The following is a 72089-nucleotide window of genomic DNA, read 5'->3' as shown; positions in this document are numbered from 1 at the left end:
CCGGAGTCCTTCCCCAGCCAGGACAGGCTGCTGGGAGCCAGGTGCCATTGCTTCCCTCGGAACGGGGTGGGGTGGCGTGGGCCGTCCAGGACCCTCCCAGCGGGAGATGCCCCACAGCGGATGTCAGCCCCCTGAGTGCCCAGGGCCAGTCCTGCAGAAGTCTCCATGGCAGCCAGCTCTCTCCTCTAGGAGCTAACTGGGGGATACAAAGAAGGCGGGGAGCAGGGAGCCACAAAGCCAGGCGCCTCCGGATGCAGGTGTCACAGATGGAAACCAACAAGTTTTACGGCGTCTTTTCCGAGAAGGAAGCTGAGTGTGCCCGTTCCAGAAAGGGGCTGTCTATGCGGGGAGCATCCGTGCCAGGGACGTTAGGGGCTGCAGCCTCTGTTCGCCCTAGGTTCCCGGTGGACTGCAGGGGTGGGCAATGTGAGAGAGAAGGGCACAACTTCCATTCTGTGGGTCCGTGAGGAGCCGCAGGGTTATCTGGGCAAAGGAGATGGCTCTCAGCTGCGGGAGGATGGATCGGATGGAGGCATGGCGACCGCAGGGACCATAGGGCTGCAGCCAAGAAATGCTCAGTGCACCTCGCTGTGGTGGGATCCAACTGTTGTCACTGCCCGGACACCCACCCAACCAGCTTCCCCAGGCTCCCCAAGGGCCATGGGCTGGCCTGCGGGAAGCTTCTCCGGTCTGCCTCTGACAAAGCCACGTGGGTGGGGCCCTCCCCAGCAGGATTAGTGCCCTTGTGAGGAGATGAGGACACAGGCACACACGGAGGGAAGCACACGTGAGGACAGGGGAGAGGCGGCCACCTGCAGGCCAAGGAGCAAGGCCTCGGCAGAAACCAGCCCTGCCCACGCCTTGATCTTGGACCTCAGCCTCTGGGCGGTGACGGCCAGTCTCTGTGGCTGAAGCCACTGGTCTGCGGCCCTCTGTTCTGGAGGCCCTCTGTTCCGGAGGCAAGGGCAGACGCAATGTGAGGAACTGCAATATTGCAAACGGTGTATTTCTACTGAGGCGAGAACCCTGGGACATGGACGCCATCGATGTAAGGCACCGAGAGATGGGGGTCAGGAGCTGCGCACTCCCGTAGGGCAGAGGGAGCAATGGCTTGGAGGTTGGGCAGTTGGCTGACTTCCCCATTTGCCCTCTTGGGGCCTGGGCACCCCCATTTGTGTGCGAGGGTCCTGGACCAGGTGCGGCCGTTCCTCCTGGCTCTCACACAACCTGGAGCCCGGCTCCTCCCACACATCCCCCCCCCTACCCCCATGAAGGAAAAGGCAACAGTGACATCTTTCCCGTTATCTCTCCGCCTGGGCCCGCCCTCTAGGGAGGGCGCTTTAATGAGAATGGATTTGGGGGAGCTTTGCCTGCAGCCTTTGGAGAATTTGGCTGACAGTCAGGATGAGAAGGGAAAACTCAGACACGTAAGAATTAATGAGATCCCAGCAAAAAATATAGCTATTAAAGGCGGAAGGGGGGTGGATAGCTAGGGAGAGGGGAGATAACAGGGGATCCTCAGCAAACCTGGAAATGCGTCCGCTCGCGGGGCGACCCGGAGGAGGGGCGCGCAGGGCTGTGAGGACCCCCCGGGACCTGGCAGAACCCTTACCCCTGGGACATGGCGGGCAGAGGGGCTCAAGCAGCCGCCACCTTTGAAAGAGCAACCGACGGATGTCACAGAGCCGACCATCAACAGGTACATCCTCCACAGTAATAATAGTAACAACAACAACAACGACGACGGCAGCGCCCCCTCCTCACCTCTGCCGGGCACGTCCTGCGTATGTCACTGAACCCACACAGAATTCCTCCGAGGAGAACAGGGAAGAACTGTTCTCCTTTGTGGACAGACGTGGCACCGGACAGCTCGGGGGGAGGGACGGTCTCGCCCCAAGCCTGGCAGCTAATACGGATGGCGCTGCCCTGAGTGCGGGCAGGCTGTGTCCGACGCCCAGGAGCCCGTTTGCTTTTGCTGCCCTGAGCCCCCCCATTTCCCCGAGCCCCCCGTCTGAGAGAGAAGAAAACAGCTCAGGTTACAGACGGGGAAACCGAGGCCCAGAGAGGGGCTTCTGGGAACACCAAGGTCTTGGGTCTCTTCGGAGTGCTGTATTGCCTTCCCCTGAACGGCTCAGCCTCTCTCTGCCCGGGAGCTCCGGAGCATCTGCCAAGACTCTGCTCAAACGTCACGCGTGGGCTCCTCCACGCACCCCACAGCAAATCAGCCTCTTCCGCTCGGGGCTCCCTCGGAAGCCAACCTGTGTCCTTGTTTGTCCGATGCCCTGAGTGCTTCCCCTTGCAGAAGTCTTTAAAAGGACAGTGACACTGAATCCATGGAAGATGCCCAGGTTCCCATGCACTAGGATTGATGTTGGCTACAAGGTTGCCATATTCCTCCCACGTCTTTTTTAAGCCAAAGCACTCCACTGGGGATGAGCAAAGAGGTGTCCTTTTTGGAAACAATGAAAGCAGTAACACATTGAGGAGGAAGTGAAAGTATTTCACCGGGAAGTTCAAGCTCTCCCTTCTTCTCGGCCCAGTAGGTGTGCGTGCAAAATAGAACCCACGTTGCATAGGAAGCAATAGGCAGCTGAACCAAAGATTGATAACCCTTGATGACAAGACACGGAACGTTGCTGGTACCCAGAGGCTCCCTGCACCGTCCCCCCCACCCCCGATGCTAACCCTCCCCTGTCCCACCTGCGGGTTCTGAGACAGGACCCTTTGGCTTCCTTGGTGCTGGACGTGGTGCGAATGGGATCCTTTGGCGAACACTGTGCATGTGCCTCACCGCGTGGACTTGATGCTGTGGCTGTGAGATGCTGTTACACATGTGATGTGCCCTTGAAAGACACAATCCGAGGCCTGCGTGTTGGGGGCATGTGGTGTGTTTCCAGTGTGCAGCGACAAGAACCCGGCCACCACCCGTGTCTCCCCGTGTACTGTGTTCGGTGTGCGTGTTTTCTGGGACACACGCCTCATGGGAGAATCTCCAGGTCGGAGGATGTGTGTGGCCCCAGGCCCACCGGACAACACCGGGCATTGCTTCCTGAGGCCTGGACTCTTCACGGCAGTAGCCAGCCGCCTTACCAAAAGCACGCATCCAGGGGAGACGTGGGTTTTTTTAAGGGGAAATTGGGAACCCAGGGAGCGGAGGGCATCGCCTACCGAGGCCGGGAGTCCAGGCATCTGTCTGCGGTGGCATCCGTCTCCCCCGTGCAGGCGCCGGGCCCTGGAAATGGCTGGACTCAGCTGCCCCGTTGGTTACCCGGGACGCCTCGCGCCTGTCCCGCCCGCTCGCTGCCCGGACAGCACCTGCTGACAAAGCAGAAGGAGAGATGTTAGCAGCGATTTGGACTTCATCTCCCGGCTGCTTCATTACACCGGGGCTGGAGCTCGCCGTCAGAGAGGGGGTGTAGGGGGGGGACTCGGCTCAGAACTCTCAATGCGGCCAGAGCTGCACAGGGTGGCCCTGCCTCAGTTTCCCTCTGGCTTCATCCGGGATTCCTTTGGCTGTGAGCCCCTCCCCGTGTCTCCTCGGGGGTCCCTCTGGCGTGCACCACCTTCCTCCCACCCACCTTTATCCACGAGATCCTCCGTGGACCCCACGGGGGCCTCTCTGAATCACAAGGAGGCCCCGTTCATTATCCGGCCCAATATGTCGGCGAGGGCTGTTGACAAATCCACGGATTCTCTCGCCAAATGTGCAGCCTGCTCCCCGGGCTTTCATGTTATAATGAAGTGAAGACCGAGCGAGACATCTTAATATCCTCTTCTGCTAGAAAGCGGGGTGTTTTCTCCCCCCCCCCCCCCCCCGTCCTAATAGATACATTAATACCATCTAACATTCCGAAAAGATCCTTTATGAAAACATCTCCCTTGCGTGTGGGGGGGAAAAAAGAGAAAGAAAAAGAAAAAAGGGTTTTATTATAAAACGGGAGAAAATTGTTCCCACTTGTGGAAAAAGCCCCATCCTCCCACCTCGAAACGGGCCCCCCGCGTCCCCCCCTTCAATTAATTTTCCACTAATCCATTTCTTTCTCGGGTGCGGGGCGGAGGCGAAGGGCCTGAGTGATGAAGGCGCCGGGGCTGCCGAGGTGTTGGGCTCTGCAATTCCGTCCCTGAATTTGGTGATTACGAACAGGACAACTTTTTTAATTTGCTCTTTTGTCTGGATTCCCCGGCTGGCAATCTGCTCGGCGAGCTCGGCTTTTTAATCAATCACCTAGATAATCAAATGTCACTGGCTATCTGCTCCGTGTAATTACTTTTGCAATTAAAAATCAACCTCGAGTTGCCTCATCTAATTAGAGGGACGGGCAGATCCGCGTCGAGATTGATTTTTTAATAAATATTGACTTAAAACGCCATAATCTCATCATATTCTCTCATTTTCTTTGTACCAAAAATCAAACAAATGGAAGAGTTAGCAAGCGGGAGGCATCGCATCGCGGGAGGCTGCACAGAAGCCCGGCTTATCTGGGCACTCAGTAGCGCCCACCTCCTTATTGGGGGGAGCGGGGGAAGAACAAAGCCATCCAACGATTGTATTTCACACGGATATTGTTGCAAGACCATGGTCCTGGGAGCTTCTAAATTTCACTCGCGGTGCAGCCGGCGACCAGCCTCTCTGCGGATGCTATTGTTGCTTTGAAAGCAGTCCGGTCCCCGCTAAAGAATTCTTAGCGGGAGCGGAGAAAGGCACAGAGTTGCTTCCTCCCGGAGAGATGGTCCCTGGGAGTTTTCATAAATGCACGGAGCAGTGTCTAACAGGCAGGTGGATCTTCCCGGCTCAGCTGCCCTGGGCCTGTGGTGGATTGTAATTAAAACACTGTCAATATCACAGTCCGCTGCCTTTGGGTTGTAGCGGCTGATGTCGGACACGGCAAAGCCACAGTCTCGGTAAGGGATTACCGACAGGAAGAGAGCACACTTTTCTCCAAGAACAATTGTCCTAAGATGAAATGGAATGGTGTCTTGCCTGCCTGTTAAAAAAAAAAAAAAAAAAAGATCGTGTCGGTGACCCCGACGAATTCCATTTAAACCTCAGCCGCTGGGGGCGAGGATGAAGAAGTAAGAATGCATCAGCATCCGTGCTTTATTCCCGCACAAAGAAGGAACTCCTGACTCCGTGGGTGCTCACACAGGGAGGAGCGGGGAATTGCCCACGGAGGCCTGCACAGTTCACTCTAAGAGAAGGGGGAGAAGAGCCACCACCAAACAGAGGAGGAAGGGCAGACCCAAACAAAAGAGCCAAGGACAGTGAGAGAGAAAGAGAGAGAGAGCAGGGATTTCAACCCTGGCCTCCCTCCAGGAGGCTAAAACGTCATCATCGGGATTTCAGCCCATCTATCAGCTCCACGTCCAAGTGATCATTTCCCAGAAAGGTGGTCCACCAGCACTTGGTCCCATAAAAGGTTGTTTCATAAAACAAGGGCTTATGGTCAAACCACTTTCAAAAACACAAGATTCGCTACCTCCGTGCTGGAGGGGAGTGATAGATATGCATTGTGTTGGAAAGTCTCCGGGAAGTCCCACAACAAAGAAGTATTTGGCTCAGAATTTATCAAATTTATTTTTCATAAATTGTTCTATCTATAATCCATCCTATCTATCTATCATCCACCCTATCTATCATCTATCATCAATCTATTCATCCATCCTATCTATCTATCTACCTATCTATCTATCTACCTATCATCTATCCATCCTATCTATCTATCTATCTATCTATATCTATCTATCATCTATCCATCCATCCATCCATCCATCCTATCTATTTATCTATCCTATCTATCATCTATCATTAAACTATCTATCCATCTATCATTAAACTATCTATCCATTGTGCTATCTATTTATCTATCATCTATCATCCATCCTAGCTATCATCTATCATCAGTCTATCTATCTACCAGTCTATCTACCTATCTACCTACCTACCTGTCATTTATTTAGCAGGCAACTTGTAGAAATATTCTCTCGGTACACACTCAGGGAATCGGTGGCATATACATAACACAAGGAACCTCAGACTCTCTAAGGAGCCAACTCTGTCTCCCAGAGGGTGGCTGATTATGTGTTCTCAGCACAAGGTAACAAGTCACATGTTGAAGCTGTGGTCATCCCCAGTGACCACTGAAAAGGAGGAGGCAGTGGGGGGTCCCGGGCTGTGGTAAGGAGGCCTTGTCCATGGTTCTTGCCAGAGCGGACCTCCGCCAGTGTGTGCTCCAGCCCCATCCTGCACCAGGCAGTGGAGGGATGCCCATTCCCAGGTGCAGGAAGGGCGCAGCTCTACCGAAAGTTTGAGAAATGAATAGACAGAGGAAAGGGGACTGACTAGTTGATATGTGTTAACTATTGGGGAGATGGTAGAAAATGGGCTAAATGTTGCACCTGCCTTTTCTCTTTTCCTTTAACCATCACAAGACTCTGTGAAGCAGGCACTGTTTGGATTCTTCTTCTTCTCATTACACCCTTGGGGACACTGAGGATTCAAAGCGAAGTGCTTGTAAAAGGCCACAAAGCTGGGACCTGAGGGAGTTAAAGAAAGTCACTTTGGCCTCAACCACTTCTTCCAGGAATAACCCGGGACAAGAGGTGGGGGCTGGCATGGGGGAGAGAGACGGTACTACTATGCAAGAAAACACCCTTGGGGGAGGGAGAGGTATACCAGTTGCCTGTGGCCATAACAATGCCGTGTCACAAACCACCTCAAAACTCAGTGGCCTAAGCGCTGCATGCTGACTTAGCCCTGAGTCTGCAGGTTGCCTGGGAGTTCCTCTGGTCTTAGCCAGTGGTCGGCGGTGGTTTGGCGAGGGGCTCTGCTGCCTGGGACAGCTCTCGCCCAGGTTTCAGGCTTAGCTGGCTATGGTTGGGCCAGGAAGGCCTTGGCTTGGCCAACCGGCCAACTCAGCTCTGCTCCATGCATCTCACCTGCCAGCAGGCTGGCCGGGGTGTGTTCTCACCGAGGAGGCAGAGGAACAAGAGAGGAACAGAAACACACGGGCCCCTTGTTGACCAGAGCAAATTAATGACAGGTAGGTAGGTAGGTAGATAGATAAATGATAGATGATAGTTAGGATAGATAATAGATGATAGATAGATAGATAGATAGATAGATAAGGATAGATAATAGATGATAGATAGATAGATAGATAGATAGATAGATAGATGATAGATAGCATGATGGTTAGATAGACTGATGATAGATGATAGCTAGATAGGATAGGTGGATAGGTAGATGATAGGATAGATGGATAGATGATAGATGGTAGATAGATAGATCGATAGACTGACTGGTAGATAGAGAGATAAAATGGATGGATAGATGATGACAGACTATAGAATGGATGATAGATGATAGATAGATAGCAATCAGAGCAAGTCATGTGACTGAGCCCAGAGCAAAGGGTGCAGACCCAGGAAGGCGAAGCCACGGGAGAGAAGTGTCCTGAGCGGTCCAACAAGCCACCTTTTCCCGGAACTCCCCTCATCGGACCGTCTGTTACTCAGGGGGCCTCCTCCTTGTCAAACCCAGACCTCGCCCTGCCCTTCACCCTGGGCTGCTGAGGGCGGGGCTCCAGGTACCAATGGTTGGCACACGCCATATGTGGGAGCACTCCCCCTCCAGGTGGCTTACACACCTCCCTCAGAGGAAGCCAGAGAGGGCTGTGCCAGGAAGGGCCACCTCTGAGGGGGACTCATTGACCGGCCACCTGCTTCCCACCCTGGGCCTCTGTTTGAGCTGTGTCACCGTTGCAGCCCTGACTTCAAGCTTCCACAGCAGCCCCCTCGGGAGCCAGAGTGAAGGTTTGGAGGCGTCTGAAGCCCAGGGTCCCGACCCAGATGCCAGCAGGCACTCTGAATACACAAGACTGAAGTCCTTCGACAAGAGCACACTTTTGTTCACGCACAAAATATACCTTCTGCTATTTTATTTATTTTTTAAATATATTTTTGTTGATTTCAGAGAGGAAGGGAGAGGGCAAGAGAGATAGAAACATCAGTGATGAGAGAGAATCACTGTCGGCTGCCTCCTGCACATGCCCCCTTGGAGATCGAGCCCACAACCCGGGTCTGTGCCCTGACCGGGAATCGAACCGTGACCTCCTGGTTCGTAGGTCAACACTCAACCACTGAGCCATCTGGCCAAGCTCTACTACATTTCTTAAAATGTGGTCTGGTCTTGGTCTAGATTTTGTTTTTACATTTTTTGTGAGCATTGTGGTTACGGCGGTGTGTTTCTAAGCAAACCATGAGTCGGCAATACAAACATGAGGACAGTGAGCATCCGAGAGGACAGCAGCCCATTGCTCTCCCGCTAAGTGAGACAGGACGGGACATTCCCACCGACGGGCCGTTATAATGTGGGCGCCGGGCCCACGCAGACCAGCGCGCTCTCTGCCCGGGTCCAGTGATGCTTCCCGCCTGCTCCTCACTCTCTGAGCTGTTGTTATTGTTGCCCTCCTTGCGGCATTATCAATCACAGGGACTGGAGAACCGATGGCTGCGTACCCCGGGCGGACAAAAAGGCCCTCGCCTCCCGAGGCCTCACATTTTCGTGGCGTCTGCATCGGGAGGAGGGCTCGGGGCGAGCAGGGGGATTCAGCCCCACGCAATCATTATACGAATTTCCAAATGTCAAGTGCTCCGGCGGAGATGACGATTTTTATCTCCTTATTTTGACAGGAACCCGCGTGTGGCCACCACCCCCGTCATCATCGTAGCCCAGGCGAAGGCGAGCCGGCCGGGGGAGCCGACTGGATAAAGACAGAGGATCGCCTGCCACCGGGGTCCCCTCGGCCGTCTCCCCCCAGCCTCCCCGCCCGCGTGTACGACAGCGCGTAATAGACATTTCCCTCCGCACGAAATAATAAGCAAGAGCGGCACTTATCGCGCCGCGCCTCCAGCCAGTGGCGGGAGGAAATTAGAAAAGTCCAATGAAGCCGAGAAGTAATTAATCATCGTGCGGCGGCGGGAGCCTGTCAGATCAGAAGGGTCCTTCCCGCTGATAATGCTCCCCAACTCAATTTAGACGGGGAGGCATTAGAATATTCTCTTCCTCTGGCAAAAAAAAAAAAAAAAAAAAAAGAAAGAAAGAGAAAAGAAAGAAAGAAAGAAGAGAAAAGATGGGTGTGAGCAACGATGGGCCCGCTGTGGTCTGCGCTCTGGCCGGCCTGACCCACTTACAGCTGCTCTGGCCAGAATCTAAGCAACGCGGTCTGCTCCTCGGGGCACCGGGAAATCATAAACCCACCCTCTCGGCAGCCTCAGCTCTCCAAGAAAAATTAAAGTTCGCTCCTATCGATCCAGGGAGCGGATCTCCCCGTAGAGCCGGGGAGGGAAAGGGGGGGAAGGCACGCGTTTACCACGGGCCTGTAATGAGCCGGGATGCTTTGGAGACCGAGTGGAATAAATGAAGCCGTGAAGGGCTCCGGGAGAGACCGGCAGGGCAACGAGCTGCTTTCAGGGATGGGGGGGAGGGGGCAAGGGGAGATGGTGGTCCCTCACGGACAGACACCTGCCTTTGGGACAGCCTGTGTCACTCACACGGTGGTCCATGCTCCCCTCACACACACACACACACACACACACACACACACACACACCCATTCTCATCTCCCCATGCCCAGAAAGGTGCCATAGACACGATCATACTTCTATCGCTTCCTCACGGGGCCCTGAGGAAGGCAGGGGCCTCAGAGCGGCCGGGCCCAGGAGCTGGGACTCCAATGCCCACTGGGACCGGGAAGGGCAGGGAAGAGGGAAGCTGGCAGAGAAGGGACATTAGGGGGTGGTGAGGCCTGTGGCCGATGGGACGTGCTTGCTGTCCCTAAAGGGGGCAGCCTCTGTTTTGATGCTGGGCCCTCCTTGGTGAGGGGCAGTTCTTACACTGTGGTGTGACCGGGTCTTCTGATTGGCCAAAATGAGGCCAGGTCTGGCATTCAACGTGAAATCCCCTCGTTTTTGAATACGGGCAACCTACTAATGGGTTTTTTTTTTTTTTTTTTTTTTAATGAGTGAGTATATCCATCATTGCCTCCTGTTTGTAGTTTGGTCGATGGAGGGGTACAGGCACCCCTTTCCCCCCAATACTGTGCTTCTAACACGGCTCTGGGCCCCCACGGGGTTTGAATCCTGGCCCGGGCGTCTGGCTCTATGTCTGTGTCCCTCACAGACACGGAGCTTTGCCATCCCTCCACGCGTGGACTTGAGAAGCCTACATCCAAACACACACACACACACACACACACACACACACGTGGCCAACCTATTTGGCTTTCTTGTTATCTGCACGAGGCTGAGGGCGAGGAGAGGAGGCAGGGGAGGGGAGGAAGGGGAGGAGAGACGGAGGGCAGAGGAGGGCAGAGGAGGTGCAGAGGGAAATAATGAGCGAGCGGGCGGGAGCACGCGGCCGGCCTGGGAAGGACCCCGCTCCTCCGGCTGCTGGAAGGGACGTGTCCCCGGCTTGTTTACAGATGGGGTGTGAGGGCCTCGTAAACAGGAGGGCTTTAAAAGGGTCCTCGGGATCGCGGAGCGGCGCTGAGCAAACGGGCCGTGTACACAGTGGAGGGGAGATGAAAGGACCACTCGGGCCCTTATCTGCCCCTGGCCCTCAGCGGGTTTGAGCCGGCCCGGAGCGGGCGGCGCTGGCGGAGAGTTCAAAGCCGTTTTGGGAACGGATAACGCAATCAGGAGTTTGTCTCTCTGCTGAAATATTTAGGGAGAACAAGATATCGCGCTGACCTGCCTACACCTGGGACCTCTCGGAACGCCGTTAAAATGTGTGCGGAGCTTGTTTGTAGTCTTAATCTTTAATGGGCTTCTGCGTTTTTCAAAGGGTAGAATTTGGCACAACAAAACCAAATCAAAAGAGAGAGGGGGTGAGAGGGAGAAGGAGAGAGAGAGAGAGAGAGAGCTCTGCCCCCATCCAGGGAGGTATGCTTGGTAACCTTAGCTGTTCCCGTGCGTTCTGGAAATCAAAAGAAAAAGGCATATGGTCCGGCCTCCCTCTCTCAGCGGCGCATGGCCCTTTAAGACTCCTTTCTTCCACCTAAAGCGCTGGGACCTGGGGCTGTAGCCATCAGGAACCCGCAGGGCGCTGCCCTGGCCAGAGGTGCCCCAGAGAACATCCCCCAGGGAGCGGGGCCATCGGGACAGGGTGTTTCGAGTTTATGGCTCCCCCGGTTTTGTTCTGAGGGGCCTGGGTGCTTAAAACCAAGCAGGGCTAGTTTGCAGGGTAGAGGGGTGACAGCAGAAGACGTCAATCTAGTAGTTTAAGGAAGTATTCACAGAGCATTCCGAGCTCTCAATGGGACAGAATGCATGTAAGATGGCCACGGGGTACTTGGCATATAGAAGCAGCAGCACAATGCATAATTGGGGGGAGGGGGTAGCTTCTTCCCTCTCTCCTCCTCCTCCTTCTCCTCTTCCTCCTCTTCTTCCTCTTCCTTCTCACCACCATCTTTATCACCCATATCATTAGCATCAGGAGGACTCAGATGTGCACCCCTCCCCCCCAGTATGCCTTCTTCTAGCTCGATGGCAGAAAGGAGGACTGGATTCTAGCCTTTGAATAGAAGGCCATGGTGTCCGGGGATGCTCTGCAGGGGGCGGGCTGGAAGTGGGGAGGGGAACCCGGAAGGTCTGTCTCCGGTCGGTTCTGAGGAGACCCCTGCTGCCTGGATGGTACTTCTTCCATCACTGGGATGAACCAATGGCCGTCTTGCCTCTCCCCAAGTCATGAGCCAAAAAAAAAAAAAAAAAGAACAGTCCGATCTTTGACCTTCAGCTTCCCACGCTGAGTCTCCCCCCGGAGCGGGTGTAAAAGTGATTAGGATCGAGGGCAAGTCGAGTTGTTCCAGGTGGCGGCCCCGGCCCAGCTGCCGGCCTCCCAGGTGGTGGGGTCCCTGTTGTGCATCACAGGCCGATCCCCAATGTCTCCACTGATTCTATCGTGTCGGAGCTGGGATGTTTCCAGACTCTTGTCACTCATCTATGTGATGGGGACCGTCGCTGTTCCAACTTCCTCACGGGACCTCTCTGCGCAAGAGTCGCAACAGCCACCACTGCCAAGGATAGGGTGCCTACTGTGCGCCACGTGCTGCCCTAAGGCAGCGGTCGGCAAACTCATCAGTCCCCAGAGCCAACTATCAACAAGACAACGATGAAAATTCCTTTGGAGAGCCACATTTTTTCAACTTCAACTTCTTCTAACGCCACTTCTTCAACGTAGACTCGCCCAGGCCGTGGTATTTTGTGGAAGAGCCGCACTCAAGGGGCCAGAGAGCCGCCTGTGGCTCGTGAGCCGCAGTGTGCCAACCACGGCTCTAAGCAATACGGCTTTGCCTCATTGCACGGCCACTTTGTTAGTAAGTAAATAGCTTGCAAATGAAAGCTGCTATAGGATACCCTCACATTCCCAACAGTGGACCGCACTGAACAATGTCAATGTCGCGCACTGGCGAGGGTGCGAAATCTCACAGCCACGTCAGGAAAGGGTGTGGTGATGTTTGATGGGACAGAGAAGCTTGGGTCCTGGGAGTCAGCCACCCCCGCTCAGCTCTGCACATAGAGAAACTCCCCTCCTGGGCCTGGGAGCCTCAGAGAAGAATTTTCCTAAAGAATTGCTCATGAGTCCTAGCTGGGTTGGCTCAGTGGATGGAGTGTAGGCCTGCAGGCTGAAGGGTCCCGGGTTTGATTCCAGGTCAGGGCACAGGCCCAGGTTGCAGGCTCAATACCCAGCATGGGATGTGCAAGAGGCAGCTGATCCACGATTCTCTCTCATCATTGATGTTTCTCTCTCTCTCTCCCTCCCCCTTCCTCTCTGAAATTAATAAAAATATATTTAAAAAAAGAATTGCTCACGATAGCGAGAATGCTGAAAATAATGCCAATGATCATTCCTAAAAGGGAACATGTGATGGCAGTGAAAATGACTGCTCGATGCTACCACATGTGGACACGGGTGAAGAAAGCATGGGGCAGAAGAACAGGAGCACATATATGTGCAGAGGAACATGTATGAGTAGTTAAAGATTAAAGGAAACACCTGGCAATGAGCAAGCTCCCTTCACGTCTGCTGTTCTGTATGGGGTGGGGGGGGGGGGAGAAGGCAATACTAAGGAGAGGCCTGGGGTCCCTCTCCTGCATTTGTCTCATTCCATCTCTTCACGCTGTGGGTTTTCATACTTCCTGGGGCATCTTAAACATTTCCTCATTCACTGGTGAAAATAAAGGAACGTTGTGAAGATGAAAGAAGCAGATGAGAGTCTGGTGGGGGGTAAGGGGGAGAGATCAACCAAAGGACTTGTGGGCATGCCTCTGGGCCTAGCCAGGGGCCATGGACAACAGGGAGGGGGGCATATGTGGGGAGGGGTTTGGGATGGGAATGGGGGGATGAGGACAATTATGTGATACCATAGTCAATACAATAAAATAAAATAAAATAATAAAGAAGAAGCAGATGAAATGGGATTCAAACCTCTTGGAAGGCAGAATGTGCCAGCAGGGAATGCAGGGGAGCTGCGGGAGCAGTTTGCTGAGGCCCCTGGGACAGGTGGGCCCACACAGAGCACCCTGCTCATGGCCAGACACTCTGGCGTGAATCCCAGGAGCAGGAAGGGCCCAGGGATGGGACGTGAGCAGGTGGGAGCAAGAGGTCCTGTCACAAGCTGGCAGGGAGAACGGCGGGTTTATAAATGGAACGAAAAGGCCACTCTGGGAGAGTAACACACATAGGGTCCCACGTAAGCAGGTATGTTCGGCGTGTGCGGGTGTGTGTGTGTGCACACGTGTGTGCGCGTCTCCAGCTTCACGCCAGAGTCCTCGCTCCGCCACAGTTCTTTTGTTAGGCCAGGTAATCTTTTTGAAAAACAGCATTACAAAAGGTTAAATGTGGAACAGATGTAAGTTATAAAATACAAGCTGATCAAAGCTGAGATTTTGAGACAGATATGTTAGCAAATGATGATAAATCCGTCCCAGTAGGACGGTAAGAAGCAGACAAATGTAACTGTGGGCCGGCGAAAGTCAAGGGGCCAGGCTGCGGGGGGGAGGGAGGAGAGTGAAAACAAATGTTGGCGTTAATTCCGGCGAACTCAGGCGGAACATCAAGGCCCAGGCGCCGAGATCGGACGCACCATCTACTCCACTTTCCCTGCAAGAATAATCAAATCCTGGGATTTCTCGAATAATCCAATTACTGACTTCGAGCCCAGCGTCTCTGCTGTCCCGGCCGTCTCCCGGGCCCCTGACTCCTGGTTTCAACCTTTTCAAGCAACAGATGCCCGGCTCTGGTTTCAGGCTGGTTCAAAATCAGCTTTTCGAGCTGGGGCGTCTAAAACTTCTCATTAAAAAGCCGGATAATTTATAGCCACGTCATTAACCCGCTTCCTCTGCCTACCGGGATGAACTTATCATTGGAGGGGCGGCAGGGGGGGTTGTTACGGGGCATGTGTATTTTAACAAAACTTTACTGCTCCTTTCTGGGAAGGCAGCGGGGAAACAAAATTAAATAAATCAACCCTCTCTGTGTCAATAAATGAAGCCCCCGAGAAGTAAACTGTTTACGGAGGCTTAAGTGAAACCGAAAACATTGAAAGATCAAGGAGAGAAGGAGGTAATGGTGGGAGCTGTCAGCGGGGGACGGCTGCGATAATTTGATTTGAACTCCGCTAACAAATGACCTCTCCCGCTCTCCCAACTTTAGTATCTGTTTATGCTCCGACAAATTGAAACCCCGCCGCTCGGCTGCGCGGGCCGGGGCCCCGGCACGTCGGCCCATCAGCCCGCCGATTAGTTCAAGGTGGGGACGGATTAGCTGTCCGTCCCCGGGCCCCCGAGCCCTCCAGAATATTTTGTCTTTCCCCGCGGGGGGAAAAGGGGTGCGGACATATGTAACTAATAAAGGAACAGGCTCCTATGCACGGGAGGCTGAATGGAAGGAATGCAGAACAAAACTATAAAATAATAATAGACAAAGGAGCCGTGAGGACGGGGGCGGGGGGTGGCGAGGAGGAAGGAGAAGGGGGGGATCGATACCTCCTTGGCTGGCCCAGGCGGGGCTGCAGCCCAGGCGTCCCCAGGGACGCGGTGAAGGGGGTGTCTGTTGTGTGCGCCATCTCCCCAGCACGCGGGAGATCAAGCCCGGGCCTGACACCGGATGAAAAGCCTGATGGATGAGAGGGCCGGGGATGTCCGACCCCCTAAACCGTATTCTACGAGGGTCCCGGGCTTTTAAAGCAATAAGCAGGGCCGTAAATCACGGCGCCCGGGTCTGCCCGGATGCGTCTGGATGCCCGTGGATGTTATTCGCCTGTAATGTTTTTTTTAGGGAGATTCATGAGCCCTCGGCACACGTGCTCCATCCGAACCCCTCACCCCGGGCCCACGTGTGGAGAGAGGCGGCTCGGCCTGCCTGGGGTCTCAGAAGCGAGCAGGGATGCCGAGGGGGAAATGTGTTTCCCATAAAGGGGAGGACATCTCAGAACGACGCCAGACACCCGGGCCCGGCCTCCTGAGGTCAGCAACGAACCCGTTCGGAGAGGGAGCGTGGTGGTGGCCGCGGGATGGGAGGGGAAGGAGGGATGGATGGATGGAGGAGGGGTGGATGGAGGAGGGATGGATGGAGGAGGGAGGGATGGATGGAGGAGGGAGGGATGGATGGAGGAGGGATGGATGGAGGAGGGATGGATGGAGGAGGGGTGGATGGAGGAGGGATGGATGGAGGAGGGAGGGATGGATGGAGGAGAGATGGATGGAGGAGGGATGGATGGAGGAGGGATGGATGGAGGAGGGATGGATGGAGGAGGGATGGATGGAGAAGGGATGGATGGAGGAGGCCGGAGAACGGAGGGTGTGAGGCTCGGGCTGTGGACGGGAGGCCATTGCTCCGGGTGATGAGCCCTGGGCCTCGGTCAGCTCACCCTTTCGCGTCCCCAGGTCCTCGCGGGGAGCAGCAGTAGCGGTCCGGCCCCGGGTCACAGAAGTCCCGACGGCACGAGGAGGTGGACTGAGGGGGGCGGCGAAGGGACTCCTGGCCGGCGGCCAGGAAATGGCAGGGATCGTTTCATTGGCACGGTGATCAGAGTTCACAGGGAAGCGCGGGCGGAGGTATAGATAGAAGGATGGGAAGGGAGTTGGGGTGACATCTACCCAGCAAAGGTCTGCCAAGAAACCAGGAGGCTTGTGGAAACAGAGGCAAGGGGCCAAGGAAGCCACTGAGGAAGGTCCCTCCGCCTCGGATCCGTCCGTGGGCCTGCCTGCCTCCCTCTGCTGTTTTCCAGGCCTGCACTCCCTCCGGCCCACCCTGCTCAGAGGCACACCAGCCAGACCTTCCAGCAGGGGGCACTGGGGAGTCCACGTTGAAAATGGCCTTCACTGCCCCCCAGAGAGAGCACTCCGGACAGCCCCCGAGACCAACACTTTTATCTCCATCCTGGCAAAGCTGCCGTCCGACCCCTCGTGCCTCAAGATGGCCAGGGTTTTGCCGGCAAAGGTGTTGCTCAGCCAGACAAGACAATTTCTTTTTTAAAATATATTTTGTTGATTTTTTACAGAGAGGAAGAGAGAGGGATAGAGAGTTAGAAACATCGATGAGAGAGAAACATCAACCAACTGCCTCTTGCACACCCCCTACTGGGGATGTGCCCGCAGCCAAGGTCCATGCCCTTGACTGGAATCGAACCTGGGACCCTTCAGTCCGCAGACCGACGCTCTATCCACTGAGCCACACCGGTTTCAGCTAGCTCTGCTTTTTTTTTTTTTTTTTTTTTTTTTTTTTTTTTTTTCTCCTTTCAGAAATCAGATGCCGTCTTCCCCGCGCAGGGTAAACACGGGACAAATCACTTAGCGCGTGTATCTTAATAACCCGCCCTGACGGAGCTGAATGCGTTCTCAGAGCGGCCTATTAAACATCCCGGGAGCCGCTGCGTACATGCTAATGGCTGCGGAGACGCCGGGCGTGCGCGTTTACGGCTCTTTTAATCTTGCCAGGCTTGCTAATATGATTAGTGCGGGGACCGCTTCGCAGGGGGACCCAGACGCCAAAACAGAAACACGGATGTTTCTAGAACATGGTGTGCCTTGGTTTTTCTTTCTTTCTTTCCTTTTTTTTTTTTTTTTTTTTTTTAGCTGAACATTTGGTTCTCAGCTCCTGAGCTCAGTTAGGAAAGAAAAACACCGATGGCAGAAATCACCAGGCCGGCGGCCCCGAGGGACCCAGGGTGGAAAGCCACCTCTGCTCGCCTTGCAAAGGCCCGCTTCGTGGTGACTGACCGTGCGACCGACCAACCGTCCCGGGGAAGGGCTGCCTGGACTCCTGTCCCTGGCTGCACCCAGGTTTCCGGGCGTGAGCACCTGCAGGGCACAAGGCGAGGTGGCCCCAGCCCTGCCCCTGCAGAGCCTCACTGAGATTTACCGGGGCATCTGTCTGTCTGCCTGCCCGTCCGTCCGCCCACCCGTCTGTCTGAGGTGCCTGGTGAGTGGCGGCGGAGAGGAATCCGTGTCTGGGACAAAAATCCCGGACGGGCGGCCAGGCCGCAGTGAGAGTTGTTTGTTCTGGGCGTGGAAGGAGGAAGCCGTCAGAGGAAGTGGGCCAGGAAGCGGGGAGATCAAAGGGAGCCCTCGCTGGCGTCCCCCTCTCTCTCTTCCCCCGCGTGAGGCCGAGGTCAGCCGGGGACAGCCGGGGTCGGAGCGACACTTTCCGACGGTGCATCCTGGCGGCAGCTCCCACACCCCACCCTGCAGATGTGCTGCGGCTGGGGGCTGAGGCCCCGTCCCCACAGAAGGCCCAGCGGGATGTCCCAGGCCCAGGCCCAGCTGCTGACATAACCCATCACACGGTTCTCGGCTGGGATGTGGGACCTGAGGCCGAACTCTCTCCCCAGAGGGCAGCAGGCGGTACCCAGAGCCACCGCCGCCCTCGCTGCTGGGGCGGGAATGGGGCCCCAAAGCTCAGAGTGAATCACAGGGGCGCCTCCCACGCCCCCTCCACCCCCGGCCCTGGAAATCTCTGCTGGTTCCAGATGTCCCCGAGGCCCCGGTCACCTGCCTGCTTCCCCTCTCAGCATCAGCACCCTCCGTCTCCAATGGTCCCTCGGCCCAGGGGACACGAGCCTTTCAATAAGAGATACTGATTGATCCCCTAGCGGGAGATGCTAGGGGGACAGCAGTGAGTGAAAAGGACTGAGTGTCCCGCTCCTGGAGCAGGTGTCGGAGAGGAGAGCAGGCTGTCAGGAAGAGGCACAGGTTCCATCCAGGGAATCGTTGACGGTGACACGTACCAGGGAGAAAATTAAACCAGGGAAGCGAGAGAGGGGGTCCAAGGAGGCCTCCCCAAGAAGGTGAAGTTTGAGCAGAGCCCTGAAGGAGGTGAGTTAAGGTGCCTGGGGGCCTGCATGGGTCCCTCTCCCCTCCCCACAGCAAGCCCACACCCACGCCCATGCTTGGGTTTAGAGGGACCTGCGTCTCGCAAACAGGACAACAAACAAGAAAAAGCTTTCTCCCGCTGCAGCGTCTCCCCAAGGCCCACAGAGATGCCACAGAGGGGGCTTTGGGCCCATCCCCTCCGCCAGGAACACGCCAGCTCCAGGCTCCCATCCCCTAAGAACTAGTTCAGAGCCTGCCTGGTGTGGCTCAGTGGTTGAGCTCCAACCTAGGAATCCAGAGGTCACGGTTCGATTCCTGGGCAGGGCATGAACCTGAGTTGTGGGCTGGATCCCCAGTAGGGGGTGTACAGGAGGAGGCCGATCAATGAGTCTCTCTTATCACCTATCTCTCCCTCTCCCTTCCTTTCTTTTAAAATCAACAGGCAGTCTGACAGGCGGGGCCCAGAGGTTGAGCAATGACCTATGAACCAGGAGGTCATGGCTCAGTTCCCGGTCAGGGCACATGCCCCGCCTGGTTGCAGGCTGGATCCCCAGTAGGGGGCCTGCAGGAGGCAGCGGATCCACGATTCTCTCTCATCATTGATGTTTCTCTCTCTCTCTCCCTCTCCCTTCCTCTCTGACATCAATATATATATATATTAAATCAATAAAGGCATATTAAAAAAGAGAAAGAGAAAATTATACTTCAGAACACAAATCTTTTTGCAAAAGAAGGGACGGAGTGTTCAGTGCCATATACCGCCCTAGTTCAGGCCTGAGAAGCATCTCGAGATCCCCCCAACAGGAGTGATGTGTTCGCAGGAGATGGCCAGCGACACTTCCTTTCTGCGGAGCAATGTAAACTAATTACCCGCCGGGCGGGCTCGGGGCCGCACCGGCATGACAAACGGCGGGCTGCCGCGGCAGGAAGAGAAATATTAATTCGCATAACAGAACATTAAAATGGATGACAAACTCTCCCCTCTCCGAATGGTTTAATGTTTTAATGACGGTTGTCTTGCCGCCTCGGCCGGCGCGGACCCCAAGAGGCACGCGTGGGGACCTGCCTGAGAGCACGTTCTCTGCAAGAGGAAAACACGACTCTTCAGAAAACGAGTGTCTATTCGTCCTTGAGTTCATGGAAATTCATTTTCTCTCCTGGGAAATAAATTTTTTAAATGGGGAGGTGGCGGAGGGGAGATTTTTTTTTTTTCTTAGTATAGGAGTGTATGTTTAATCAGAGAAAGGCTTCCGCTTTTTAATAAAACGAAGAAAGCATCTCCGTCCAGATAAACACCAAAATTCTAAGAATTAGCATTCTGGCCGGAGGGTCGCACTTGATACTTCCTCTCAATCTCGCGTTGTTCTCTGCCGCCGCTTTCTGTCCCTGAGCGCTCACGATAAAGCTGACAACTTGATGGAGAGATTCCTATCGTGTGGTTCTCTCCACAGGGTTAGCGGGACAATGCCTAATTAAATTATTTTTTTCCCCTTTGCTGTGCCAAAGGAAGTTAACGGTCTGGGTCCAGAGTGGGTGGGTCTTGTCAAGAGTGTCAATCAAGCAAGAGGCTCTGAGGTCACTGCTGTTAGGCTGGATTGGGGTGGGATTGGGGGTGGGGGGTGGTCCTAGGTCACCACGTTGTCAATTCAAAGGCCTCAGGAGCTTCCTCGCCTCCTGCAGAGCTCCTGGGTGCGAGGCCAGTGCCGCTGCTCCTGAATCCCATACAGCAACTCCCCAACTTCCTGTCTCCCCTTTAGAGTTACCGCCATCCACATGCCTCCTGCCGCCCGTCTCCAGTTCCCAGAACCCTCCCGTTCCCTCCGGAGCTACCCTGAGAGATGGCGAGCTCTTTGGGGCTCCCCTAATCCCATGCTGGGGAGCATAATGAATGTGACTAATGATCCCATGAACCTCTTTCCGGTTACAAACTTTTGAGCAGACCCTCTACGCCTCTCTCACAACGATCTTGTGATTCTGCCGTGTCCACGGACTGCTGATTAGCATTTACCTAACACAGTCTTTCTCAAAATCAAGTGATGATATGCGTAAATTGGCTTTATAATCCCTAGCATTGATAAAAAGCCATGCGCCCTCACCCTGAATCAAATGCAGCCCTAAAACAAGCCGGCAAACGATTCCATGTCATCGGACTCCGGCCACCTGCCATTGCCCCCCAAGGCTCTGTGCCCGAGTTCCCCCGACTCCACTGGTAAAAATGAAGGTAAGAGTTTAAAAGGTGTTAAGGACATCCTACCACCCGACGGACGTGTCCTGGTTGGTACAACCTGAAAGGTCAGGAGGGACAGGTAAGGGAATCATGCCCTCGCGGTGTGAATCCATGCCATTGGGGACCCCGTCCCAAAAGCACTCTGTGCCCCAATATTGGATGACACCGCCCACAGTGGCCACTAGCAAGTAGCTACTTGCGGGGGGCTGTTTCTCTGTTTTCCGTGTCCATCTCCATCACAGAAAAGGAAACAGCCAGGTTCCTGAGTGGAGGAGCTGGGGATTAAGAAATTAAAGAAAGAAAGAGACCAAGAGGCAGAAATAGATTCAGAAAGCTGGGCGCTAGGTGGGCGCCATCCTCTCTGATGGAGAGGCAGCGAGCCCCCAAGCCATGCAGCAGGTTTATTTATGGGGACAAAGGAGCTTATTTGCATTCTTAACTAGGCCCTAGCATTACTGGATTTACATATCTACACCCGCCCCTGCTGACACCTGGACAAAGGTAAGTCAGAACCTGAATAACACCCTCAGCCCAATTGGGGTGTAACCAGAACACGGACTCTGCCAGTGCCTCGGGCTCAGCTGACAATTTAAAGGATGTCCGTGTGCCTTCTCAGGCGGCCCTCTATAGCTACTGACTCAGTGAATAGCCCCATACTGGCATTGTGTCTCCGAGATGCTTTCCAGAAGGTACTAGACGGGATCCAAGCATAAGGAAGTGTTATAGCCACTCACACAGCCGCATGACCTCCGACACCAGAGAACGGTTTTGGCTTCCCAGAGAAGCCGGTCTTTCTCTGCGAACACCCTTCGCCATACCAACCGGACAAACAGGAACACGTGGGCAGGCAGAGGGTCAGGGTCAAGGTCAAGGCGCGTGTGGTGTCTTCCTGAGGCCATATGTACGTGAGGAGTTTCAGCATCACCAGAGCCCACGGCTTACCGCACGCTCACAAAGACGCTTCTCACTGCCCGCCGAGAGTGACAGAAACAACATCCGCACGTTTCTCTCCCGCCGCCTGGTAGCCGGGAACTATTAATCCCACCACGTCAGCGGGAAGCAGCATCCATCAGAGGGACACACACACACACACACACACACACACACAGTTCTAGTTCCAGCCAGGTCGGACGCGCTCCTGTGAGAGCCTGTCCCAGGGCTTCCAGCCCTGGCCGCTCCCGCTGTGTTTTATTAGGCAAATATAAAATTAACAACACAAGCGATAATTATTTCCTAAACGGGTTCCAACACAAATTTCCAAGCTGAGGTCGGATGGATTGCCTAATAAAATGTTTTACAGCGGCAGTCAAATGGTGGCAGTTAATTCCTGGAAAAGGCCATTCTTAATTCGCCAGAATTAGTTTTAAGTCTTGATTCATCCCATAAAGACGAATGTGTATTAACTGCGGTTTATACAAGAAATGTTCACATAGTAATATCCAGGGTAATAGCTTGCATAATTTCAGCTAATTCGGTTAGAGGTAGTTGACCTACTTACACTCTTGCTGAACCATTCATCAAGGTGTTAAGATCCCTGGGCCTGGCCTCTCCAGATTGCCCTCTCCCCGAACTGCAGGGTATTGCTCAATGTTACGCAGCTAAATGTGGAATCGTGTCAAAGAGGAAAGAATAATTAGAATATTCAGGAAGCAGGACTCTACTTATTCACTTCTTGCTACCAGTCACCTGGTGTTTTAAGATCTACGCCTTAACCACAGACTCCGAGCTCCTGTCCGGAACTGCAAAATTCACACATACGTGCCTGCAGGACTCAAAGCATCTCACCCACTCAGGTTCCCCAAAAGCTTGGCGTTCACTCGAAAATATTTAAGCGCTAAAATGGGGAATGAAGAAGAAGGAACGGGAACGGCAAACACAGCAGCGACCAGGTGCCGCGCTCTGTTCTGGGTGTTCTGCGTCTGTTCGCTGTTGAACCCTTCCAGCAATTCCAGGGGGCGTGAGCGTTTGTTGTCATACCTATTTTACAGATGGGAAAACAGAGGCACAGAGCGAGGGGCCAATTCATCACGTACCACGAAGGCGCAGGACAAGGGGCGGAGCTGGGGTTCAAGGCCACGAAACCTGGCTCCGGAGCCTGTGCTCCTGACCCCCTTTGCAATACTGTGTCCGGTAAAGAACTGTGACGAAAACATGCAAATGATCGATCGGTGTTTGCCGTGTAGTAGATCTGTGGCGGATGGGGCCCAGGGGAACATTTGGAGACAGGAAACACCCACAGGAGGGGGACGCTTGAGGCTCTCTCCTAGGACTTTCTCACGACTGTCTTCTACCCGTCGGAGGCCGTGGTCGGCACACTCTTCAGTCCACGGAGCCAAATACCAACAGCACGACGACGGAAATGTCTTTGGAGGGCCACATTTTTTTTAAAAAATATATTTTATTGATTTTACACAGAGAGGAATTGAGAGGGCAGAGAGTAAGAAACATCCATGAGAGAGAAACATCGACCAGCTGCCTCTTGCACACCCCCTACTGGGGATGTGCCCGCAACCAAGGTACATGCCCTTGACCGGAATCGAACCCGGGACCTTTCAGTCCGCAGGTCGACACTCTATCCACTGAGCCAAACCGGTCCCGGCGAGAGCCACATTTTTTAAACGTCAACTTCTTCTAACGCCACTTCTTCAACATAGACCCGCCCAGGCCGTGGTGTTTTGTGGAAGAGCCAACCTCCAAGGGCCAAAGAGCTGAGTGTGGCTCGCAAGCCGCAGTTTGCCGACCACGGGTTTAGGGCATGCCATGGCACCAGCCAGGATCTGGAAAATTCTCCGAGGACAAAAGACGCAGGCTTCTGGAAGGGACCCTCCTCCTCAGGACAGACGCAGACCGGCTTCTGGGTGAGACGTAGGCAAGCCCAGTCACGCTCTCCGGTGTGTGGAAATGAGGAGCTCGCTTGCCGGGATCTTGGCACCGGGCTACGGGGCGGGGGAGGGACCCGCTGCTGTACCTGGACGGACCGAGTGCATTCCTGTCCAGCCGCTCCTTAGCCCTGCGGCCCGGAGCAAAGCGCGTCATGGGGCTGGGGCCCTCCTTTTCCTCATTTGTGATGGGGTGAGAATGTCAGATTCTCCTGCCCAGGCCACTTACCCTACTTTTATTTTGTATTAAATCTATTTTTTACTGATGTCAGAGAGGAAGGGAGAGGGAGAGAGAGAGAAACATCAATGATGAGAGAGAATCATGAGTTGGCTGCCACCTGCACGCCCCCTCCCCTCCCACACTGTCGAGCAAGCCCGAAGCCAGCCTGGGCCTGTGCCCTTGGCCGGAATAGAACCTGGGACCCTTCAAGTCCCCAGGCCAACGCTCTAACCACTGAACCACACCGGCCAGGGGCTACTTACCCACGTGTGGATACCCCAGTTCCTCTCTCGGGGTTCTTGAGTTGCAAGCAACGGAAACCAACGTGGGTTAACGCAAGCGAGATGCATCGGGTGGGGCGGTGTGCAGCTGCCACATCGTGAAAAGAGGAGCAGGAGAAGGAGCAGGAGGAGAAGGGGCCGGAAGTGGGGCCGCTCGGGGTACCAGGGACCCCTCAAGGCCGGGGTGCGTGGGAAGCGCCCCACAAAGCCTCCTCCTCGCCCCTGCGGTCCCGGCTTCCTCTCGCCGGATCCCTCGCCCACGCCATGCACACAGGGCGCCCACGCTCCGCACGGAGCACAATGCTCCCGCCGTGAGGAATGTGAGAAGGAATGGCCCGGCCCCTGCCAAGAAGCCGGCCCTGCCCTCACCCAGGCTATTATTTTATGCTGTTGAGAAATACCCCGATGAATCATTCATCTCCGAAATAAATGGCTCACGTCAAAACATTTACTAATGCGGACAAAGCTGACTGAATGAATGGCTGAATGACCCATTGTTTGGAAATCTCCAGGAGTCATATATATTACAATCAGATAAATCAAAGGATTTTCTGCTGCTTTTCGAAATGCTTGCCAGAAGTTGGTCGAATGACAGTCTGAAGGGTAATCAGTTTAACAAGTGGTGGCCGGTTACCTCTGGGGCAGGAGCGAGGAGCGTGGGGAGAGCGGGGGAGGCAGTTTGTAGGGGGGGAGGGGGAAGAGGGACAGGGAGGAAGACCAATTGTCATGCTGGTATCTCCAGGGGGGTTTGCATTTTTAAAGACTAAATGTGTGTGCTTGTATTGTAATAATGAAGTAGCTGGTTTAAATAAAAATATCATCGGGGCACTTGTGGTGGATTAAAAAAAGTAAAGGCAGAAGAAAGCAGGGATCGTGTGGCACGCATCTTTAGGAAAATGAAACCAGGCCGTGAGGTCTCGCTCTCTCTCCATCACCATCTCGGATCCCCCGCATCTTTCTTCCTGGGGCTGGTGCCACGAAGTTAGAACTTTCTCGCTAATGGCTCTTCCTGGCCTCCCATCCTCACCGCTTTGACTGGAGAGGAAAACCTTTTCTCTCTCTCCGGCGTCGGGTGGGAAATCCCTAGGATAAGGCCATGGCCGGCCAGGCCAATGGCTGTGGGCCACCCTTGGCTTAGGGTTGAAAGAGTACAATTGGCTCATCGTGGGTGAGGGGCTCCCGCTACGACCAATCAGTGAGGCAGAGAGGAGGCCTGGGCAGCTCTCATTGGTCCCCACAGCGGGAGGAGGAAGAGAGGGTGGGCAATGCCGGTCTAGCCATGGAGAGGGACTGGGCGGGGGGGGGGGGGGGGGGGGGGAGGCACCCAGTGTGGGTTCACCCTGAAGTCTCTGAGCTGGGTCCCTCTTTTTCTCACACCCCAACCCCTGGACCCAGGGCCGCCTTGGGCGCCAGAGGCTCAGTCTCCGCTGAGCCATCGTATCTGAGAGAAGGACTGGAGAGCCAGCGTCTTTCACACGAAGCCACCAAGAAAACATTGAGTTGCCGGTTACCCTTGCTTCGCTTCTAAACCCAACCCCCACGGATGGCGGGCAGGACTCTCAGCTCCTTGATTGCTTTTCCTCTTGGCACCCCGGTGGCTAGCATTCATCCCACCATACCTGTGGAGCACCTCCTGTGCTGGGTGCCCTGGCATACAGCCCTGCACAAGATACACTCAGAGAGCATGTGTTTGGTAGGGAAAACAAGCGACACTCACACTCACTCACACACACATACTCTCTCTCACACACACACACACACTCACACACAGTCACACACACACACATACTCACACAGTCACACACATACACATACTCACACAGTCACACACACACACTCACACACAGTCACACACACAGTCACATACACAGCCACACACACAGTCACATACACAGGCACACACACAGTCACATACACAAACACAAACACACACTCACACAGGCCGCGTGTGCACACACACTCACACATACACTCTCACACACACATTCACACACTCATACACACACACACTCACACAGTCACACAGTCACACACACAGCCACACACACAGTCACATACACAAACACAAACACACACACAGGCCTCGAGCGTGCACACACACACACTCACAACACACACACACTCTCTCACACTCACATACACACACTCACACTCAAACACACTCACACGCACTCTCACACTCAGACACACACACACAGCCACACATAGACAGAAACACACACACTCACACAAACACACACACACTCAGACACTCACAGACACTCACATACACATATACACATACACACACACACACTCACACACTCATACACACTCACACATACACTCACATTCACACACACACACACACTCACACACACTCACACGTTCTCCAGCCCTTTCACCCTGTGATGAGAGCAAGAAGCACCTGAGAGCAAGGCAGGCGGCAGAGCGGCCGGGGCCGGGGAGGCATGCAGAGCGTGGCCACGCGTGACCCCTTGAGGAGGCGACAGCGGAACGGACGGAGCAGGTGAGCGTCCGCGGCCGGTGAGGCAGGTGAACGGCACCGCCAGCGGCTCTCAGGCCGGAAGGAAGCGGACGTGCTGAGGCGCGGCCAGGAGGGCAGAAGCCGGGGCAGCTGGGAATGGGGTCAGCAGAGGGAAGCGAGGACGGAGCAGCTGAGGGCCCAGGCCCCGGGCCGCCGTGCTGACCATGAGAAGACTGTGCTGAAGGCCGCTCTGCAGGGGACGAGGGGAGTGGCGAGTGCTGACGTAGGCTTTTATTTTATTTATTTATTATTTACTTATTTATTTTAAAATATATATATTGTATTGATTTTTTTTTTTTCTTACAGAAAGGAAGGGATAGAGATAGAGAGCCAGAAACATCATGAGAGAGAAACATCAACCAGCCGCCTCCTGCACACCCCCCACCGGGGATGTGCCCGCAACCAACGTACATGCCCTTGACTGGAATCGAACCCCGGGACCCTTCAGTCCGCAGACCGACGCTCTACCACTGAGTCAAACTGGATTCGGCTGACTTAGGTTTTTAAAGTGCCTGGTCAGTGGTAGGCACTCAACAGATATATGTTAACAATGAACAAACTCAGACCAAAAAAAAAAAAAATAAGCTCACGGTCCCCGTGGCAGGAGAGGGCCTGTGCTGTCGGCCGAGGGTGAAAGCAGACGCCGTCTGTCCAGCTCTTCAGCCCTCACAAGGCTCCTGCGCCCCAGGACCTCACCTGCCCTCTCTTTGGGACGCAGGTATATGACCGTGTGGCACAGGCCCGGGCCCGGGCACAGGCCAGGCTGACGCTGCCCCGCCCGCTGGGGTCGCCCACAGCCGTCAGAGGCGAGTGCAGGCCGAGTTCTGAAGATGCCACTGGGAGCCTCCTCGCTCCCCTCGTCCCGCCAAGCACGCTCTCCCCAAAGAAGGAGGACATTTGGGGTCATTCTCAGGCTCCCACACGCCATCCTGACCTGGCCCATCCGGACGCCCAGCTCTGCAGGCCAGAGGCGGGGAGAGCAGGCCTGTGAGATGCACATGCTCTGGGGGACTCACTGTCCTCTCTCCGCCGCTTACACAGGAGGCCGCTTTGGTGCTTAGAAAAGGAAAACGATTCCCCTTGCCCGCCGGGCCTGGAGTGAGGCCCTTAGACACAATGGCAGGGGGAGCCCTGATTTAAAGGGCCGGGGTCAAGGCCCCGGGTGACAGCATGGGGCCGCTCTCCGGAGCAGGCTGGGCAGCCGCCACCCCCAGACTCCCGGCGCCTCCTGCCACAGCCTCAGAAATCAGTGTCCTCCGGGCGCCGGGCTTCAGCTCAGTCATCCTCCCCGGGCGGCCCCCCATCTCTGCGGGAAAGGCAGCTGGTACCCCCTCTTCTGGGGACACTGTGGGGGGAGGGACAGGAAAGGTGACAGAGGGCCCAGGCTTCCTCCCCCGCTCCCACCCCACACCGTGCCAGCTAGCTCAGGGTGCTGGTCCCAGTCCTCAGGATCTCTGTCACTCGGGCAAAGGGTGGAACAGCGGCCCAGTGGGCGACCCCAAATCCCGAGCCCACAGGTTTCCGGGTTCCAGGGCAGGGTGAGGAACAGAGGCACTTCTGGCGTCCCCCCTTAGGAAGTGGCTGGCGATGGGAGACCCCGGATCCCGGATGCCGAGGCCACCCCGGCCTTCGCCACTGAAACACAACTTCTACCCTGAGTTTCACGTCAGACACGGTGCCGGGGCCGGCCTTGGTCTCAGTGTGGTTTTTATTTTTTATTTTTTTAATATATTTTATTGATTTTTCACAGAGAGTCAGGGAGAGGGATAGAAGGGATAGAGAGCTAGAAACATCGATGAGAGAGAAACATCGATCAGCTGCCTTCTGCAGCCCCCCCCCCCCCCCCCACTGGGGATGTGCCCGCAACCAAGGTACATGCCCTTGACCGGAATTGAACCTGGGACCTTCCAGTCCACAGGCCGACGCTCTATCCACTGAGCCACACCGGTTTCGGCGGTTCTCAACCTTTCTAATGCCGCGACCCTTTAACACAGCTCCTCATGTGGTGGTGACCCCCAACCATAAAACTATTTTTGCTGCTACTTCATAACTGTAATGTTGCTACTGTTCATGAATCGTAGTGTAAATATCTGTGTTTTCTGACGGTCTTAGGCTCTACAGCAGCGGTTCTCAACCTGTGGGACCCCTAGCAGGGTCGCCTAAGATGATCAAAAACACAGATATTTACATTACGGTTTATAACAGTAGCAACATTACAGTTAGGAAGTATAGCAAGGAAGATAATGTTATGGCTGGGGGTCACCACCTCATGAGGAGCTGTGTGAAAGGGCCTCGGCATTAGGAAGGTGGAGAACCACTGGTGCAGGGGCGGGGGCTGGCCTGTCCGGAGCTGGGGAAGTAGGTTAACAGTGTCGTCTACAGCCCCCCATTAGGCCTCCGGGGCAGAGTGCTGCCGCTGACAGTGAAGGAAGCCGGGCCCGAGCTCCCAGGCCCCAGGCTACTCTCCCTCTAACAACTCGGTTCACAAAACCCGGCCTCCCACTCAACCCACCTCCTTGGAGCGTCTCCTGCCAAGAAAGGGCCCCAATCTCTCGGCCTCCCCCGCTTCCTCCGCCGCGAAAACACCGCTCCTTGCCCACGCCGGGTTAAAATAACAGACCCGTGCTCCTTCCCGGAGGTGTCTGATGGGAGGGCGGAGGCCGGAGGCCGAGGGTCTTCACTGCCCACGGCCAGGCGCCTCTCTGAAGAGGGGGGGGGGATGGAGGATGGAGAGAGAGGGTGTCCGATGGGGAACCTTTGTCCTGGAATGTAAAGGAGCCTCCGTGAGCCCCGCAGACAATGCCAGCGGGCCCCAGACGCCCGGAGCCCTCCCATGGGCAGGCAGCTACGCTGTGATCCCGCTGTTTCATGCATTCTTTCCCTCACACCGAATACTTGAGGTGGACAGCTGTGAATGTTAAGCAGCCATGCTGGGTATGTTTTTCTAACTCAGTCTGTTCAGATGGGCGGGTGGGGAAGCCAAGTCCCTTCCCGGCCTTCAGTCAGAGCGTGCGTGCTTTTCCAGAGTCCGAATGGTTCTGGTGGCCCAGCAGCCTCCGGGGTGACCGGGGAGTGCAGAAGCACAAGGCTAAGGTGACCAGACGCCCTGCTTTTGGCGGGACAGTCCCGATTTTTAACAATTTGTCCCGTGTCCCACGTCCCACGGCATTTTATTTATTTATTTATTTATTTATTTATTATTATTATTTTAAAAAAAAACTTTTAAATTTTTTTTGTTAATCCTTACCCAAGGATATTTTTAAAAATATATATATTTTATTGATTTTTTACCAAGAGGAAGAGAGAGGGATAGAGAGTTAGAAACATCGATGAGAGAGAATCATCAATCAGCTGCCTCTTGCACACCCCCCACGGGAGATGTGCCCGCAACCCAGGTACATGCCCTTGACCGGAATCGAACCCGGGACCTTTCAGTCCGCAGGCCGACGCTCTATCCACGGAGCCAAACCGGTTTCGGCTCCCACGACGTTTTAAAAAAAAAATGTCCCGATTTTTGGCAAAAAAAAAAAAAAAAAAAAAAATCAGGACTTTTTTTTAAAACTCGGCGGGATGTGGGACTTGTTAAAAATCGGGACTGTCCCGCCAAAAGCGGGACGTCTGGTCACCTTCCACAAGGCTGCACCCTATGACAAGCCAAGGGGGTCTGGAGGCAGGTCACGGCGGGGCCCTGTCACTCAGACACACTTTGGGGGCCCAGGAGCCCAGTCCTCTTTCTTGTCTGCCCTCGCTGATCTTCAAAACGAGCCACAGCAACTTTCTCTCCAAAGACTGAAAGGAAAGACCTCCTCCATCTGGGCCATCAACTCAGCTTCAGTTCCCCTCTCTGGCTCCACTGCCTCCGTCCTGGCAGCCGGCGGGCCTTCTCAGGCAGAGCGCAGAGGCCTGTGCGTCTTGTAGTGAGAAGGAGAACACGGAGAGCTCAGGGACAGAGGCCTGGGCTCCCGGGACGGGAGGTTGGCTGCCCGGTTTGATAATTTGTGTCTCTGTTGATTGGATAGGAGGAAGATCACAACCCGAAACACAGACGATGGAAACAAAACACTCAGGACGAGCATAAAAGGAGACGGCCCACAGGGCCGTTATAAGGCTCAGGATGTGTGCCACCACTGAACTTGGACAGCGGTCGGCAAACTCATTCGTCCACAGAGCCAAACAGCCACAGGACAGCGATTGACATTTCTTTGGAGAGCCACGTTTTTTTAAACTTCAACTTCTTCTAACGCCACTTCTTCAACACAGACTCGCCCAGGCGTGGTGTTTTGTGGAAGAGCCGCCCTCAAGGAGCCAAAGAGCCGCCCGTGGCACACGGGCCGTGGTTTGCCGACCACGGAGCTTGGAGAGCGGACTCAGAGCCGCCCGGCGGTGGCGAGAGTGAAAGGGGAATGACGACCCAGGACAAAGCCTCGCTTCCCTCCAGCGTGCAGTCAGCGCCCTTTCCCAGATGTTTCGTCTCTAAAACGAACTTGACACCCAGGGCTCTCTCCACAGGAGGCAGTGAGAACAGAAGTTCAGTGTCAACGGGAGAGCAGAGGCAGTTGCAAAATCCCCAGAGCTGGGCCCGAAAGAGGAAGGCAAATGAGCACCTGTCGAAGGCCCACGCCAGCTGCCCGGGGGTGGGGGGTGGAGTGTAGGTGGGGGGGGGGGGGGTTCACAGCCCCACTGTGAGAAGCATCCAAGGCCGCATCGGGGCAGGGCAGGGACGCGGGCCCACGGCCGGCCTCACGTCTGCTGTGTAATGCCTTCCCATGGGCTGGATAAACACGGCGGGAAGGAAGGAGCAGGTTTCCGGTGTCCAGCTCGATCCAAAGATAGCACGCCGGGGCCCGAAGCAGCGTCAGACTATCGTGATCCGTGGCTGTCCCCGAATAGCACCGCTCCCGCCCGGGCCTTCCAGGGGAGCGGGCAGCTGGCAGGGGCTTGGGGAGGCTCTGAAGGCAGGGGAGCAGGTGGGAGGGCGAGGCCTGGAGGGAGGAGCCAGGAGCCGGGCCGGGAGCTGCAGCCAGGCCAGGGCCACGCCCCCTCCCCACGGCCGGGGGCTCGACGCCGATTTTTTTGTTTTCCATGTGAAGTACTTATTTCTACGAGACGTGAGCAGACCTTTTCACTGTCTGTCTTTTGCTTCTCTGTGTCGTTGGGAAGGTATTCGAATTTTATCATCAGAAAAAAAAAAAAAGGAGATGAGTCGTTTTCAATGAGTGGTTGGTTGTTCTTCCCTTTCTTGATTCTTTTGGCCTCAGTTCTGCCAACACTTGGGAAGGGCTGTCCTTACACGGCACTGAAACCCAAGATGGAGAAAGAGGACCTCGGCTCTCTGGGCTCCAAAACCTGGAACTGTGTTGTTGTTGTTCATTCTCACCTGAGAATACGTTCCCATTGATTTTTAGAGAGAGGGAGGGAGAGAAGGAAAGACAGAGAGAAACATCCGTGAGAGAGAAACACATCAATTAGTTGCCTCCTGCACACGCACCTCACCTGGGCCTGGACCGGGAGGAGCCTGCAACCCTTGACCGGAATCGAACCCGGGACCCTCTGATCCGCAGGCCAGTGCTCTGTCCACCGAAGCCAAACCGGCCAGGCTTAGAACCACTGCGCTCAGCCCCCCCTGGGAGAGGAGAGAGGACAGGAAAGCAAGGCTCCCACTGTCTCCCGTCACACCCAGGCTCCGGGGCCTCCAGGTCTGCAGGGCAGGGGCCCACATGGGACCCTGAAGGCCTGTTGGTGCCCCTGTCAACAAGAAAACAACTTAAAAAAAAAAACAAAAAACCCGCTGGCAGGTAACACGAGAAGCAAACACCCCGGTACAAAACCGTTTTGAAACGGGAGTGGGCGGCGCAGACAACGGAAGTCCAGGTAACCGGGCCGCGTCTGCGGATGCCACCTCTGGCCCCGGGGGGACCTGTGCACACGGATGCCTGTTCCTCTTTCCGTCTGGAGGTTCTGCTTGTGACAAAGTGTCTGCGCCCAGTCCCAGCGGCCTCTGGGGGGGACGAGGGGGACTTCTCAGAGCAGTTTTCTGGTTGGCTTGCAATTAACCAGAAAATCAGATTAATTGTGCATGAACTTCCATTTCCAGGGTACAGTCTGACCCAAGGAACGTGCAAATCTGGGTTAAAAAAAAAAAAAAAAGCAGCCGTGTGGAAGCAGAGCCCCCGTATCTGTCTCCGAGCTGGGAAGAATGGAAAACAAGACGGAGAGGGCCCGGGGCCAAGGCCGAAGCTATATTTAGATGCCCAGGGCCGGCCTGGCCCCGAGGCCAGCTTGGACGCGGCCCGCCGGGAACAAGGGGGCCATTCAGTCCATCCACCTGATGCGCCGCTGTCGCCGGCTCGTGCTTTTCCCCGGGCTCCGAGCTCCAGAGCGTGGTCGGCCGGCCGGGAAGGAGGCTGTGGACGGAGGAGCGGGGGCAGCTGCTCGCTGGCCATCGAGCGGCGGTTTTCGAGGTCCAGGGAGGCCGTTCTGGACGGCCCAGCAGAGGCTGGAATAAAAACGTCAGCGTGCTCATTAGGGATGGACGTTAGCAAAACCGAAGCGGCCCCGGGTAAATCACGGCCTCACAGGACGGCGCACGCAGCCCCGGGGACTGAACACCTGCCAGCAATCTCCTCGCCTGCCTCTCTGCCCTTTCTGCCCTTTGCAAAGGGGCTGGGGGGCTGGGGGGCGGGGTGGGCCTCAGGAGGGTCCCTCTGGGCTGCAGCCTGAAGTTTTGTGCCTTCAAGGTCGCGTTTATTGAGGGGCTAAGGAGACGCCCTAAGAATTCTGGTTTTGTGTTTTGTTTTGTTTGTAAAAAGCAGCAGATCCCAACCCAAGAGGCCTTTGAAAATAGGGGGGGGGGGCAGTTCGTGCACCTTTTCTCCCCTCCCCCTCTCAACCGTGACTAGTTCTGCCACCAAACCTTCAGAAATAGGGTCGGCTTCCTTCAAAGTCATTGGTGAGGGGGTTGATCCTGCGTGGAGTGCAGACAGCCCCTGAGTGGACAGAGGGAGGGAGGGAGACCACCGGGCAGAGGGAAGCTGGGCGCTCCTTTCTCCCAGCCCGGCCCTCGGCCCTCAGCCCTCACAGCAGTGGCTTTCTGCTCCCCTGCCAGGATGCCCACAGTCCCCATGCCCTCCGGTGGCCACCAAAGTGCTCGCTGCCCGAGGCCTCCCAGGGCTGTTCTCCTGCAGAACCCAGCCACCGCTGCCGTCACCGGGAGAGAGCCCATGAGCCCGTCCGGCAGCATCGAGGGGAGGAGAGTGTGGCCTGGCCCTCTCTTGGCACCTCCACCCTGGAATCTCCTAGGCCCATGGTCGGCAAACTCACTCGTCCGCAGAGCCCAATGTCAACTGGACGACGACTGAAATGTCTTGTGAGAGCCACGTTTTTTAAACTTAAACTTCTTCTAACGCCACTTCTTCCAAACAGACTCGCCCAGGCCGTGGTATTTTGTGGAAGAGCCACCCTCCAGGGCCCAAAGAGCCGCATGTGGCTCTCGAGCCGCAGTTTGCCGACCCTGGTCCAGGCCCTCGGGCCTGCCCTCGTCCTCCTGTCCCGGGCAGCACAGGAAGTGAGAGCTGGGGCCAGTTCGTTGCACACAGATCGGGTTTTCGTAAGTCGGGATTTTTCCTTTGAGAGGAAGCAGCGGCGGAACAGGACGCGGTGAGGAAAATGGACACTGGCAGCGTGCTTTTGCTTCAAATAGTTTCAGATCGCCGCTGGTGCACGCGCTAAACACTCCTTTCTCAATGTCAACACGGCCAAACAGCTCTAGGAAGTGGGGGTTGCGGGGGGGGAGGGAGGGGCCGAGAGGAGGGAAGCTGGGAACCCCCAGATGTAAAACAGGTATCGGGATTTGCGGTCGCTCAGCATTTTCCTTCGGGTGGATGAAAGAATTACCCTGTCCCTTTGCAGTGGAGGACTTGGTGGCCCCTAAAATTGGGGTGTTCCTGTAGCACTTTCATGATTTTTTTTTACCTATTTGATTTACCTAGCTCCAAGTACTTGATACCCTGTTTCCCCGAAAATAAGACAGTGTCTTATATTAATTTTTTCTCCCAAAGTTGCGCTAGGGCATATGTTCAGGGGATGTCTTATATTTCCATGCACTAGGTCTTATTTTCGGAGGGTGTCTTATTTTCGGGGAAACACGGTAGCTATCTTTAAACAGGCACACTTATATTTTACAGAAAAACTCTGTGCAGTGTAATGCATGGAAAAAAGCAAGCAAACTGGGAAGGTTCATAAAAAGCAAGCGAAGCCATGTTTTTCAGCTCAAGAGGGATTCTGCTGCCACGGAAGACGGAGTCTCAGGCCCCCGGCCTTGGCTAACGAGGCAGGCTAGTGGCTGTTGGAGAGGAGCTCAGAGACATGCTGGCACCTGACGGGGGCCTTCTCCCAGGTGCAGGCTGAGGGGGAGGAGACTGGGTCGGTGGAGGATTAGGAGGAATAGGCCAGGGGCGATTAGTGCCAGGCAGGGTGTGTGTGACTTCATGCCTACCCACCACCTTTCCCTGGCACTTGGAAATAGCAGCCTAGGTGATGCTGATGGACCCCGGGTCATTTCTTGTTTTTTTTTACAGTAAACTCAAGTGTTTGAGGGGCTTTGCTCCTTTCTCCTAAACAGCAGGAGAAAACCAGAAAACAGCCCCCTTGCTATCCTAAGCATAGAACTCGCCCGAGGGTATCTCAGAGTCCGAAGAGTGGGTGAAAGGATTCGGATCCGTGTAACCAGGTCACCACCCAGCCACACAGACGCCCCGACACCCACCGACTGGACGGCACAGACCACACCCCCGGACGGCTGGCCACGTCGCCCTTCATCCCGATGACCTGAGAGCCCTTGGCCAAAGGGAAGAAAGCCCAGGGAGAAGCAAGGCCGGCGAGCAGCAGCGAGGGGGCGTGCTGGCCGGGAGTCTCGCTCCGCGCCGGGAGCTGGCCCGCCCGCCCTCGCTCTCCCGGCCCTGACGGCTCCTTCGTGGCTTGGCTCCCGGCACATGCCCTGGTTTTCCATGTAAGACGATCAGGCCTCCGTGTTCCTTCCCAGGTGGACTGGAGACTTCAGGGCGCTGAGATGAAGAAATCAGGGCCTGGCGATGGCAAAATATTTACACACCCACTGCCGCTTATCCATGAACGAGGGATGAGGGACATCTCTGCTGGGAAAGGGGAGGAGAGAGAATCAAAGAGCCCAGAGCACAGGGACTTTTCAATGGAATTTATTTCGGTGGAAGGGGCTTATTCTGCCCCTCTTCTTTCTTTTTTCCCCCCTCCTTGAGTAATTTTGGGAAATCTTCAAGGTGCAACAACACTGGCATTGTGGTTTGGGGCGGTGTGTGTGTGTAGGGAGAGAGCCACGTGGTTCAATAGCCATCTAAAATAAATGCAATCATATTGTTTATCTCAAGACCCATTTCCCCACACGCCAAACCGCTTCAGCCCCTGTCACATGACAACGTATTGTAACGACGGGAAAGCAATCGCAGTTGCACGTGTGGCTTGCCCATGTGTGCAAAGGCCGTTCTGTCTCAAGACCGCCTGCTTCTGCAGCCAACCCTCCCCGGCCTCACGTTTACCATGGCCGCCGGTTTAAAGGGTGTGTGGCCGCTGGCCGGGAGTGCTCCCAGCAGCCTCGCCTGCCCTCAGGCAGGAGACACAGTGGTCAGCCACTCTTAGAACAGCCTGCTGGGCCTGCCCCGTGACCCAAGGCGGTCCCGAGTGCTTTAGACATGTCAGCCTACTTGTGTCCAAAGCCCCGTAGTAAACGGGCTGTTATTGACATGTCGCAAATAGAAAGCTGAGTCACAAGGTTAGCAAGGGGTGGGACCGGGATTCAAACCCAGGCTGTCTGGTGCCCGAGCCTGCAACGTTCCCATTTTAGCCCTGGGACAGCCGTGTCCTGGCCAAACCGGGACAGTCGGTCATCCTACCTGTAATACTAACCACTGTAGTCATCGCCTCCCGGGCACATCGTCTTCAACTGAGAACCTGTTCAGACTCCTGCAGTTCCAGACCGCTGTCCAGTCCAATGAGCACTGCAACCAACAGCCCTGACCAAAGCTCCCTCCGGCTGCCACGGGGACCTGGGAACGAATGAAGACGGAAACCTGCCTTTGAGGCCACTCACAGGTGAACCTAAATACACGTTACTTCATGGAGAAACCATGCGATGTCCACGCGGTGTCTCCGGCATTGTCCCTGTGTGTCTAGCTCAGACCCTGGTGTCCGTGGGGTGCTGGGTGCTGTGCACCCATGCAGAGGAGTCTTGTCCAATACTGAAATGAGAAGGAAAGCATGCAGTCCAGAGGAAAACCCAAGGTGACCTTGAACTCTGCAGCACCTGCTGGATCACCATATCTTTTTTTGGTTTTGTTTTTTAAAGTATATTCTATTGATTTTTTTTTACAGAGAGGAAGGTCAGAAATCCCCCCTACCTGCTCATCCCTCTTTGGAGTCAGGCACAGTCTCCAGAACACGCATTTCAAGCTCTCTTTAGACCAGGCGAGTCCAGAATACCGCACCAGGGATTGCTTTCGAAGATGAGCTAGCTGCTGCCTGAGAGAGCAGAACACTGGGAAAATGGTGGCCTCGAAAGGGCCCCAGGACCTTTGCACTTGCTGTCTCCTCTGCCTGCAAACCAAAAAAACCTGTTTCATATGCTCTGACAAAGGCCCGTGGAATCCTGCTGCTTCCATTTTTATGTCCCCACCTGCCGCTATCAGTAACCCAGGTTCCCTGTGCGGTGGGGGAAGGGGTTTGAGGATCGGAGGAAATGTCAGAGGCCGGGAGAGGATCGTTTGACCAGCCTCCCATGGCGATGTGGACATGAAACCCTTTCCTTCCTTTCCAATCGAGAAACTGTTCCACCAACACAACATTCTTGGAGGATTTTTTTTTTTTTTAACCACTGTCCGAAAGCAAATCTCTTAACTTGAAACAAACCACATTAACACCCCCTCGAGGTCCTAAACCACATGTGTCAAACACAAGGCCCGCGGGCCAAATCCGTCCCGCCAGGCCTTGCAATGTGGCCCGCACCGCGCTGTCATCACTGCACTCCGCTGCATTTCCATCACAATGACAGTTTATGACTGTTCAGTAAACCATTTGGCCCGCGATTTAGGCTGGATTTTAGATTTTGGCCCCTTCTCTGATTGAGTTCGACACCCCTAGTTTAGGTCATAGGGGTGTCGAACTCAATCAGAGAAGGGGCCAAAATCTAAAATCCAGCCTAAATCGCGGGCCAAATGGTTTACTGAACAGTCATAAACTGTCATTGTGATGGAAACGCAGCGGAGTGCAGTGATGACAGCGCGGTGCGGGCCACATTGCAAGGCCTGGCGGGACGGATTTGGCCCGCGGGCCTTGTGTTTGACACATGTGACCTAAACCATGGAAAGAGGACCTATCATGAGAGTCCAGAAACTTACAGAAACATAAAATATAAAACGTACACAACACGTGTTTTACACAGACCCCAAATTCTGGTCCGCATTGAAAGAATGTCTTAATGCAAAACTCCAGCCCAGCTCATCAAAACTGAACGTGTTACGGTGACCCCTCTTCTCTGGCGTCACGAGCACAGGCTTCGCTGGGCTCCTGGCTCTCTGGCCCTCACCAGGGTTCAGATCCCTCTGACCGGGACCCCTTTCTGCATAGTGAGCCCAGGTCCTCAGACACAGGACCGATGGGGTCTCCCTGCCTTCCCCGGAGAGATATGGTTCCGGCAGCCCTTGCCGGACCGTGATGGGCTCTGCCATGCAGGTTGTTGTGAATCCTGAGTGGCCAGGGAGACCTGGATGGCAAAGGTGTCTCCTGAGAGCCCAGAAGAGTCCATGGCTCCAAGCACAGGTTGGTCCCCACGGAGCAAGCAGGCAGCTAAAACGCCAAGGGATTTCTATGGTGTTTTAAAGGGGCCCTGACCTTGGTTGGTGAGAGAGGGGAAAAGGCGTCTTCTATCTCAAACCACGTGTCTCTCATGAACCCACTGTCAGAAGCTACTGGATCAGTAGCTTCCTGACGCCGCGACCTGTTAGTACAGCTCCTCATGTGATGGTGACCCCCAACCATAAAACTAAATATTTTCGTGGCTACTTCATAACTGTGATCTGGCTACTGTTAATGAATCGTAACGTAAATGCCTGTGTTTTCCGATGGTCTTAGGCTCTACAGCAGCGGTTGGTTCTCAGCCAGTGGGTCATGACCCTGCTAGCAGGTCTCAGCCTGTGGGCTGCTGTGGAGCCCAAGACCATCAGAAAAAGTAGTGAATGGGTTACACAAACATGTGCTTTTGAAACAAAGACATACGTGCCCAGAGATCCAACAGAAATGGCAGTCCCTTCCAGAGAGTGAGGTCGGGTGAAGTGGGTAGGGAACTGGAATTATTCAATTACTCAGTTCTTTGGGCCTGGGAAGGTTTTATTCCAAGGAGAAACCAGGGGAAATGTGGGCCCAGATGGAAACAGCGAGGACGCAGGCCACCCTTCGCAGCAGCCACCAACCAAGAGAATGACAGCAGAAGTACGGCAGCAGGCTAAGCCCCGCCAGCCCCCTATCGGGACCCCGTCTTTGCTGGGAATTAACAGGCTACAGTGAACATCTCTACCTGGGGAAGGCCTGGCTGGCGCGCAGGGTCATCCCTCCGCAAACACTGACAACAGCAATAATGAAGCTGCCAGTCCCAGGGGCACGTGGGGGACAGGGCCGCCATGGGCCGGTCTTCCAACTGTCAGCGTTCCTGGGGCAATCACCGGGTGGGGAGACGTGGCTCGCTCCACCAGGCACCCCCTCGCTGGTCTCTGCAGCTGCCCGTTTTAACAAGTCACATCCCAGGAGGTCCAAGAGGCGTTTCTTTATTTCTTCTTTCTTTTCTTTCTTTCTTCTTCTTTCTTCTTTCTTTCTTTCTTTCTTCTTTCTTTCTTTCTTTCTTCTTTCTTTCTTTCTTTCTTTCTTTCTTTCCTTCTTCCTTCTTTCCTTCCTTCCTTCCTTCCTTCCTTCCTTCCTTTCTTCTTTCTTCTTTCTTTCTTTCTTTCTCTTTCTTTCTTTCTTTCTTTCTTCTTTTAGGGAGAAGGTGCTCCTCTGAGCTGCGCCAGCATTCTTGGAGAGCCCACAGATTGGTGTGGAATTGGGGCTTTAATCTGGGGCCTGCTGGGGGGAGGTCTCGGGAGGTTCTGGAACATTCTCCCCCACCCCTGAAACCTCTGCAGATTTGCATATTGACGCAGCCGGACGTTTGTTTTGTGGGCGGAGGGCGCAGCTGTGCCAAGGGTGGCATCTGCGACTCAAATCACAAGACCAAAGCCACTGGGTAACAGGCCAGCATCAAGGAACATCATTGCTATAGGGCATCTCACCTGTGGAAGATGTGTGTGTGTGTGCGCGTGTGCATGTGCATATATATATATATATACACACACACACATACATGTGTGTGCATATATATACACATATATGTGCACACACGCATGCACACACACACACATACACACACACACATATACTAGAGGTATATATACACCATGTTATGAAACGGTACCCAGTATGATGAAGGAACACCCATATTTCCATGGGGGATTTTTGTCCCAACTCCAGGAGCCAAGCCCTCATCAGTCTTTTGTGCGAAAGTCTCTGCTAAGAGTCAAGTCTCAACTGATAAGGCCGTGGAGACATAATCCTTTCCCATTGACAGCTCCTTCCAACCAATTCACAAACATTTTCATATTAATATTGAGCAATTTCCCTACATTCTAATCCATCAAAGTAGGCTATTAATCCTCCCCGCACCATTCCCTATTCAAATGCTAACCATTTTCTTCTCTCGCGCTTAAACATTTGTCCGACAGCCCCTCACACAAAGCTCCGGCATTGTTCGTGATGATGGATCAGAGCGTTAATATGAGGGGCGCCATGTAAATTATACCACCGATACCGTACATATGTAGAGGGAGAAAATCTCTTTAAGAGATCATTTGTATGCTAAAGATAATGAAAGTGATCCCATGGTACAGCAACCTTAATTTTCCTTTCTAAGAGGAAAAAGAAAGGTTCCTTATGGCAGAGAATATGGAAATCCATCATGATTTATAATGGCCCAAATACCATCATTTACTTCCTGAAGAAAAAAATATATATATATGCACTGTTTCTTTTAAAGAACTCATTGAAATGACTCCAGAATCCTTGGTGAAGCATCTCGTAGGGAATGGGTTACTCCCGTGGTCACCAGCAGAAGAATGAGAATCGCAGAGCTCAACATGGGATGGAACACAGATACGTGCCTTCATTTGGGGTTGGGAGCGGACGGATGATGCCTATCCATTATCCAACGCCATTAAATCGTATAGAAACTTGGGGGTGAATCCAGATCAGCCCCCCCTCCGCCCCCCATAAGGAGAGATGCCATGTATTCCATGTGTTAAGACACAGGATGCAGCTGGTCATGTTAACACCAGGAGGGCTTGCAGCAACACCTGGGCTCTAAATCATTGTACTTTTTTTTGTTTTTTTACAGAGAGGAAGAGAGAGAAATAGAGAGTAAGAAACATCAATGAGAGAGAATCATCAATCAGCTGCTTCCTGCACACCCCCCACTGGGGATGTGCCCACAACCAAGGTACATGCCCTTGACCGGAATCGAACCTGGGACCTTTCAGTCCGCAGGCCAAAGCTCTATCCACTGAGCCAAACCAGTTTCGGCTCATTGTACATTCTTGAGGACAAGAACTGATCCCCGCCCTGGGCCCCATGTTATACTCCCAGCACACCGAGCAAGTCGGCGGGCTCCGATAGGCATTGGAACCCATTGTGGTGTTCCTTTCACTTGAGTTTATCTTCTATGTCCACGTCAGCTGGTCTGTGTGCTCTCCTTTTATGTAAATGGATGCTTGAAGGTAAACAGCCAGAATTCACCCTGGATCATCTTCCTCTACCTCACCAGCCTTCCCCTCCACCCAGTCTTCCGGTAAAAACTTCCCCTCCCCTGTCTGTCTCTCCAGGAGACACCGGAAGCTCCTTCCTCTGAGATCCCGCCTTCTTTCATGCGGACTGTGGCCAAGCACGGTCCCCAGCGCCCTTTGCTTGCCTCTTCCATCAAGACATGGCCCAAAGGATCCTGAATTACAAACGTGATCATGCACCTGGGTGGGAAACCCACAATCCGATACACAGATAATGTATTCTAGAACTGGACACCTCAAATCTATATCATTTTATCAACCAAGGTCTCATCCTCACATCCCCGCCACCAGGCATAGAACTGGGCATACAACCAGCTCAATAAACACTCAAGAACACATGAGTTCATAAACCCCATCGGCACAGGGTCTCTTACCGGGAGCTTGAGAATAAACACGAGTGTTGGACACAGCGTCAAGAATTGACCACGTGTGAGATTTGAGCTCTATTAAAATACACACATAAGTAACAGAGCAGGAAAAACCCTGAATCCTTGAGTTCTAAATCTATTTGGAGATTTGCTTCCTGAGTCTTTGGGTGCATTGTTTCCCTTGGAATTTAAATAGTGTTCAATCTGAAAAGAAAATCTCCGGAGGGGGGTTCTGCTCTCTGTTGAACTCCATTAAACCCCATGACTGTTCTTTGAAGATGGTAAGACTTGCCCCAAGGAATGGGCGGTGAGGGACCCCTGTGTTCCAGCAGTCCTTGGGATGAGCCAAGCTCCAGATGGAGTTTCTGGGTCTCTCTCACTGCTTCTGGCCAGGAAGCAATAGGGCCTAATACTCGGCAAGAGAGAAAGGAGAGGGGCAAAGAGTTGGGGGGAGCAGGGGGTAAGAGGGGAGAAGACCATAGAAAGAGTGACAGAGGGAGAGAGCTTCCGACAGAACCTCCTCCGTCTGTGTGCTCTGATCCTGGGTACTGCCCTGGTCACTGTGAGAAGGCAGGGTGGGGTGGGGCCAGCTCCCGACTCCATTTTGTGTAACTGGACCCTAGCCCTAACCCAACCAATCAGGTCAGCCAAGGTAGTGGCACTACCATCCCTATAAAACCCATTGATCTGTTAAATTCTTTCTCTCTCCAGCCATGCCCTTGCCGGTATAAGTGGGACCGAGCTCGGACTAGTCCGGAATAAATACAGGCTTCCTGCAATTGCATCGGATTCGGCTCCCTGGTAGTCTTTGGGGATCATGACACTTGGGCACAACAACTGTTTTCTCCAGAGCTTCCCCAAGACTCACCATAGGCATCAAGGGGACCCAGACTGTAAAGAGCTCTGCCCATGCACTGGGGTAGAAAAGGAAAGGACAAGGGAGGCCACCACCGTCCAGGCCCTTAGCCATCAGAGCCCCTCCATCAGCAGGGCTGCCCTGGACCTCCACACACACAGGACACTGGGCATCGAGCAGCCTGCAAACGTCTATAGACTCGGCCTGCATTTCCCCAAACACAGCCTCCTGGTCTACCCCTGAGGGCCACAGGGCTCTCCAGGGCAGGGCGGAAGTCCCCGCGGGCCTGCGCAGAACACTCAGAGGCTGCTGGGAAGGCTCAGCCTCATTGCTACTTAAATAACAGACGTGTCTGTTGACCACGGAATAGAACCCATGCTCCTTGCTGAAGATGGGCAGCGATGGCTCTAAACAAGGTAAGGACCACCTCCCTGGCCTATTGGGTTGGCAGACTGTCACTTTTGACCTTGGCTCACTGATTTGATCCCTTTGTTTTAAAACGAGTGACTTTCAAAGAGAATGTGCTACGGTCACAAGGCAACGTGTGGCTCTTATTTCCAATTTTAGAAGAGAGGTTGGAGACGCTGCCTGGACCAGCTTGTTCAGGACGTGGCCGGACTTGGGGAAGACCCGGGAAGGCTGGTGGAGAAGTGTTCAGCCTGCCATCCTTTATCATAAAGACATGCTGCCAACAAGCCGAATGCCCACGGCTGGGGAAATGGCTGTATGCACTAAGGCATAGCCCTGTGGTGAGACAGGATGAAGCCATTAGCAAAAGCTTGGGGAAATGCCTAGAAAATAACGATATGAAAATTTCTGAATCCAACATCATCTACCTAGCATTTTTCAACTCTAAAAATGCATAGGGGGGAAAAAATTCAGTCACACTGGCAGGTGTGGCTCAGTGGTTGAACTTCGACCTTTAAACTAGGAGATCATGGTTTGATTCCCGGTCAGGGCACATGCCCGGGCTTGCAGGCTCCATCCCCAGTAGGGGGCATGCAGGAGGCAGCCGATCCATGATTTTCTCTCATCATTGATGTTTCTGTCTCTCTCTCTCTCCCTTTCTCTCTGAAATCAATAAAAATATATATTTTTAAAAGTCAAGCTTTCTACTTAGTGGTAGGATCATGGACATTTCCTGCTGCTTTCTTCTGCTTTTTTATATTTTCTAACTTTGCTACAAGGGAAACACATTGCTTTTATAAACAGGAGTTCTCTATCTATCATCTATCTCTCCAACCATCCACCCATCCAGCCATCTACCTATCTATCCATCTTCGGTGTTCCTACCTACCTATCTATCTATCAATCTCTGGTGTTCTTCAAAGCAAGAAAATTGGTTTCTGGAAGTCCCTGCATCTTGATCAAGATAACAGAAGATTTAACATCAGCCCGGGGCTCAGCTCCCAGCGGTTCCCCCACCTCAGCACAGACCTGTGCTCCAGAAGACAGCATTTCCAATCATCCCACCCCTCTCGAACTTGACCAACGGACCCTCCTGATAAAGCCAGCTTTTCTTCTGAGTGAGTGGCCATGATGGGTAGCGGGATCCAGGCCGGTTTCAATAGGAAGATATCTTATCAGACTTTTGAAAGAGGCAGGTGGCCGTTTTAGAATTGAAAGTGCGAGGGAAGACCATGGGCCCTTGATGCTGGAGCAGTGAGTTCCCCTCTAACCCCCCCCCCCCCCCCTTTGCCCAATTGGTCTGAGAGCACTTCCTCCCCACAGCCATCCCCTGGGTGTCAGGGGTGACAACACCCCATGCAACCAAGTGCCCTTGGGTAGATAATGGTTCAAGGTCAGGTTTTCAGAGTTAGATGCCAGGGTTTTTCTTTTCTTTTCTTTTCTTTTCTTTTCTTTTCTTTTCTTTTCTTTTCTTTTCTTTTCTTTTCTTTTCTTTCTTTTCTTTCTTTCTTTTCCTTTCTTTTCTTTTCTTTTCCTTTCTTTCTTTCTTCTTTCTTTCTTTCTTTCTTTCTTTCTTTCTTTCTTTCTTTCTTTCTTTCTTTCTTTCTTTCTTTCTTTCTCGAAGGTGCAGGGTTAGCCAACACTTTGCAAACACTTGTTTAAGGATTTCCTAATGACTCTAAGTGGTTCCTCCAGCTCTGGCACTTAAAAGACTGCGATCTGGGGTGACGTCATCCTCTACCCATTATCTCCGCAGTCAATTTGCAGTCCGGGGAGAGGCAGCTAGGAAATATTTGCAAACATCAACGTTTTCAGGTCTTAAAAGATAATCCCCCCTTTCAACTCCCTCTGAGCGTATCAGGGGCGCAGGGATGTTTTCAGATTCCTCTGCTCGGGAGCACCGGCAGCTGGATCGCAGGGAAAACCTTTCTTCGGGAGACCTCAAAGCGATGGCTAAGTGGGATCACATCAATCACCGGGCCAGTCCTCCAGGGCTGGCGGGCAGGTGGCTGCGGGGTAATTAGGAATGCAAATGCTGAGCCCCCATTCCGATAGCTCCCAGGGGCCGCTCCCACCTGGGTCAAGGGCAGCCAGGGCCAACAGGTTCTGCCCGGCTGGACACTGCATTGCTTCAGGAATTCTCCACAATAACCATGTTAGCGTTATAGCGTCTCCGAATTGCAGATGGGGAAACTGAGACAGGCAGCGGTTGTTGGTTTTTGTGTTTTTTTTTTTTTGTTTTGTTTTTTTAAGCAACTGATGCAAAGCCATGCAGCTTCAGTGCCAGCTCCCAAAGTTGGAACTCACCCAGATCGGTCTGGCTTTTAAAAGTTTGACCTCTCACCCACCCCCTGGCTATACGATCTTTTGTTCCTCCTGCAGGATGGGAGGTGATGGGATTTCAGCAGAGGCTGGGCGCAGACGCATCCCGCTCCGGAGAAATCGTGCTGGAGTAGAATCTTGGGAGGGGAAGAATGCTCTGAGGGTTCCCTCCACTCAGCGGGGTGACCCTGGCCACACGACTTCACCTCCCGGGGCCTCTGGTGATTGAGTTTGTACAACAGGAATCACAGGGGTTCTCACCATCCAGGGTTGTGGCGGAGATGACATGAGGTGATGTTCTGTAGGCTGGGCACAGTCAGCTCAGCGCTCCATCATGTCTGAGGATGAGGATGACATACCCTTTGGGTTATGTATTAGTTCAATACGTATCTTTATGATGCCAGATCCTTTATGTGTAAATATAAATAGACAGGCAGGATTGCGGTTTCTCTTAGGAGGTATCTAATCTGTGGGAAGAAAGCTGCCGTGGTCCCTAAGCTCACATCATGCTCTCACAGGGCCCAGCCCGATGCATGTCCAAGTCAACACCACATGCTGAAGCTCAAAGGCTGGTGGGCAGACTCTGTCCTCAGGGCTTGTCCGCCTTCACCTCCACACTCTCCTTTTTCCAGTCAGGTTCTGCTTCTGCAAGCCGGGGGGCAAGTGTTTACTAAGCAAATCCTCCATCCGCTTTCAACAGAAGGGAACTGCTGCTCAATTCATACACAAAGACAGCCCCAGGCTCCACAGCAGACCTCAATGTGTGAAGTGTGAGAGTAAGTGCAGCCTTAGACAGCCGGCTCAGGTGAGGGGAGAACAGACTAGCAACCAGCGCCAAGCAAAGCCACTCATGTTGCCCAACATAAAATTCAGCAAGGAGCCAAAACCAGTTTGGCTCAGTGGATAGAGCATCGGTCTGCAGACTGAAGGGTCCCAGGTTCGATTCTGGTCAAGGGCATGTACATTGGTTGCGGGCACATTCCCGTTAGGAGGTGTGCAGGAGGCAGCTGGTCAATGTTTCTCTCTCATTGATGTTTCTAGCTCTCTATTCCTCTCCCTTCCTCTCTGTGAAAAATCAATAAAATATATTTTTAAAAAATAATTAAAATTCGGCAATGTTTCGAAGTAACTCAGCTCATTGGGAGCGAACAGACATTCCAAAACTCAGCAATGACTAGAGCCCACAGTGTCATGAAGACAGTGAACGTGCCACCTGGGATCTCACCGTTGATTTTAGACCCGAGATGCTGAAAACGACTCTCTCCTAACCAATAGGCCCAACGTTATTACTTCATTCACTTAAGCATTTTCTAGAAGGTAATTCTCTGATGATAAATCACGCGGAAATTGATTTCAGTTTAAAAACAGGGAGGGGGTAGGGAGAGAAAAAATCCACATTAGCATGTGAAAGCTTACAGACCTGCTTATTTGAATTACTGGGGTGCTCGTGCTAAGAACGGGTGACAAATGGAAAAATGAGCGTGTTCTCACTCAGAGAAAATAAATCTGGTCCCGGGAACCACCCGTTATGCGAGAGGAAAAAAATAAACTGCCTCTCGTTTCATTAGGAAGACTCATTTGCATCCGCATTTATACTTACATATGTAATCATGCACGGCCCGGGCCTGAATACAAGGTGGTAATTCAATCAAAAAGCTCCTTTGATATGCTATCATAAACAGAAAAAGAAAAAAATGGAAACAGAGCCCTGGGAATAAATCACCCTCTTACTATTCAGCTGGGACCACGCTGGGCTATTTTATACTCGGTGCCTTGGTGCGGTATTTCACAAACACAAAACAAACAAACAAACAAAAACAACGTATTCGCCTTTTCTCCGGTGACGTGTGGCTGTTGGAACTGGCAGCCTGTGCGGCTCCGGCAGGTGCACGGATGGATCCCCGTGGCGGCAGGCCGCGGAGACAAGGAGGCAATTAAGTATTTTTAATTAAAAGCATTTTAATCAAAAATTTAAAAACACTTGAAATTTTAATCTGAAGCATAAGGTTCACACGCGCGTCTCCATTCGGAGGGAAGGAACCCTACGGAAAAGGAGCGCCGTGCTTCTCAGCTGCTAATTAGACATCTTCTCCTCATGGCAGATCGTGTCACTGAGGAAACGGGCACTGGTGTCTGACGAGGCTTGGCAGGGTGAGTGCTTGGGTGGCGCTGAGTGATCTCGGGGACGTTGAACTTGCCTGCAAGCCTCCTTGCCTGTGTCCCCAGGCGGCCGGCTGGCTCCTCGTCCTTCACGGCGGAAGGCCGCCTCCTCGGCCAGGCTTCCCTGATTTCTCTCCCTGTCACCAACCGCGCTCAGCATTCCATGATATCACCCAGATGTCGGTGCTTTTTAAAATCTCATTTAAAAGCAGAGAGAGCCAAAGCCGGTTTGGCTCAGTGGATAGAGTGTCAGCCTGCTGTCTGAAAGGTCCCCGGTTCGATTCCGGTCAAGGGCATGTACCTTGGTTGCACATCCCCAGTAGGGAGTGTGCAAGAGGCAGCTGATGGATGTTTCTCTCTTATCTCATCAGTGTTTCTAGCTCTCTATCCCTCTCCTTTCCTCTCTGTAAAAAAAAAAAAAAAAAAAAAAAAATCAGTAAAATATGTATATTTTTTAAAATAAAGAAAATAAAAGCAGAGAGAACATAGACTGGGTCTGTTCTCTGCTTCAGCACCCACTGCACTTGGCCTTGGCTGTCATCCCCTCGACCCACTGCCACTGCCTCCTCATGCCCAGGGACTTCAAAGCACATTGTGTCTTTTCATCTGAAACATGTGTGTGTTTCCCTGAAACACAAGAACTTTAAGCAACACAAGGGTAGTAGCATCATCGTCCCATCTGAAAAATGAGCATCGTCAGTGTCCCCTATCCGGACCAGTGTTCAGGGTTATCCCGTTGGTTTGAACTGGGGTCCCAGCGGGTCAGTGGACATGCTTCTCTGGGCCGTGCATGCCCTGATCATTGGTGGTTAGGCCTAGAAGCTTCATCAGGTTCAAGTTCAATGTGTGTCGGCGCTGTTATTTCATTGATAGCGTTGTCTTCCAGTGGGAGGTGTGTAACATGCATCCATGAACCCATCCTTGTCTCCAGCTACCTGGTCTACTGTCATGTGTGGTTTCCAGAGAAGAGAGTGGAGGCTAAAGAAGATGAAGCAACTTGCCCGAGTGACTTCACTGATGAAACCCAACGATGGCGAAAGTTACAGATGACTCAAACCCTAGTCGGAAAGTTTAAAATTTCAGTATTAGGGGCCAGGGGTCAAGGACCATAAGAGCAGCAAGGAACAAGGTCAACTTCACTAGTGGAGTTCTGAGGGGCCTCAGTAATTATCAGAGGCCCTGACCCCCTTAGAGGACAGGGAATGCTCAATTTGTTAATTCTGTCTCCCACAGACACGTGCACATGTGTGCACATACATGCATGCACACATAGGCATGCATGCATGCATAAGCACGCTTCCATCTTAAGAAAGGAAATTTGGGGGGTGGGAGGGTAGGCAGGACCCTGTCCTATTTGCCCCTCAGGTCTGCAGGGCCCAGCAGTGTCTACTGCAGAATCGGCCACCACCGAGTGTCTCTTGGGCAGATGAATGAAGGAGGTGTGTGGCCTAGGCCAAGGTCAGCTTCTTCCTTGGTGGCCTGAGGATCCTCCAGCCACTCAGAGGGACGCCTTGGGGAAGGTTCCCGCCATCACCATCGCCATGTGGTCAAAGATGGCTGCCCCCATGTGGACACAAGATGGCGGCCACAAGATGGCTGGTAGGGGAGGGCAGTTGTGGGCAATCAGGCCAGCATGGGAGGGCAGTTGGGAGGGACCAGGCCTGCAAGGGAGGGTAGTTAGGAGTGACTGGGCATGCAGGGAGATCAATCAAACAGGCAGGCAGGCCAGCAGTTGGAGGCCAGCAGTCCTGATTGTGAGATGGATGTCTGCCTGTTTAGGCTCGATCCCACTGGGCATTTGTCTGTAGGATCTGATAATTACTATGATGCCAAGTAATAACTCCTGGGGGGTTGTTACCATGGGATAATTACTATGATCCCACCGGGATCGGGCCTAAAGGGACAATCGGACATCACTTGAGGGGTCCCAGATTGGAGGGGGTGCAGGCTGGGTGAGGGACACACACAGACACATACACACACACACACACCATGCACGAATGTCAGGCACCAGGCCTCTAGTAAGAGAATAAACGTCATGGAACGGCTTCTCACCTTTGTCATTTCCGTCTTGCTCTCAATCAGCCAAGCAAAACGGCCTCCTCCTCCAACACGCACCTGATGGTCTCACCAAGCATCTCCAGAACAAAAATAAAAGCAAACAAACAGAAAAGCATCTCCGAGCCGCCAGCCCCCCTCCCCCCGGTACCCCCTGACTGCAGCTCAGCCCCAGGCAGCACCGTCCCTCTCAGCCGCAGCAATGAGAGCCCTTCACGGGCTGACAGGGAAGAGGCGCCCGGCCGGACTCCCGGGATGCAGGCGGCCTCTTTCTCGCTTTAATTGGTTTCCTAATTGGACTGTTTACGGCTGTGCGAGCGGTGACGCCTGGCATGCCTCTCTGGCGGGAGCTGATAGTTTAGGAGCAGGAGGAAAGCCCGGGGTTCGCTGGGAGCCGTGGTTTTGTTCTCAGAAATGCCTCCACTCACCCCGGCCCCCACGTCAGGAAAGATGCCAAGCGGCACTGACCCAGGAGCAGGCCCGTGGCTGGGAGCCTTCGGGGTCCCTTGTGAGTTAGCGGACCAGGCAGAACGGGGCTGTGGGGGGCCTGACAGCTCTATAACTGCACACACACACACACATACACACACCACACACACTCACATACACACACACCACACACACACATACCACACACACACACACTCACATACACACACACCACACACACACATACCACACACACACATACACACCACACACACACACACACTCACACACACACACACACACTCTCACACACACACACTCTCACACACACACACTCACACACACACACTCACACACACACACTCACACACACACACATATACACTCACACACACACATATGCACTCACACACACTCACACACACTCTCACACACACATACACACACACACACCACACACACACCCACACACACACACACACATATACACTCACACACACTCACACACACACTCACACACACATATACACTCACACACACTCACACACACATATACACTCACACACACTCACACACACATACACACACATACGCACACTCACACACACACACATACACTCGCACACACTCACACACACACGTATACACACATGCACACGCACACACACACCCAATGACGGCAGATACGGGGTAAGCAGGGCCCCTGATGGGCCTGATGGATTCTCGGGAGGAAGGTCTGTCTTCCCCGGCGGCTGGATGACTTCATTCCGGTAGATGAGGTCGCTCGAGTCAAGGCAATAAAGCGCCTGCTGGTCCCAGGAAAGCCGTTTCCAGAGCCGCTTCCCGGGAACGCCGGCCGGGCCCCGTTTGCCTCCGCTCCGTCAGCGAGCCGTGTCCGCACCGAGACCCCTTCTCTGCCCGGCACCATTCATTCCAGAACGCAAACGTGTGTGTGTGTGTGTGTGTGTGTGTGTGTGTGTGTGTGTGTGTGTGTGTGTGAGTGTGAGTGTGTGTGTGAGTGTGTGTGTGAGTGTGTGTGTGTGTGTGAGTGTGTGTGTGTGTGTGTGTGAGTGTGTGTGTGTGTGTGTGTGTGTGTGAGTGTGTGTGTGTGTGTGTGTGTGTGTGTGTGTGTCGCCAAAGCAAGCTCTGAGCCACAGTGGATGGTTCTGGTTTACAAAAGGGGGTGGAGGTTTTGGGGGGTTGGAGGGGGGAAGGGAGAGGGGATGGCCACCGATCGGGCAGAAAAACTGTCCAAAGGACTTGGCCGTCTGGGCGGAGAGAGGCTGAGGGTCATCTCCCGGAAGGAAATTGTGTTCTAATCGTTGCCACGCATTTGCCACCGTTCCCTCGGTTGCCTGCAGCCCCGTTGGTCCCTGGCATCAATTTCCTGGGAGAGAGACAGATGGGGACCCGGCTTTTGTCTAATCCCCGAGATTTCAAGTAAGGTGTTCCTGATGCTACCGCGCGGCCTTAGCTGACGCGCCAACACCGGGGAAGGTTTGGGTTCGGGCGGGACAGGAGAAAAACATTTTTTTTCCAATCCAGGCGCCAGGGAAGGGCCTCTGTGCCTGACCGCCTGGGAGAGATTGCCACTCGAAACCAACGGTCTGTTTAGGATCCGAGTTTTAAACTGATCTTGCTGAAACCAGTGTGGCTCAGTAGATAGAGCGTCGGCCTGTGAACTGAAAGGTCCCAGGTTCGATTCCGGCCAAGGGCATGTACCTCGGTTGTGGGCACATCCCCAGTGGGGGTGTGTGCAGGAGGTGGCTGGTCGATGGTTCTCTCTCATCAATGTTTCTCTCTATCCCTCTCCCTTCCTCTCTGTAAAAAAATCAATAAAGTATATTAAAAAAAAACACACACAAAACAAAAACCTGATCTTATTTGACCCCGTGTCACGTGCTTGAAACTCTGTGCTGCTGTTGGAACCTGGTGGTGGTGGATCTGGTTGGCTCGCTGTCTCCCCCAAGCACTGGTTTCCTTAATCACAAAACAGTATGGACCCCAACACAGAACGAGGGCACCCTCTGTTTCACAGGTGCTGCGACACCGTCGCGGGGGAGACGGATCGAAAGCAGCGCTGGTGGCGAAAGGACCCGCAGCTCTCGGGTCGGCGGTGATTTGTGTCAGGAAAAGTCCGGGGAAGGTATTTCTGGGCAGATTTCCACCGCATGGCACCCCTGGCTCTCCTAAGAGATGGGAGTGGGATGCGTCGGCGGAGGCAATGACAACAGGGCTGTGACCGCGGTATGGCTGGGAGCAATCGTCAGAGGCCGCTCATTGAAAGCCGTGTCCCCACCTCCCGGGATTCGGATGGGAAGTGACGTGTGTGTGACCGAGGACACAGGAAAGAGAGAGGGAGAGAAACATAGTAAGCGCTCAATAAAGACGCAGTCATTGTGGCACGGATTCTTACTCCCGAGAGGAACTGAAATATAGGAACTGCAAATTTCCCCTTTCCCCACTTAAAAAATAAAAAAATATTGTGTTGCTTTCAGAGAGGAAGGGAAAGAGAGTGAGAAATACCAATGATAAGGCAGAACCACTGATCAACTTCTAACCCAGCTTTCTCTCCTCCCTGGTGGGCGGTTCTATGGAGGCTGCTGTCGGGCAGGGACACTGCAGATCTGACCATTTTCAATTACAGGTTGGAAGAGTTTTTTGTGATCAAGAGAGATGCGGGGGGGGGGGGGGGAAGGACGGACATTGATGAGAGAGAAAAACATCTATCGGATGCCTTCCATATGTGCCCCAACTGGGGATCTAGCATGTAGCCTGGACATGTGCCCTGACCTGGAATCAAACCGGCAGCCTTCCGGTGCATGGGATGAAACGCCAACCCCTGAGCCACCTGGGCCGGCCAAAGCGCACCTCTTCTTGCTTTAGCAGCCAGGGCTGAGTGTGGAGGGTTTCCTCTGGACACTATGGGGTAAAGAGAACACTGCATTCACCAGAAAAGGCGATGGCCTGGAGCATTCTGGGACACGGAGGCGTTTTGTCTTCATTATTGGGGGGGCCTCCTGCTTGCCGGGCCCCGGGGGGAAGCCTAGCTGTGGGCCAGGAGCCTGGGCCCATGGGTGGGGACAGCTTGCAAATAGGTCATCGCTGAAATCGCTCCCTCCTGCAGCCGTGAGTGTCACAGGAAGTGCAGGGCACTCTGAGGGGGGCTCCGGGGAGCGGGGTGCTGTGCTCCCTTCCAGGGCGGTCTCAGCCCTGGCTGAGCTGGTGCAGCAGGCCCTTCCCTGCGCCCCTCGAGGAGCAGAGGTTGGGCCTTTCTCGAGAAGCAGCCTCCATGCCATTCCCCACGGGGCTGCCCCCCCGCCCTCCCTCTCCCACAAATAAATAAAACCCCCGAGAACGGCCAATATATCCCAGGCTGAGTCACAATAGCCCGCGAGAAGAGATGCGTAAACTCATAACTCCCAACCTGGGCTATTTAGCATCCCATTAACAATATTCAAAATATAAATCAAAATTCATGGGACTAAGTAATATACAGTTCAGAATGGATGGCATTTCGAAAATGGGATGATTCCCTCCGATGCGCCATAAATTCGGTTCCGTGGAATTGCGCTTGCCGCCGCATCGTGACAGTTGCTTTATCTGCACAGCCCACCAAAGCGGAGTCGCTTTATAGAATCTAAATTCACAAATCAACTGTCATCTTCACTCCACTGATTCACGGCTGATGGGCCTTTCACCGGGTTAAAAAAAAAAAAAAAAAAAAATCCCTTCCGAGCTGACAGTAATGAATGGGGAGGTGAGCGCTGCCCATCCATCGGCCCGCCCGCTGACCCGCCCGCGGTGACACGTGGCAGAAGGAACGCACGAGCCGGCCGCATCTGTCCACCTCGCAGAGGAAATGGAGACAGAGAAAAGCCTGGATGGCCATCGCTGTGGTTCAGGATGAGGGTCTGGCCGAACCATCCAGGGTTAGACCTACCAGAGATGGACCTTAAAAACAAGAACCCCGACCAGGCCACGGAGAGCCAAAAACCCAGACACTCTCTAGACCAGGCGTCTTCAAACTTTTTAAAGTGGGGGCCAGATCATGGTCCCTCAGAGAGCTGGAGGGCCGGACTATATGAACTACTAATTCCTACTGTAATACCTCGGCTGTGCTCACTGCCCAAAAAACCTGGCGGGCCGGATCAGACTCCTCTGCGGGCCGCATGTGGCCCGTGGGCCGTAGTTTGAAGATGCCTGCTAGACTCTAGAGCTCTCTCCTTTGTGGGTTTTCACTGTCCTGTTTTTAATTCCGAGAGAGAAGGCTGGCGGTGTGGGGCATTTAGCAGGGAGGGGCAGTGTGCTGAGTCTGCAGAGAAACTTGGTTGAAACACTAGGAAGAAGGAAGCTATGAAATTGGGAAACCAATCCGAGGATACCTCTGTGCTGCCGACCCTGGAGCTGGCTGTGCACAGCTCTCCTGAACCCCAAGTTCTAGCCCCAGCCGAGGGGAGGGAGGCCCCTCGTTGCCCTTGTAAGAAATCACTATGATTAGCAAACGCATAGGTAGGCATGCGTTCATTTCTTGAAATGTCAACGTGTCTTTTGTTTGGCAAAAGCCAAAATCTTGAAAACTAATGTCCTCGGCTAATGTATAGATGGCCCGTGCTTTGCAAACTGTGTTGTTTTTAATAAATAAATTAAAAAAAAAAAAAAGCCCACCAGAAAAGCACTTTGCAATTTCTCATTGGCAATCCTCGATGCTCGAGTCTTAATTGAGTTGGAGAGGAAAACAAGAGACAAGTCAGGGCCTCTGAGCAAAGACGCCCAGAAGCACATCCATTTCAATTCTCTGAACTCAGCCCTGAGACAGACAGAACGCCAGGACTCAGAGTGACGGAGGAGCCTGTTACCAGCTGCTGCCCTGCCCTGGCGTCTGCCCGTGAGGAGTACTCAACGGCAGGGCCGCATTCACATGCATGCTATCTCTGACTTCATATTCGGAACTGGTACCCAGATAGATACGATGAAGAATTTAAAGAAACTATTTTTATAATCAAGATAATGCCATGTCATTATAGAAAGGCTGAGGGAGGGAGAAGGTGAAATCACCCTACTGCAACTGCTTTTGTGTATTCGCTTTTGCTTTGGCATATGTTCGTGTGAATAGCATATATCTAATTATGTACTTTTATTTTGAGAGTTTTTTGTTTTTCACTAAATTTTCTTATTATCTATCTAATGTATGCATTATAATTTATTTACCATTATTTAATTTATAATTGTGGAATATTTAGGCAGTTTGTATATTTTCCAGTTCAACCCAACTCTTATTCATGATCAAAGTCATATAAACTGGAAATTGAAGGGAATGTCTTTATCTTGATAAACAGTATAAAGGCACAATGACCTCCGTTACCATTTTTATTCAACATTGTTCTGGATGTCTTAGAAAGTGTAATAAAATAATAAAAACGAAGTAAGAGGATTTGGAAAGCAGAAATAAAATTATATTATGCATGTCCTATCTAATAAAAGGGTAATATGCAAATTAACCATCACTCCATCACAAGGATGGCAGCGCCCATAGCCACAAGATGGCAATGCCCACCCAGTCCAGGGGACGAGGGGCGGCTGCTGAGAGCAGGCAGTGTGAACAGCTTGGCAGAGGCAAGAGTTCAGCGCCCGGCTGCAGATGGGCCTCTGGGCCACAGCAAACCTCTGGGCAGTGGGTATGGAGCAATCAGGCCCCACAGAGAGTTACTAGAACACGGATTCATGCACAGGGCCACTAGGCTACCTAATAAAAGAGTAACATGTTAATTGACCATACCTTCACTGCTCCCACCAGCCAATCAGGAGTGAGTATGCAAATAAATCCAACAAAGATGGCAGGTCAGTTTGCATACACAGGCTCCCAATGGCCAGAGACAGGGCAGGACTCGGAAAGACTGCTCTAGCCAGAGTGAAGATGGAGCTGCCAGCCAGGGAAACACAGGCCCAGTCTTGCACAAATCTTCATTCGTGCATTGGGTCATTGGTATATAATATAATTGTCTACATAGAAAATCTCAAAGAATCGATACACTATAAGAAAGTGCAGTAAGGTTACTATATTACAAGAACAATATAGCAAATGCATTTAAGAACCTATATACCAGTGATAAACTATCAAATTTGTAATTGGGGGGGAGGGGAAACTCTCATGATAAAGTACCTGAGGTTAAGTATGTCCAAAAGTGGTCAAGACCTTTACAAGGAATACTATAAAACTTTACAGAAGATTATGTTTAAATAAATTCAGAAGGGGCTTGGAGAAGGTCTCAATGTTACAAAAGTAACAATCATTGTTAAATAAATCAATAAATTCAATAAAATTTTAACCAAAATTCCAACAGGTCTTTTTCAGAAGGTGATAAGTTGACCATAAAATTCATATGGTATAAAAAAAGATTGATCCCTAGCTGGTTTGGTTCAGTGGATAGAGTGTCGGCCTGTGGACTGAAGGGTCCTAGGTTCAATTCCAGTCAAGGGCACATGCCCAGGTTGCAGGCTCGATCCCCAATATGGGGCGTGCAGAAACCAGCTGATTCATTATTCTCTCTCATTATTGATGTTTCTCCCTCTCTCTCCCTCTCCCTTTCTCTCTGAAATAAAATAAAAATATTTTTTTTTACATAAAAAGGATTGAAAAATAATCAAGCAAGCACACAATAATTCTCAAGTATTTGCATCCTCCTCCTCCTCACCATCACTATTACCATCATCATCAGGATCATGTACCAAATCAAAACAAAGCAAGAATTTTAAGTCTGTTTCATGATACTCCATTTTTGTTGAGATTTTGTTTTAAGAAGATGCAACGTGGCCAGTGCAATTGCCATTTCATAGGCTATTAGAAGACGTATCCCAGGACATTGCTCTGGGCAGCACCAACACAGTTACTACCAGCAACACTGAGCAGCTGTTGATGCCCAGGCCTTGCCGAGGCCATTACCAATGACAGCTTCTCACTCACCACGGATGCCTCGCCTGACAGTGTGATGCCCAGAGACATGGATGACTCGAGAACAGGGGTCTCTTCGGAATGAGGCAACATGTACAAGAGTGTAGACCAAAAGCCTCGCTATTTTCCTGGGAATTCAGAAAAGTTCCATCATTTCTCCGGCTATAACATTTGATTACATGTCTTTCCCAAAATGCCTTTCTCAGGATGAAGGCAGAAGTATTCCACTCAGTGCTTACACCCACCATCTTACCTACATTCGTTCGCTTAATACATATTTATTGAGCATTTGTTAGTGCCAGGAAGTGTTCTAAATGCTAGAGACAGAGCAGTGAACAAAATAGACAGACATGTCTTGCCCTCAGGAGCTTATGTTGAAGGTAGGGAAAGCAGATGTAACAAAAGTAAACATAATTAAGTAAAAAAAATATGGAAGTTATTTAGAAATTTGCAAAATGAAAAGTATTATTGTATTCACCTTTAAGATTTTTTAATATATATATTTTTTTATCGATTTCAGAGAGGGAGAGGAAGAGAGAGAGAGAGAGAGAGAGAGAGAGAGAGAGAGAGAGAGAGAGAAACGTCAATGATGAGGGAGAATCATTGAGCAGCTGCCTCCTGAACCGCACCCCCACTCCCATGAGGATCGAGCCTGCAACTGGGGCTTGTGTCCTTGACCAGAATCAAACCCAGGGCCCTTCAGTCTGCAAGCTGATGCTCTATCCACCAAGCCAAACCAGCTAGGGCAGTGGTCGGCAAACTCATTAGTCAACAGAGCCAAATGTCAACAGTACAAAGATTAAAATTTCTTTTGAGAGCCAAATTTTTTAAACTTAAACTTCTTCTAATGCCACTTCTTCCAAATAGACTCATCCAGGCCATGAGTCTATTTGGTATTTTGTGGAAGAGCCATACTCAAGGAGCCAAAGAGCCACACGTGGCTCTCGAGCCACAGTTGGCCAACCACTGAGCTAGGGCAAGATTTTTTTTTTTTTTAAATTAAAAGCATGATTGAGTTTAGCACAATGAACTCAAGTCAAGGCAAGCCTGCTGACATTAAGATCTCAAGTCTCATTCCTTTAATAAATATTTAATACTCTCCATGTACTTACTCAGGGCATTTACTGGTACCAACTATGTGCCAGGCACAGGGCAAGGGTGGAAGGTACTAGTACCCCATGGTGCTCGGTGCCAATGCTTTACCCACTTTAGTAATCAACGCAAACAACTCCCAGACGAAACAATTATTTTAATTTAGTGCTTTTGTCTTCCAAAATCCAATCCACTCAGAAGGGACGCTGAGGCCCTCAAGTACAATTCACATCTGAACTTGACTCCAATCGAGCTTGGTCATTACAGTTGAACCACCAGGGTATTCACGGAAGCGCCAGGAAATACCCCTGGTCACTTTCATTATCTAATGGCACCCGGGTTTTCTAATGCATCCTAATAAGAGCTGTTGCATATTCATAGACTGGTCAGGGTTTTGCGAGGAATAGTTTACGCTGATTAAAAAGAGCAAACACTGGGCACATTCTCCTTCTCCTTACGCTTCACATACGATGATTTCCCTCTCCACCCCCCATTCATTTGAGAGTCCTTTACAATAATGGCTGGATCTCACGGAAAACTGTTACCCTTTTTGTTGTTGTTTGTCTGTAGCATGAACTGCTACAAAAATTCTCGGCTGGCTTCATTTATAAATCTGAATCGAGTGCCCCAATAGTAATGACTGAGTACCAGACACGCATTCCCCCACATGGTCACTACTTTCTCAAAACGTGGTGCTGTTTTGAGACGGGAGATTTTGTTTTCCTTAACCTGACTGGCTTTGAGAATTAAGGGCACCATTTGCTAATTACACTGCTCAGGATCGACTCTAAAACTTTGGGTTTAAACCCTGATTTGCCTCAAAGCCACCTGAAACGTTAGCTCACGGCACTCCCTCCGTGTGGGGGGCACAGCTATTCCGTTGGACACATGAGCTGGATTCTGCAAGATCTTATTTTTGTCTTAAAGTGTATTGAAAGCGTATTATAAATATCTTAAGCGGTAATCAATGTATTAACTACTGACTGGATTTGATTCAAATTTACAGGGCGGGGTCGGGGGGGGGGGAGATAAGAAATCCTAAAGTCCTAACTTAATAGAAAGGAATGGTGAAAAAAACAGGTTGTGTTTTTTTTTTTCTTTTTCTTTTTTTTTTAAGTTGGCCCTTGTTCAAGCTACATATGGTCACATAATCTTTTAAAAAGCGCAATTCAAGTCTCCATTTAATTACGTAAGAGCAATAATGGGATTATGGTGCTGATGAAGCTCAGTGCCTACGCTTCAGTGCACCCTGCCAGCTGAGTGACCCTGACTCCGTGTTCTTGGCCACAGAGGCAGCTGGGACCCTCCTCCCCGTGCATGCCCCCTCCTCCCCTCCACGGCTTGCCTTCCCAGAACTGAATCACGGTCCCCGGCCTGGATGGGACCCTTCATGTTAATGGCATCCCAGTCACCTTCTGCACACGAGCGTGGTACACCGTGAACATCCTCTGGGCAGGATGCATGCCGCTCCTCCTCGCCCCTGCCTTGGGTGGGCACAGGGATTAGCTGGTGGGAGGTAATGGGAAGGCTCTGGCTCTCGGAAAAGAGGTCCAGGTGGCACCGGGCCACCTGGATAAACTCTCCGCCATCGCTCAGGTCTGTCTGAGCCCTGCCGTGTGCTCACTGCCCACCTCGCAGGCCCTCCCACCTCCTCATTGCTCATAGTCCTCAAGGACCATGAAGGACCTGCACTCCGATCAGCCCCCAGCCCTTCACAGCAAGGCAGCGAGACCAGAGGCCTTCGGCCAGGGCTCAGACAGCGGGCAGCGAGGACTGGAGCCTGGTTCTTCTGATTCAGCCGAGGCCCCTGGGCCCCGGCCATTCTCTGGAGTACAAATCGCCATGCTAGCTCAGCCGGCGTGGCTCAGTGGTTGAGCATCGACCTATGAACCAGGAGGTCACGGTTCGATTTCTGTCAGGGCACAGGCCTGAACTGTGGGTTTGGTCCCTAGTGTGGATGTGCAGGAAGCAGCCGATCCATGATTCTCTCTCATCACTGATGTTTCACTCTCTCTCATCCTCTCAAATATATATTTTTTAAATCATGAAGCTAGACTTCCTGTGCCTGTGGAGGCTCCACACATGCTTTCCCCATCTCACGGGTCCCAGCGTCCTGGGGTTTCCCTAGCAGACTCAGAATTCTTAAAGGGATTGTCTCTTACTCACTCTGCCTTGTCACCATGAAGAAAACATATTTCTCAGTGGGACAATGAATAGTGGGCGCTGTCTCTATGCTCAAGGGCCTGGACCTCATTGCGTTCCATTCCTCAATTTACGGAAACTTGTTTACAGATGACAAAATGGACCCCAATGAAATTAGCCAATTTTCCCAGGGACCAGTAAGTACAACAAGGCGATCTGGGCCCAAATGGGTCACCCTAACCCAAGAGCAGTTAAGGGTGAACAGGCTGGCAGTGGAGGACAGTTAGGGGTAATCAGTCAGGCAGACTGAGGAGTTAGGGGTGATTAGGCAGGTAGGCAGGCGATCGGACATCCCCCAAGGGGTCTCACCCTGAGATAACGTGAGATAGGAAACACTAGTTCCCACAGGAACCGAGTCTGAAGAACCAAGAGGCTGGAAAGTTCCTTGGCACAATCACCCAGGGCTCTCAAATAGCAGCCGAGCCCAGGAGCTGTCTCCCTTCCGCACGTTCCAGTGGGAGCTGGCCCATGGCAGCGGGCTGCACCCTTTTGCCATCAGACCACGGAGTCCTAGGAGATTAGCCCTGGGATTCCGTGGCAGGGGAAGAGAACACGGTGGCCTGGTTTATCAGAGAGCATGCCAAGGGACTTCCCGTAAGCCCCACAGGGCTGTGCCAATGCAGGCGGGCAGCGGCCCATGAGCCACTTAGGGATGGAGCCCCTCATTGCTGGGGAAATCCAGCCACGGCCCACACAGCGAGTCACCTGCCAGGAGGTCATTGGATGGTCACGGTGACATCCCATGCCCACCGCCACCTGTCATTCTCTCTCCTCAAGACTGCTAAACTACCCCTTAACAATCAGGCTAGCAGGGGAGGGCAGTTAGGGGCAATCAGGCTGGCTGGGGAGGGCAGTTAGGGATGACCAGGCAGGCAGAGAGGTAAGGGGTGATTATGCAGGCAGGCGAGCAGGCATCCCTCAAGGGGTCCCTAATTGGAGAAGGTACAGGCCAAGCTGAGGGACCCCCGCCACCCCGCCCCTGTGCAGGAATTTCATGCACCAGGCCTCCAGTTTTAAATAAGAATAGTTGATAACAATGCATCCATGCTTCTCTTTTTGCATTGATTGCTAGGAAGCTCCAAACCAAAATGTGTTTTTTTAAGTGCACATATTTCTTCCCCTCGATTAGTGGATCCAACCACCATAATTGTTACCCACCACCCTCTTACTGCTCAGCTTTGCTCTTTTTCTGTATTCTTACAATTTCTGTTTTGTTTTCGTTTTGTGTTTTTTTTTCTTTAGGGGGGAAACTACCGAATTCCCTGTTGAAAGGCAGAAGCATATAAATAATGGAATCCTGCTTAACCCCAATCCGCACGGCAGATAAATGGGGCCTTTCAGAAACCATCCTCCCCTTCCCCTTGCCCCTCGCAAATTCCCGATGGCACATCCTTCATCTGAGCGGAGGCTTGCTGGCTGGCTCCCCCCTTGCATTTGGCCTCCAGCCTAGACCTCAGACACAGACGCCGAGCGAGGGCCCCTCTCGGAGTCCTCGGAGGACCTGCGTGATTGCTGCTGGCAGCTCCCGGCCCCTCCTGCGGACGCCTCCCCCCGGGTCCCCGGGATCGAGACCTCCTGATGGTTGTTATCACTTATTGCGGTTGACATACAACCACCAAGAACAGCATCCATTTTAATGTCTGAGTGATTTTTTTGTTCCCCCTCGAATGAACGGACGAGATCTTTAAAACTCTCCCGGTGACAAAGAGCCCCACTGGAGTAATCGTACGGAAAACCCCTCTGAGCTTCAACACAGGCAGCGTGAGCCACTCGGAGTGGTTTCTCCCGCCTGATAACGCCATTATCACATTCGCAGCCCCAACAATGCTGAGCCAGATCCCTTTGATCGTCTTCTAGCATTAATTGATCTTGCTTATCTATCGCTCTATTTCTGAATCATTTAATTGGGGGATATTAGGAGCAGTAATGGTAACGGCTCAGGCGCGTATTAGGCGCTGAGGTTCAAACTCGCCACGTGACGCCCATCCTCTGGATTTCTCTGTCACCTCGCTCCCGCCTGGCAGGAATTTGCATAAAGAGCACCTCCAGCCACAAATAATTGGCTGTTGCTTACCGTTCTGAAGGACAGACATACGCTGTGGCAAATCACTGTAGCTAAACTTCCTTTTAATTATTCTTTTAAACCGGAAAAGATACCCTGCAGTGAAATGCTTATAATTAAATAGAAATTAAAAGTTTCTAAAAGCCTTCATTTCGACTTCAAATTTAAATGCAAATGAGTGCATGGGACTTGGAAAAATTCGCCCTCCCCAACCCTCACCGTCCCAAACGAGGAGGGAAATTCTCTAAAAGCTCCGGTGGGTCAGGAGACCTTGTTTGGGCCCCAAAGCCATTCCAGTTTGGCCCATGCCTGGCCAAGGCCGCCCACCAGAGGGCTGGGACCCAGGTTTCCAAGAGACTTCTTTTAGTCTGGGTTCCCTTGGAGTAGACCCTGGGACAAGGATTCATGGGCAGTCAGAACTCTGCGACCTGACCCGAACCCCACGAGGAACCTCCGGGCGAGGGGTTCAGTGTCAAGGGTAGGGAACACAATATGGCCGGCCAACCCCAACTGGCAAGATGGAATTCTCATCCAAAGTCACAGGAATGGCAAAAGACACACGTTTACAAATACGCCCAAGTCAACGTTTTAGAAGGCATCTGCTTCTGAAACAAGGTGGTGCTTTTACCGTTAAAAACTGGTCGGGGCCCGGCAGGTGTGGCTCAGTGGTTGAGCGCCAACATATGAACCAGGAGGTCATGGTTCCATGCCCAGGTTTCAGGTTCGGTCTCTGGTGCAAGGCAGCCAGCCAATGCTTCTCTCTCATCACTGATGCCCTATCGCTCGCTCCCTCTTCCTTCCTCTCTGAAATCAATAAACATATATATATTTTTAAAAACTGCTCAAGAAGGTGACATTGGCTGAGGTCTTGAGGTGTCCCCAAGAAAGATTCGCCCTCAATTTTCAGACCATAGACCTATATTGGAATTTTCAAACTTGTTCTTACTGATTTGGAAAGTTACCGTTACCTGTACCTGAAATAAACCTTCTTCCTTTTCCTCATTCTTAACAAAATGTTTGCTTTGCCACCAATGACCAAGGCCCTTCAGAACATGTTTGCCTGGACTTTCTCACACCCAAACCCACAGGGACAAAATTTGGTCTGCACAGCTCCTACACCCCCTGGCAGCAAACGGGAAAGTCCTCAGAGGAAGGGAGTCACGTCAGGTGTGCCCGGGAAGGACTAGCACACATGGGAGGGCTCAGGAAAGCTCCTCCTGTGGGGCCACCCCCTCCCCAGCTCTGGCCAACGTCGCCCTGCAGGGAGGTGGGTGCCTGCCTATCACGGCGGGAAACCCGGAAATTCACGTTTTAAAAGAAAATCTGCTTGGTTTTAAAGATTGCCAATGGATGTAATTATATTTTCAATGCAGCGCAGGCCAAAGTCACATGTGTGTGTGTCTGTGTGTGTCTGTGTCTGTGTGTCTGTGTGCTGTGGAGGCCCAGCTCAGGGACCCCAGAACACAGAGTGTGCTCAGCAGGCCATGAACTTGCCATGTCCCAGGGAGGGCAGAGACTCAGGTGTGGAAGTAACCACTGGCTGTGATGGCAGAGGGGTTTTGTCATTAGGTCTTGTGCATCAGAATTTCCCTTCCCAATGCTATCCCAGTAAGCGCCCTAAGGAGACTGGTACGTGTGGACTGAGCAGTCAACAAAGCCTGGCTGATGTAGTCAGCAGTTGAGCATTGACCTATGGACCCAGGTGGTCAGGATTCGATTCCCAATCAGGGCACATGCCTGTGTTGTGGGCTCGATCCCCAGGAGGGGGCATGCAGGAGGCAGCCAATCCATGATTCTCTCCCATCGATGTTTCTCTCTCTCCCCCTCTCCCTTCCTCTCTGAAATCAATAAAAATATATTTTTAAAAAACCACAAATAGTTATGGGCAGGCACAGCTGACACAGGACTGAAACCCCCTGCCTTCAGGGCACTGGCCTCAGGGGAGGGGACAGCCGCCACCCCTGGGCACACAGGAGGCGGGGCAGGTGCTGGCCGTGGACACATGGAAAGGCCCGGTGTTCGTGGATGCCCAGCTTCGCCCGCTGCCCGGCCCGCTGTCCATTTCCGCCCCCGGGCAACTGGAGCTGCATGTCGCCTTCCTGTCGCTGTCACCAGGCAGATTGGATGGGAACCCCTGCCCTGCCCCTGGCCCTCCCTGCCCGCAAGCCTGGAGCCGTACGTGGCCACTTTGATTGTTTCGCTGAGAACCACTGGCAGACGAAATACCTCCCCGCCGAGAGGCATCCCTCACCCTGTCCGTTCGGGCTGAACCACGGGGAGGGCGACAGGGGCAGGCGTGTGACCGGACACATGTTCCATCTGCTGTGTCAGCGGAGACGCCACCTTGAAGCTGGTGCATGGTGCCACTTTGAGCCCTGGGTGCGGGCGAGACTGCATGCAGGGGGTGACGGGAAACTGACAGCCAGAGATGGGACACGGGGAGGTACAGACGACGAAATAGCAAAGCCGTTATTGGCTGTGATGATGGTCATAACCCCGACCCTGGACTCAGAGCCCCATTCTGCTCCGGAGATGTGTGTGGCTTAGCTGAGCGCTAAGACGTCTCAGTGACGCAGCAACTCGAAGCGAGTCTCTCCGCACCCCCATTACCATCCTGGCCGAATAACACCAACTCCCAGCTCGTGAATAGAACCCGGGGCCACGGAGGAGCGTGCTTATCAAGGAAGTGCAGGCAGGGGCAGGTCTCCGTCACGGAAAACCCTGGAGGAGGACGTAGCCCTGGGTTAGAGTCAGAATATCAGCGTTCTGGCTGCCGCTGCCACTGAGCCCACACACAGACGGTCTTCTGACTTGTTTGTGGTGTTGGCTTCTTCCCCGGTGCCTTAGGGCTGACCGTGTGCCCCGCCCCCTGCTGAACATGGCCTTGCTGAACACGTCCACCATTCTACAGAGGAGGAGATACAGTCCAGAAAAGCCAGCCCTAGCCGGTTTGGCTCAGTGGGCAGAACACTGGCCTGCAGGCTGAAAGGTCCCAGGTTTGGTTCCCGGTCAAGGGCAGGTCAAGGGCACATACCAGGGTTGTGGGCTCAATCCCCACTGTGGGGCTTGCAGGAGGCAGCTGATCAATGACTCTCTCTCTCTCTCATCACTGATGTTTCTTCTTCTTTTGTTTTTTTCCCCTAATATATTTTATTGATTTTTTTACAGAGAGGAAGAGAGAGGGATAGAGAGTCAGAAACATCGATGAGAGAGTCATCGATCAGCTGCCTCTTGCACATCTCCTTTTGGGGATGTGCCTGCAACCAAGGAACATGCCCTTGACCGGAAACAAACCCGGGGCCCTTCAGTCCGCAGGTTGATGCTCTATTCACTGAGCCAAACCGGTTTCGGCATCACTGATGCTTCTATTCCGCTCTCCTTCTCCCTTCCTCTCCGAAATCAATAAAAATATGTATTTTTAAAAACCTACTTGGGCTTCCCAGTTTCCCACGAGGCTTGAGGTAAACAGCACCAGAGTGTGAGTCACCACGCCACGGGCCCCAGAGGGGGGTCTTCTGACGGAGCCACCCCCCAAAACAAAGACACACTCTGTTCTCCGGCTCAGAAGACGATGGGTCATTCACGGGCACGAGTGTGGGCACACGCCCCCTCCCCCCGGCCCAGAAAACCCGCTCCCTGCTGACCTCGGGCCCCCGCGTGACCCACCTCATGGGTCTGGGAGACGCTGGCTGGGACTGGGCAGCGGGGAATCCGAGTGTGAAAGTAACCGGCTCGCAGGAGTGTGGGAGCCACCATCCCGGGCTTCTGAGGGGCCCTCAGGAGAACGGGGATGGGGATTCCTCCGTGCTCCCCAGGAGCAAGCATGGGAGGCAGGGGGTGGCAGACAGAGGCCCCAAGTCACACGCAGGAAAATACAAGAGAGAAGAGGCTTGGCCCCTAGCTGGTTTGGCTCAGCGGAGGGAGCGTCGGCCTGCAGACTGAAGGGTCCTTGGTTTGATTCCGGTCAAGGGTACAGGCCTGGGTTGCGAGCTCCAGTAGGGGTCTTGCAGGAGGCAGCCTATCTGTGATTCTCTCTCATCACTGATGCTTCTATTTCTCCCTCTTTCTTCCTCTGAAATAAAAAATAAAATAAAATAAAAATTTTTAAATGGATGCAGAGCCTGTGTATAATATTTGGGAGTCTGTAGAGCACATGTGTCAAACACAAGGCCCTCGGGCCAAATCCATCCAGCCAGGCCTTGCAATGTGGCCTGCACCATGCTGTCATCACTGCACTCCGCTGCGTTTCGATCACAATGACAGTTTATGACTGTTCAGTAAACCATTTGGCCCGCGATTTAGGCTGGATTTTAGATTTTGGCCCCTTCTCTGATTGAGTTCGACACCCCTACTGTAGAGGATGCAAAGACAGAAACTCACCAAGAACTTGGGGCTGGGAGCGATTCTGCCAGCTACGCACAGAGAGAATAAGAATGGAGGCGAGGGACTGGAATCAGGGGGCTGGGTGAGGAGGCTGCTGCCAGTGTGGAAGGGAGAACTGGGGAGAGTGTCCTAAGGCAGAAGCCGAGGAGCAGAGGGAACTGTCACCGGGGACAGGAAGGGGAAACCACAGCTCAGACCTGGCCACCAGCTGGAGGCGGGGGATGAGGACGGGCATGGAGACAGCGGCCAGCGTTCTGGAGTGAGCCCTCCTGCCGAGTGGGCTCATGTGCTCGGCCCCGAGTGGTGATAATACTGGGCTCCTCTGTATTGTCTTGCTGGACATTCACTTATCTTCTCTTAGGATGCTTGAGCTCATTATGATGCTTGGCCATTTCGTGTTTGTTTTGCCCGTTTTAAAATTTGTTTGTTTGTTGTTATTGATTCACAGGAGTTCTTTATATATGGTGGACAGGAATACATATATTTTGTGAATATTTTCGCCCCGTCTGTGGTTAGTTTTTAATTTTCACAACGGTTTCTTTCATCGAGAAGAGGTTTTCATCTTAATTCAAGTTGAACTTACCAAATCTTCTCCTTTAGGGTCAGTTCTTTAAAGACTAACAAACCTTGGCCTACCCCAAGATCAGAAGGCTGTCCTACTGCTGTCTTTTGTTGTTGTAGCTGCTGTTGTTTTTGAAAGACACGTTAGGGTTTCCACGTTCACATTGTGGACAAGGTCCCTGCTGACAGGAGAGGGCAAATGACAGGAAAGGTTTGGGTTTCGTTTCTGTCCTTTTCTTTTGGATGCCAGCTCTCCATCCACCATGCACCAAGGCCCTGCTTCCACTCGCTTCCTAGTTCCAGCCGTGGACATCAGCTTGTCCATCATGTAGGCACGGCATCCCCGAGTCCAGACTTCCGGGAGAGAAGCGGAGCCCCGCTCTGCAGGGAGAAAGAGTGAATGTGCCTTTCAGTCCCTGCTCCATCACCACGGGCACCGGGTGCGGTGCTGGTGGAACCTCCGTGCTTCATCTTCATTAAATATTTACTCTTTTAATCATATGAATGGCCGAGTGTCGGTCGTGTCCCAGTTGAGCTCTCAGCACAATCTCCCCATGCCTCTCCGAGCTTCTATCACATGATTGCAATCTCTCCAAACCCATGAATCATATGCAAATGTTCTCCGTATCCCATCATGCCCCTTTTTACAGCTCTATTTGGTTAATTACACTTGCTCCCTATTCATCTGCGACAACCAGTTTGGGGTTGGGATTTAAAGAGAGGAGAGCGAGGGGAGAGAGGAGAGAGGAGAGAGGAGAGAGGAGAGAGGAGAGAGGAGAGAGGAGAGAGGAGAGAGGAGAGAGGAGAGAGGAGAGGAGAAAGGAGAGAGGAGAGAGGAGGGAGAGGAGAGAGGAGGGACAGGAGAGAGGAGGGAGGAGGGAGAGAAGAAGAGAGAGAGGAGAGAGGGAGGGAGGGAGGGAGGGAGGGAGGGAGGGAGGGAGGGATGGAGGGAGGGGGAGAGAGAGGAGAGAGAGAGAGAGAGAGAGAGTAAACAAACTCCAGAAGTAAAGCCCCTTCATCTCTGGAAGGCTTAATCCAGGTTTGTGTTTCGGCTTGCACTTGGAATTCTTCCTCTGACTGCTTCTAAGTCGCTGCATCTGCCTCTGGGTCGGTTCCTGTCTTTGAACCCCCTGGTGGAAATCCCTTCGCACAAGGACGCCTTCACCGTTGATATATTTCTAACGGATCATCGCCATCTCACCCGCTCATGTCAACCCCATCAGCTCCGATAGCTCAGCTCCTACGGAGAAAGGAGGCCTGGGAAACATGGGCCAGGGCAGCCCATGGCTGGGGACCGATGCTACGTCTTTAAAACAGCCAAAAGGAAGAGTATTTGTAAATGTGGGGTGTGTGTGTGTGTGTGTGTGTGTGTGTGTGTGTGTAGCTCTAATTTCCCGAGGCACAGACCTGATCAAAGGGAACTTGAATCAAATCATATTAATAGTTACTTAAAGTACCTCTCTCTCCCGCCTGCTTTCAGTTCCAGAACTTCAAAGAAAACCCGCTCCCCGCTAAGTGGCTTCTCCCCACTGCCCACTCCCCCAGCCCCGGGCACTGCCAAGCCCTGCTCTGTATCTATGGACGTATCTATTCTGGATATTTCACAAAAAAGCAGCCAGGTGGTACGTGGCCCTTGGTGTCTGGCCGCTTGCAAGAAGCATCACATTTTGGAGGTAAGTCCCCATTGTAGCAAGGATCAGTACTTTGTTTTCAAAAAAATAAATATTTTTATTGATTTCAGAGAGGAAAGAAGAGGGAAAGAGAGAGAAATATCAATGTTGAGAAAGAATCATTGACCAGCGCTGCCTCTTACACGCCCCACCCTGGGGCATTGAGCCTGCAACCTGGGCATGTGCCCTGACTGGGAATTGAACTGTGATCTCCTGGTTCACAGGTCGTTGCTCAACCACTGAGCCACGCCGGCCGGGCAGTACTTGGGTATTTTTATGGCTGAGCAATGTACCACAGCTGATTTGTCCACTCATCCACGGCAGGGCCTTGCAGTGTCTTCAGCTTCGAGCTGCTGTGAATGGTGCTGCTCTGAACTTGTCTACACGTCTGTTCTCAGTTCTTTGAGGCCCTTTCCCAGAAGTGGAATGGTGAGGTCCTAGGATTCATTCTATGTTTAATTGTTGAGGTTCTGCCACACTTTTCCCGAGGGCTGAGCCACCGTGCACTCTGACCGGCTGGGTGCCAGAGTCCCAGGCGGGCTCTCCGCACTCTCCCCAGGGCTGGTTACTTCCTGGTTTGGTGATTGCTGTTCTGGGTACGGTCATCTAGTGAGTGTGAAGTCGCATCTCACTGTGAAGTTGACTTGCATGTCCCTAATAACTAATTAGCCAATTCCTTCATAGTGAGTAACGATGTTGAGCATCGTTTCATATACTCACTGGCCACCGGTATATTTTCTCTGAGGAAACGTCTGTTCAGATCCTTTGTCCATTTGTTAATGGGCTCATTTGTCTTTTTGCTGTTTTAAGATTTTTTGGGGGGGGCAAAACTATTGTTCTCGTAAGAGCTCTCGATGCAATCTTGATACTAGATCTTTTCAGGTATATGATCTGAAAAAGATTCTCTCCCGTTCCGTCAATCAGCTTTTCACTTTCCTGATAACATCCTTTGGTGCACAAACGTTTTTAATTTTGATGAAGCCTAAATTGACTCATTATTTTCTATGCTTTGGTGTTATATCTAAGGATCTGCTGCCAAATCCAAACTCCTAGAGACATACCCCTATTTTTTCTTCTAAGACTTTCATGGTTTTAGCTCTTACATTTAAGATCCATTTTGAGTTATTTTTTCCAAAGGGCATGAAGTAGGGGTTTCAGCTTCATTCTTTTGCAGGCAGATATCCAACTTGTCCCGACATCATTTGCCAAAGAGACTATTCTTTTCTCGCTGATTGGTCGTGGCGCCCTTGTCGGCAATCAGTTGGCCACAGGTGTAACTGAGACACTGTCTTGCTTTGGCTGCGATGACCTAGCACTCCCTCTGAATTCTCTTTATCTCCTCTGCAGGCTCAACATCTTCCTCCCAGCCATTAAGACTCACTAGTTCTATGCATATTTCCCTTATCGCTGCATGCCTGCTCTCCAGGCAATGTCTAGCTTCAATTACCACCCTTCACAGATGACTCATACGTGTGGATTTCTAGCTCAGCCCTCTCCCCAGAGCACCAAACATACACATCCAACACCTACCTGGCACACGTCTCCATGGATGTGTGGCATCTCGAAATGCACCTGTTGGAAGCCAAACTATAGCTCTTTCCCCTCCAACCTGGTTCTCTTCTGACGTTTTCTATTTTACTTAGTGACACCACCAGTTCTCCTATTGTACAAGCCAAGAACCCGGGAGTCCAACCTTCAATGGTTAACCCACCAGTGAGGCCTGTGAATAGTGCATCTCAACTGTCTCTCAAATACACTCCTCATCTCTCTTTCTCCACCAGCACCTCCAGTCCCAGCTACATTTATTTCTCCTCAGAACTAGCCTTCTCTGTGTTGTTAATCCTCACCCACTGGTATTTTTTCCCATTGATTTTTAGAGAGAATGGAAGGTAAGAGGAGACACAGAGAGAGAAGGACATGTGTGGTAGGTTTAAATGCATAAAGATGGAAGAAACAATGATCTTGTAAAGAGTGATTAAAAATAAAAAAATAGATAAATTACAAAGAATGCAAAATATATTGTATACAATATCTTTAAATTCTAATGAGTGTTTGAAAATCAGTAACACAAAAATGAAAACCCCAGTTTTAAATAAATGGTTGTAGACAACCAAACAGCCGATTTGCTAGAAATACCAACCATCGATAAAACACGATAAATAGTGCACTTCACTGAAAATTTGAAAATGCAAATTAAAACAATCTGTTTCCATCATCCCATGTGGAGAGTTAGCAAAAAGGAAAGATGACAACAGATCCTTCGAAATCCTGCTGGTGGTGATTTCCATGGATGCACTCTTCCTAGAGTTTCATTTGGCAAAATGCATCCCTCATCCTGACAGGGGTCTCTACTCTGAACAAGTCACTCGACCTGGAGGAATTGTTTCCGGCCTCAGGAAACACCCCGAGATGTGCACAAACGTGAACAGCAGGAAAGGTTACTACGGTATCCCCTTTACCACGGCCACAGACTGCAAACCAGAAGCAGGTTTGAAAATGTCGCAGCGCATTGGGTATGCATGGATGACAGGATGGTACACACGCATGGAGTCCACGCTTTTAAAAGAGCCTCTAAGAGCATGGGAAAATGCTCACCATCTAAAGCCGGGAAAGGAAGACGGGTTAAAGAATACAGAGGATTAAAGTGGGGAGGAAATTACAACCGAAGGTCATCAGTGGTTTTTTCTGGGAGGGAAGCTTGTAGGTGACTTTAATTTAGTTGCTAGCCTTTCTATTCTGTGAAGAAAAGGTATTTTTGTGTACTTTATCTTTAACAGTGTCTCATGTAAATGCATGGCAAAGCATTTAAGCAGTGGGTGACATACATGGAGCCCCTCTTCCCTCCTGCCTCTGGCTGTTCCCCCCCCCCCCCCCCGGAGTAGTAACTATGAAAGGTGAATATACGTGAGTGGGCACAAGTATGTTTTCAATGGTGAGTACACGAAAGAGTTGTTTTTGTGTTATTATTCATTAATCACTATATTATTTCCCATGTCAACAATTATAAACCTATTTTTGCCCACCCTGCATATTCTTCCATTTTTTCTATATAGTTACACATATGAATAGTCAGGGTAACTATTTTCACAATCAGAAAAATAGAGCTTTCATA

The sequence above is a fragment of the Pipistrellus kuhlii genome, unplaced genomic scaffold (genome assembly GCF_014108245.1).
Source record: "Pipistrellus kuhlii isolate mPipKuh1 unplaced genomic scaffold, mPipKuh1.p scaffold_m20_p_17, whole genome shotgun sequence".
Lineage (NCBI taxonomy): Eukaryota > Metazoa > Chordata > Mammalia > Chiroptera > Vespertilionidae > Pipistrellus > Pipistrellus kuhlii.
The sequence above is the reverse complement of the archived record's forward strand: the minus strand, read 5'-3'. Positions refer to the sequence as shown.